The 60,948-nt window shown below is 45.3% G+C and overlaps 3 protein-coding genes across 3 annotated transcripts in view; all 3 read left to right on the forward strand.

Annotated features, from left to right (window-relative positions):
• Positions 1-17,703, forward strand: part of fkbp15b (FKBP prolyl isomerase family member 15b) — a 19,109-nt gene extending 1,406 nt beyond the window's left edge. The window contains exons 2-29 of the mRNA XM_076078136.1: positions 691-794; positions 879-957; positions 1,199-1,268; positions 1,356-1,430; positions 2,964-3,062; positions 3,167-3,316; positions 3,426-3,494; positions 3,851-3,994; positions 4,152-4,306; positions 4,402-4,450; positions 4,551-4,667; positions 5,991-6,075; positions 6,198-6,298; positions 6,391-6,466; positions 6,666-6,775; positions 8,278-8,376; positions 8,492-8,586; positions 9,060-9,162; positions 11,550-11,721; positions 12,023-12,159; positions 12,373-12,528; positions 12,985-13,137; positions 13,669-13,761; positions 13,922-14,035; positions 14,249-14,356; positions 14,898-15,463; positions 17,048-17,156; positions 17,304-17,703. Coding sequence (XP_075934251.1) covers positions 691-794; positions 879-957; positions 1,199-1,268; positions 1,356-1,430; positions 2,964-3,062; positions 3,167-3,316; positions 3,426-3,494; positions 3,851-3,994; positions 4,152-4,306; positions 4,402-4,450; positions 4,551-4,667; positions 5,991-6,075; positions 6,198-6,298; positions 6,391-6,466; positions 6,666-6,775; positions 8,278-8,376; positions 8,492-8,586; positions 9,060-9,162; positions 11,550-11,721; positions 12,023-12,159; positions 12,373-12,528; positions 12,985-13,137; positions 13,669-13,761; positions 13,922-14,035; positions 14,249-14,356; positions 14,898-15,463; positions 17,048-17,156; positions 17,304-17,381 — 3,466 coding nt within the window. The 3' untranslated portion in view covers positions 17,382-17,703. The remainder of the gene's footprint in view (positions 1-690; positions 795-878; positions 958-1,198; positions 1,269-1,355; positions 1,431-2,963; positions 3,063-3,166; positions 3,317-3,425; positions 3,495-3,850; positions 3,995-4,151; positions 4,307-4,401; positions 4,451-4,550; positions 4,668-5,990; positions 6,076-6,197; positions 6,299-6,390; positions 6,467-6,665; positions 6,776-8,277; positions 8,377-8,491; positions 8,587-9,059; positions 9,163-11,549; positions 11,722-12,022; positions 12,160-12,372; positions 12,529-12,984; positions 13,138-13,668; positions 13,762-13,921; positions 14,036-14,248; positions 14,357-14,897; positions 15,464-17,047; positions 17,157-17,303) is intronic.
• A 21,956-nt stretch (positions 17,704-39,659) lies between these two features.
• Positions 39,660-42,538, forward strand: ccn1l2 (cellular communication network factor 1, like 2). Its single transcript, XM_076078192.1, has 5 exons — positions 39,660-39,731; positions 39,911-40,124; positions 40,554-40,883; positions 41,719-41,921; positions 42,236-42,538. Exons 1-5 carry the CDS (start codon positions 39,663-39,665, stop codon positions 42,536-42,538), a joined length of 1,119 nt encoding a protein of 372 aa, XP_075934307.1. The 5' UTR covers positions 39,660-39,662.
• Positions 42,539-55,933: 13,395 nt separating this feature from the next.
• LOC142933893 (LIM domain transcription factor LMO4-B) lies at positions 55,934-59,383 on the forward strand. The gene is made up of 5 exons (XM_076078182.1): positions 55,934-56,261; positions 56,897-57,134; positions 57,244-57,340; positions 57,694-57,849; positions 58,285-59,383. Exons 2-5 carry the CDS (start codon positions 56,920-56,922, stop codon positions 58,291-58,293), a joined length of 477 nt encoding a protein of 158 aa, XP_075934297.1. The 5' UTR covers positions 55,934-56,261; positions 56,897-56,919; the 3' UTR covers positions 58,294-59,383.
• The last annotated feature ends 1,565 nt before the right edge of the window (positions 59,384-60,948 follow it).

Consider the following 60,948-nt stretch of genomic DNA (forward strand, 5'->3'; position numbering starts at 1 on the left):
CTCGAGGCTTCCAACATGTCTGCTTTGGAAGATACCAGTGACTACCAGTGGAAGGAGTTCCAGGGGTCAGTACAAGTCAGCTGGGCAGTTCTCCAACGCTCGTCTTCTTTCAATGGCACAGAAAGTCTGCAGAGGTTTTGATCCAGCCGCCCCGGTTCGGTCCCTGAGATCTGTGCCTCTGATGGAGGCAGTAGCTCTATCTATGTCGCAGTCTGTAGTTATGTGGTCCAGATATAGTGGCTTCCTTACTACAGTTGTTGTTGTCGTCAGAAAATGAATGGCCATCAATCTTTTTTTAATGTTTCATCAAGTGTTTGACACTTTTAAACAAGAATTGTCAAATGTTTGCTGGTTCCGGTTGGTCAGACGTGAGGATGAGCTGCCTCTCTCTGTTTGATATTGGAGCCTAACCCTGAAAGCATTGAGGATGACGTGGGAGTCAGTAGTTTGACCATGAATGTAGCTCCCCGATGCAGAGCAAGCTTCATCTGCTGAGGGGAAAGTTAAATGTGTTAAATGTTCAGAGCTGTTGAGGTGAGGCCGGTAACCCCTGAGACGGAGAGGAGAGGCTTGCAGGGCTGCGTCACACGCCGTCTCTTGTATCTGAGGCCATCTGTAGCCACAGAGCGGGTCAGACATTTCCTGGCAATAACCATATGAAGATGATCTTCACACCTGTTCTCCTTGCAGGGCCAAGTTGGCCTCCCTGTTTGGACTAGACCAGCAAGGCAGTCAGGGGAACGAGTCCTTCCAGTACACGGCACCGAAGCAGCCCAGAAAGAGCTCCAATGCAGGTGAGACCATCGGAGACGTCGGTGACTCCAGATTCAGCCGTGACGTGGAGGCTCAACTGAAACGTGTCTTTTGTTTGTTTGCAGCACCAGCCGCCCAGAAACCAGCTCCAGCACCTGCAGCTCCTGCAGTGCTGTTTGCCACAGCAGTCCAAGCCTTCAGATAGTGAGGAGACTCGTCTTCTCATGTTTGAAGCATTTCAATGTAGCTTGAAAGCTTCTCATGTGTTTTGTAAATGTAAAACGTGTGCGGGCTGCAAACGTTCAATCCCCACAAGAATTGTTTTGGAACACTTATAAACTGTAACTATACAATGGATCTCCATATAAACTGCATCATTAATGACGACTCTCTTCTTGTACCAAGTGAGTTGAGACCCTTTCTGCCACTCTTGTCCCATGTGCAGCATTAACGGACAGTATGTGAAGCAGGGGAAGCTGGGAGCAGCCGTACTGGGCAACCACACAACTAAAGAGGTCGGAGGTTTGCTAATTGGTCACTTGTTTGAGATTATTGGTGTGACTTTTGATTGTTATGAATAATGCACCTCTTGTCTTCTGCAGTACAAGCTGCTTCTGTACTTGAGCCAACAGAAACAAGTGACCGCTGCCAAGATTCCCGTGGGCTTTGTGTTTACGGTGAGTGGAGACGTAAAGAATGTTGGACACGTATACGGACAGATGATGTGATGCATTAGAGGAATATCACACATCACACTTTTCCAACAACGTATGGAACAACTTTTGAATCTTTTCTGGGTCTGAAAACGCTTGATCACAAACTCTTTATGTATTTTAAGATTCCCGTAGATATTCTTTGAGATAATGTTATTTATCTGATAGTTGGATTAACTATCCAACTATCCACTACTATAGTGTCACTATAGTGTCACTATAGTGACACTATAGTGACACTATAGTAGTACACTACTATAGTAGTACACTATAGTAGTACTATAGTGTCACTATAGTAGTACACTATAGTAGTACTATAGTGTCACTATAGTAGTACTACTATAGTAGTGTACTACTATAGTGTCACTACAGTACTACTATAGTGACACTATAGTGACACTACAGTAGTGTACTACTATAGTGACACTATAGTGACACTACAGTAGTGTACTACTATAGTGTCACTATAGTAGTACTGTAGTGACACTATAGTGACACTATAGTGACACTATAGTACTACTATAGTGTACTACTATAGTAGTGTACTATAGTAGTACTACTATAGTAGTACACTACTATAGTGTCACTATAGTGACACTATAGTAGTACACTACTATAGTGTCACTATAGTAGTACACTACTGTAGTAGTACACTACTATAGTGACACTACTATGGTGACACTATAGTGACACTACTATAGTGACACTATAGTGTCACTATAGTAGTACACTACTATAGTACTATATAGTGTACTACTATAGGTATAGTGTATACCTATATACACTATACCTGTATACTATAGTGTATACTATAGTGTATACTATAGTATACACTATATAGTGTATGCTATAGTATATACTATAGGTATAGTGTATACAGGTATAGTGTATACTATAGTATACACGTATAGTGTATACTATAGTATATACTATAGGTATAGTGTATACAGGTATAGTGTATACACTATATAGTGTATACTATAGGTTATAGGTATAGTGTATACTATAGTATACACTATATAGTGTACTACTATAGTACTATAGTAGTACACTACTATAGTGACACTATAGTAGTGTACTACTATAGTATACACTATACCTATAGTGTATAGTGTATACTATAATATACACTATATAGTATATAGTATATAGGTATAGTGTATACACTATACCTATAGTGTATATAGGTATACACTATAGTGACACTATAGTAGTACACTACTGTAGTGTACTACTATAGTACTTATAGATTTTAGTACTCAATGAGCCGAGAGCCATCAGAGGAGTCAAAGCCACAGGAAGTGGAGACAACATGACTAAAGGAATTCAATGATGGGCAAATGACCTTGGCCGATGGCGTGGTTCTGCCAGACGGGTCCATTGAGTACTAAAATCATTGCAGATGTTTGACTCCAATAGTGTACTACTGATGATGAGAAATTATGCAGAAATGAAGAGATAAAATAAAAATGATCACGTGTTGTTTCTCTCCTGCAGGTCCAGCCAAACAATTACTGCACGTTCTATGATGAGCAGAGGCAGAACTGGTCCCTGATGTTTGAGTCAGACAAGGCTCTCTGGGACTTCTGCAGAGAGGTGAGTTGATCACGATGGATCTGCAGCACCCTTGTATTATTCTTGCCTACATTACGTGCATGCTTTGGTTCTGTTGTTTATTAGACTTCTTTTATGTGCATCAGGTGTGTCTGGCGAAAGTGAACAGCGAAGTGTCCTTAGATGCTGTGGTGGTTCAGGATCTGAGTCTGGGTGAGGGCCAGGCGGTGGAGAATGGAGACTCGTTGGAGGTGGTGTACACAGGCTGGCTCCTGCAGAACCACGCCATCGGCCAGGTCGCACACTTTGCCCATCATTGAATTCCTTTAGTCATGTTGTCTCCACTTCCTGTGGCTTTGACTCCTCTGATGGCTCTCGGCTCATTGAGTACTAAAATCATTGCAGATGTTTGACTCCAACCAGAACAAGGACAAGTTTCTACGACTGAAGGTTGGAGCCGGAAAAGTGATTAAAGTGAGTCCAAGTTCAGTCCCCATGACACAACACCTGCTCATGCTGTCACATGGTCTGCTCCTCTTTATTACTGTATATCTATTTGATCTCTGTATCTCGTGATCTGCTCTGGATTCCTTTACGTTTCACAAGTGTTGCATGATGTTTGTACATAAAACTATCTGTACAGATCGTACTTTAGCAGCAGATTGCTTTTAGATGTTTCCGAACATAATCTGGTTCAGTATCATGTGTCATTGGGCTTAGCTTTAAATGGCCAGCCTGAGCTGACTGCATCATGTTCATCATCATCATCATATGACATCATTATATATTACTGTCCATACATGATTATTTCATTGTCTGTGTCTGAGCAGGGCTGGGAGGAAGGGATGCTTGGGTTGAAGAAGGCCGGCCGGCGTCTCATCGTCATCCCACCCAGCCAGGCCTACGGGTCCAAGGGAGTCCCCAACCGCGTCCCCCCGAACAGCACTCTTGTTTTTGAAACGGAGCTTCGACGGGTAACAACCATCTGTTCTCGTATTTAGCCTTTTCTAATATACCTGCTCGTTCTAACGGCACACACGTATTCCATTGCACCTTCTGGTGGGACCTCTTTACTTGTAATGTTTGTGAAGTAAGCTGAAGCCTTTTCTGATTTTCTTTTTTGTGCCTTAGGTGAAGTTTTCCAAGGGCAACGGCTCCGTTAGCGGCAGTGCCAGCTCCAGAGACTCTGCTGCTTCCTCCCCCGTTCCTTCCCCAGCCCCCAGTGTGGAGAACCTGGCCTCAGAGCCCCCAGTACAGACAAGCGCCTCAGGTCCCGGCAGACCAGGGTGAGATTTAAACCTCGGGGAATAGTTGACGGCATCATCTTGAACTTGTTTGTCACTTAAGATGATCTGTTTTCGGCCTTTTGTGTTTGTTGCAGCGAGCCACCACTTCGTGCGAAGACAAACTCGCTCAGTGAGCAGCTGGCAGTAAGGACCCGCACGGCTTATCAACAACTTAATGTGACATTCATTCTGTTCAGTTATTGTGCAGCTGTATTCATGGAAGCTTTTTTCTTTCAAACCTCAGAACCCAGACGCCACAAAGGCCAAGCTGATCTCTCGCATGGCAAAGATGGGCCAGCCCATGTTGCCCTTTCTGACCGGAGGGTCCAGCCAGCCCGAGTCCAGTGATTCTGAGCTCGAGGTGGGTCTGCAGCTTCTACGGTCCACTTTAAAGAATACGTCTCGCAATATTCTACATTATGTTCTCAGGTTGTCCGTCTTATTCTTGTGAGGACGATATCTGAGGGACGCCCTGAGGGATGGTCTTCAGATGTCTCCAGATGTCTACAGTTTTACACAAATGACTAATAGCATAGCATTATCAAGTGATGGCATGTTGAGGAAAACAACCTCAAGGTGGTAATTCTACTTTTTTATCGTCAACAAACTCCATAAATAGACCAACAACTGATGGATCTACTATACAGTGTTGTGTGTGTATCACAGCCTGTCTCTTCTTCCTCAGTGAGCCTCATCACCATGAACACACACACACACACACTAGTTTACACACACCGTCCTGCTGCCACAAATACTCACTAGAGCACCATTTGTGGATTAATCCGCCGCTGAAAATAGTCCCTAACAAATGCACTCTTTCCTGCTCTTTGAGTAGCATCTGATTAAAGACTAGAGTGACCAGCTGTTTTAGGAATATTGTAACCTTATTATGAGAAATAAATTACAAATCTGTTAGAAAACGTACGTGTTGAAGGACTTTAGACGGGGTAGAGAAGTCCCAAAGACTAAGAGACCAACTAACATTGTTGCTTTTGAGGAACTTTTAACTGGTTATGAATACTAATGCCTCTATGTGACCGTCATAAGGTAGCGAGAACATCGGAGAGAAGATGGTCTATTTCTATATCGAGTTATTCTTATGCTCGTCATCGTTGCCTCCGGGTACACGGCAGCAGCGTCTCCTGCTCCGCCGGCACCGCGCTGCTGCAGACCCAGGCCGTGTTGTTGAGCTCGCTGGAGGGAAGGGAGACACGGGAGAGCCAGGACTGACTGGAGCAGCCTGTCAGACACCTGCGGTACTCAAATAAGAGCTTTTCTAAAGCGACTGGTGCTCGGAAACATTACCGCTTTCGACCACAGTGAGTCGCAAAATCAACACAAAATGAACGTTCTTGTAGTAACTTTACTGGGATTTGGTGACGATAAGAAAAATAATAGATAGAAATATGAAAGCCAGCTGCCTTCATCTGCACAAAAGCTCAAAGATAAAATAATATTAGAGTTTGATTAGAAAACCTCAATAGAAGCTTTTGAAGTGACGTGCGGTACAGACCTGACAGGTCAAGGAGGAGCTTCATCAAGCCTGCTCTTTCCTTCAATCTGTCTCGCAAATCCCCTGATTTCATGGGAATGCAATACAAAATATCTGAGTGCCCCTAAAAATGGCTGTCTGCCAGATGTGGTGTCATGACTGACTTGGTGCCACTATTGGGTTGATCTGCAGGACACCGGTGGCAGCAGAGCAAAGGACCGGCCTGCAGCTCCGTCTCCGGTGCAGATGTCCTCTGCTGCTCCAGCCTCAGCACACGGTAAACTTCTTCCACTTGTTCGTATGTGCGTTCCTCCTCCAGCAGCTCTAGAGTACAGAGAACACAGTATGTTTTACTATTTCTTGGTAAATTCCTTTATTCCTTTATGTATTTTCCTGCAGTACATCCTCATCCTCACACTGCTCCGTCTGCTGCCTTACTTCCTGTTATGACCACGGCTGCCCCACAGCCTGGGCTGTCGGGCAGCAGCCATGCCTTTCAGGTGAGATTATATCCACATTCTGTACTGACTCATCATCAGTAAGTACATCATGGACACATGTGTTAACAGCAGTGCATGGTGTTGTTTCACAGCCTTACTCCTACACTCAGAGCTCTCAGCTGCAGCCTGTTGGCCAGGTCTACCCTGCACAAACCATCCCATACATGGGTAAGAAACAACGCTCAACTCCGTTACAAGAAGCCATGATGATCAGTGGAGCGTTGATGTAGAGGGTCGTACGGAGTGACATTTAAAATGTAGTGCAGTTTGTCAGTAAAGCTGTGCACTTGAGCAATACATGATTCAGCTGTGAGAGCGTTTTGAGTTTGATTTAAATGCTGAAACCCTTTGACTGTGTGCTTCTCAGGCTCCAGTGATGTGACGTCCTTCTTGATGACTGAGGCCCGACAACACAACACAGAGATCCGGTTAGCGGTCGGAAAAGCAGCAGATAAAGTTGATCAACTAGCCTCAAAGGTACAAACTCTCTGTACGAGAATGTGTTGACTGAGAGGCTCTAGAGCAGTGTTTTTCAACCTTTTCTGAGCGGAGGCACATTTTTTACATTAAAAAGATTCCGCGGCACACCAACAAACAAAAACGTTACAAAATGACACCTTTTAGCATAATACAGCAGATATGCAGGGGTGTCAAACTCACCACAGGGAGGGACAAAACTAAACATTGTGACCACGTTGAGGGCCAAATAGAGTCACCATTTAATAAACAGGATATTGGACAAAGTGCAAAAAGAATACATGTTGAGGTAGGCTACATTATTTTATGCATACGTACCAGAGCCAGATGTTTGGCATCTTTTCTTGGCTGCCAGTTCATTAATATCTGGGGTTAGGTTCTGTAGAAACCCTCACGATGGAGTGAAGGTGCATCAGTGAGACTCCTGTGTGGGTTTGTGTTCCTCTTCATCACAGAGAACAGCTGCTCACACAGGTATGTGCTTCCAAACATGCAGAGCGTTTGAGCAGCATGTAGGCAGAGTTGAGGCATCGTTTTGGGGGTGAAGCTTGTAAACTGTGCAGCGCCCTCAGAGTCACACTTTGCCTTGAGTGTCATTACACTGGAGGTCTATCAGCTCCACAGGTGCTCTTTCCACCTCAACTGCAAACGGATTGCTGAGCAGTTCAGATTTAAATGTCTGAGCTGCAAAGTCGGTAAATCGCCGAGTGAACTCTGTGCCAAGTGCGCCCAGTTTATCAGCAACATGCGCAGTCAGGAACACAGCGGTGGAGACTCGTACTGCATCACACATGTCTGTGGTCACACGTGTCTGTGATCACACATGTCTGTGATCATACATGTCTGTGATCATACATCCCCGTCCCTGAAGCTGCAGGTTTAGCGCAGTGAGATGCTTCGTTATGTGTGGGCCCGTTATGATAAACATGATATTTTCTGGCGGGCCGTTGTACCGAGGGCCGGATATATGCTGACAATTTAATGACAAGTCTCTCAATGTGTTGATCCTTACGAGGGTTTTCATCTGGGTTATGTTGTCCAGGGCCCAGTTCAGAGTCTGCATTTTTCCTTTTCAAATATTTCTCCATCGCTGTTCGTCTCGTCACCGCAACATCTCCCGCGCGTCATTTCATTCTACTGTCCTAAATGAACAAGGTCATTACTGCGCTACCTACTGCCCCCCACTGGCATGGAAGAGCATGTATTACTTAGCCAGACACTATGTTGCAGCTCAGACGCTCAACAACTAAATCATATTTTTTTAGACTCATTAAGTGAAATTGGACATTTTCCCACAGCACACCTGACGATCTCTCACGGCACACTGGTTGAAAATCACTGCTTTAGAGGACCAGTGTGTAGGATTTAGTGGCACCTGGTGGTGAACTCCCTCCCCTTCCAAGAACCTACGCTGGCTAATAGATCCCCCCCCCAAATCCTCCACACTGGTCCTAATAGAAAAGAGATGCAAGTGGTTCTTGTCTTTTGTTTTACTTGAAAAGATAGATGACCTTCAGAGGCAGGGGAGTCTCTCCATGGGTGTTCCTAGTATGTCGATGGAAACCTCCATGATCATGCACAACATCCAGAGAATCATCCAGGTACGGTGCATGTCTTTCCTCAGCTCCATTTACAACACAAAGACCGTTTCTCTTAGCACATCTGTCGGTGTACTGGGATCATATCGTGTTCTAAAAACTCTTGTTTTATTTTTAGGAAAATGAATGTTTAAAAAAGGAAGTCTTCGAGAAAAGCTCTCGCATTGAGGAGCAGAACCATAAGATTGGGGAGCTCATCAACCAGAACCAGAGGTGAGTCAGAAAGTGTCCAACAGTTCTGACAGCCGGCCAGACGATCGTGTCCTACCACGAGTTCATCTAGAGATGGACCTATGATAATGTGCAGCTCTTCTGTTTAAGCTCAATCATGTGACTTGAGTTATTATTTAGTTTTGTTTCACACAGCTGTCAGGATAGAATAAGGATCAATCTCCAACATGCTGTTTTATATGATCTTTATGAGACGATGTCACATCTTTGTAGTCCCATCATACTTCAGTGTGGAAGTAAAATGAGTGAATTAAAATGACAATGTAACTGGTAAGAATAATAAATGTATGAACTTAACAATGTGTATGGGCCTCTATCTGCTCTCACACATGACTATTTCTACATGACTGAGTCGTCCATATCTCCTCCTCACTGATGATTGACTGATGAAGTATCACAAAGTGCTGTTGCTGTATCTGAGGTGGATGTAACGTGATTGTGCTGTGGTGGTCTAGGTACGTGGAGCAGAGCAACCTGCTGCTGGAACAGAGGAACGACTCCCTCAAGTCATCCAGTGAACAGCGCCAGGCCAGATTACTGCAGGCTGAGCAGGACAAGGTGAGGACACTTCACTGGGGAAAAGGGCAACACCTGAGACTGCTCCAAGTTCTCATGCTGTGCTGACAGACTACACTGTTAGTCAGTAGATAGTGGTTTATTATGGAGCTAAACCATCGCATGCACCACAGTATTGACATACCTTTGTGATCTGAGCCTGAAATGCAGCACAGCTGGCCTAGTTAGGGTTAGAGGTAGAGTTAGGGTTAGAGGTAGAGGTAGGGTTAGAGGTAGGGTTAGGTTAGGTAAGGAGCGTAGTTAGAGGTAGGGTTAGAGGTAGGGTTAGAGGTAGGGTTGGAGGTAGGGGTAGAGGTAGAGGTAGGGGTAGAGGTAGGGTTAGAGGTAGGGTTGGAGGTAGGGTTAGAGGTAGGGTTGGAGGTAGGTTGGAGGTAGGGGTAGGGTTAGAGGTAGGGTTGGAGGTAGGGGTAGGGTTAGGGGTAGGGGTAAGGTTAGAGGTAGGGGTAGGGTTAGAGGTAGGGGTAAGGTTAGAGGTAGGGTTAGAGGTAGGGTTAGAGGTAGAGGTAGGGTTAGAGGTAGGGTTAGGGGTAGGGTTAGAGGTAGGGTTAGAGGTAAGGTTAGGGGTAGAGGTAGGGTTAGGGGTAAGGTTAGAGGTAGGGTTAGAGGTAGGGTTAGGGGTAGAGGTAAGGGTAGGGGTAGGGTTAGAGGTAGGGTTAGAGGTAAGGTTAGGGGTAGAGGTAGGGTTAGGGGTAAGGTTAGAGGTAGGGTTAGGGGTAGAGGTAGGGGTAGGGTTAGAGCTAGTTTAGGAACGCTGTCTGTGGTGTGACGTTTGTCCAGCAGAGAGCACTGAAGTGTAAAATGTCCTGCTCAGTACTTTTCCTCTTGAATAACCAAATTTAAGGCATCTTTATGAAGAAAAAAATGTTTGATACATATTTATGGAAATGTTTTCTAAATATTACGTTAGTCATTTAGCTGATGCTTTGATCCAAAGTGACTTACAATCCAGATGCTATCACACCGTAGGCTCAGCTACAGGAGACATTGTTGGGGTTAAGTGTCTTGCTCAAGGACACATCGACGTGTGACTAGTGGAGCCGGAGATTGAACCGCCGACCCTCTGATAGGACGGCCCTGCTCTCCACTTAGCCACAGTCGCTCATATGTCTCTCTATATAACTATGTATTCATTTATATAGAGTTCTGTTATAGGTGTATATTGTCTTGTAAAAGAAACCACATTTATTCACTATTGCACCATTTGTACGTTCACTATATACACGGGACTCAAATGACAAATCAAACAAGGAAAGGTGCTACAATCTTTACATCACATGTGTCTGTAACTGGTTTTAAATTGTTTTTACATGATTTTGGTGAAAACTGAATCTCAAATGTGTGTGAATTTGTCAGATAGACTGAAGGATCAGAAGTTCTCTTGAGTGAACTCTTACTACCCATTGGACAATCAGAAGCATTATCTAGTCTCAAAGCTGAGAACAGATGGTTTCATCACCTCATTAAATGATTTTTTCAGGACAGTGACATTTGGCAGAATGACTTTGCAACACAAAGTGATCAGTAATGTGCTTTGTACTGTTGTAGAGATAAGTGGTACATTGTGAATAGTAACGTAAAGAGTACGTACGTCATTATCTTCTGTTCTACGCCATGTGAATTTCACTTAGTATGTATTAATGGTTTCCTGTCTGTTACCTGTCACACATCTGATGCTAAATATAAGGTGTTCACTCTCTGCCTGCCTGTTTGCGCTGCAGTGCTGCTCTGAGAACAATCCAGCATTTACTGCTCTCTCTCCTCAGCATGCTCTGCCTCAGGACCTGGGCTCCGGCCAGGTGAGCCTGTTTTCTCTGTGTACCGCAACCAGACCGGGTCAAACAGTATCTGCAAGAGAAGAAGGAAACGACAAAGTCAAATTGTGTAAGCGCTCCAAATCAACCTGGAAAACAAAGCAAAGACGTCTCCTCAGTTTGTCATTAACAGTTCCCATGTAGAGAGCACAACAGAAGCATGTCCACGTCACAGGACAGTTGTGAGTTTACACACTCTCTGCAAACGATTTCAAATTCACTCTGGATGCAACATCTGACAATCCTCTTCCAAACGTGCTCAAAGTGTGACGCATCCTGTGGAACTACTGTTTGACCCAGATCTGACCGCTGCCGCTGGAATCATCCTCCTCATGTCACACTTCAAAGACATTTGAACTAACTTTCCTTCTTCTCTTTCCATCAGCCATCACTCACCATCTTCCTCCCACAGGGTCGCGCTGCTCACACCACTAGCACCAGTAGCCATTCATCTCGGCTGTCCTTCTGTTGTTCCACTGTCTCTGTGTGGCCGGGGTTTTCCTTCACTGCAGACACTGGTACATCACCCCTCCCCCTGTCCTCCTGCTTCTCCATCAGGTCCGTCTGACGGAGGATTTGGCTTCGTCCACGGCCCAGCTGTCTCAGCTGCAGCTAGAAGCTACAGCTCACCAGCAGAAGGCCTCGGTGCTGCAGAGTGAACTGAGCTCAGCGCTGCATGACAGTGAGAGGCACTGCCAGCGCATCGCTGCCCTGGAAACCCAGCTGGGAGGTTAGTGTTGATGGAGAGTCCTGCAGCACGTCTTGCCTTCATGAAAGGTCATAACAACATAACAACAGGTGTTAAATGGACTGTACTTGTATAGTTCTCTTCTAGTCTTCCGACCACTCGCAGCGCTACAACACTAGATGTCATCATTCATGTTGCTTTGTTAGCAGATCCAGATACATTTTGAAGAACTAAAAATTCCATAGAAGACAAAAGAAATGCTGAAAATACAGTTACTGACTAACTGAGCAGAGGCCATGTTGGTCCACGATAACTGTAAAGAACGCTGCTTTATATGTTCCAGAGCTGAAGGAGGCAGCAGAGAGGACTCAGGCTCAGTACCGCTCAGAGAAGCAAAGACGCAAAGAGATGGAGCTGAGAGTTGTCAACATGGAGGAGGAACTGCAGGATCTAAAGACTGATAAAGAGAGCCTCGAACGAGTACGTATGCGTCATGTTCTGGTCCTTCCGTCAGTGACCTTGGGTCTCCCCAGAGGGCAGCCACTTCACATCAGTGCACAGAAGACCACATGGTGACAAGGATGATATGTTTAAGAACTGTTCAGATCAAGAAAGAATTCACGCAGGAGTTTTTGAAATGTGAAAGACTTGTTGTGTAAATGTTGACTAACGGATGGTTCCCCTTCCTTTAAGACATTCTCAGAGAGGAAGAACAAGTGGCAGGCTGAGCGTCGGCGTCGGGATGAGGAGGTGGAGGAGCTCCGTAAGAGCAGCCAGCAGGAGGTGGACAACCTTCGAGCTCAACTCCGCAATGCCAGGACCAGCACCGACAACGCTGCATCTGAACAGGTTGCTTCCAATGACAGGGCTCTACTGTAGGAATGTGAAGGGTAACGGGACGGGTTCATAACGTCTCTCTGATTCCCTCAATTAGTTCTGGATCAGGTAAAGTTATAGTGAGGAACCTTTAACTAAAGTATAAAACCAATTCCTCTATATGACCTCCGTCATCAAAGAGACCATCAGAGAGAAGATGGTCTGTTTCTATAGAGTTATTCTTAATGCTCGTCATCGGAGCCACCGGGTCGGATTCTGGTGAAATCAGATGAACTCATGCAGGTTCACCAGAACCTCCTTCAGCTCAGACTCCAGCAGAGACCGGTCCACCGTGAACAGACCCAGATCCTCCAGCAGAGACCGGGTTCTTTCTGAAAGCTTTACTAAAGCCCGTTCTATGGAAGTGTTTACCTCAGTGGCTACATTGTGGACATGGCTTCACTAACGTATACCTTGTATGTGTCACAGTTGTCTCAGCTGCAGGCGGTGCGGGAGGACGAGTGGAAGGGGAAGTGTGAGCAGATGTTGGCCTCTGCTAAAGAGCAGCACAGTGGAGAGCTGGCTGAGCTAACGGAGCACAGAGATGCTCTGCAGGACAAGCTAACGCAGCTACAGGAGAAGGTAGACAAGCTAGCCACGGTAAAACACGACCATGAGCAATATCATCCGAGCGTTTGTCTCATTGGTTGTTGACTTAATGAGGAAGTCCAACTCTGTACATGATGGTAACTTTATTAGACTACAGATGACATTATGGGAGATGTAGGTCCAGCAGCTTTGTGATGCTGGAGTGACCCTTTTAATCATAATGTGATTCCTCTAGTGTGATTGTTGTATCTTTTCATCACAATACAGAGCAGATTTACTACATTCATGTTTTATGTTCATTACATCGGCTTTAACAAATGAAGGAGTAATATGTTCCTCATCATTTGAATGACCGTTGTCACATGAAGGATTTATTTATACATGTACCAACAACTCAAAGGCTCAAATAGCTGCTGCCAAAGAAAACAAATCCATAAAGTACCTTTGGTTTGTTTACTTAGATTCACCATAATGTGAAAGAAGAAACGGTTGTTTGTACAGTATTATTAATGTGAATATATGAGTTGTGATTGCCTTATGTACGGCCTCTCTCACTCTCAACAGTTCACGGTTCTGAAGCAGTCCAGAGATTCAGAAGAACAGGCTTTGCTACAACACGGCGGGGAGACTGAGGAGCTGCAGGTCCTTCAGGAGAAAGTAAGTCGTCAGTCAGCCGGTGCTTCTAATTAGATCAAACGGTCGTCATTGGCAGGGAATGTCCACAACTAATTTGTTCATTACTATCACCCCCCTCCCTCCACACACACACACACACACACACACACACACCCCGTCACTGCATGTTGTTCTCTTTAAGTGCACAGCCTTGGAGCAGCAAGGACTAGCTGTAAGGGAGGAACTGGAGAGAAGAGTGGCTGAACTGGAGAAGAAGCTGGCAGAGGAGGAGAGCTCAGGAGACACTTCAGCAGAGGTGAGGAGTCATCCATGAGCACTCTCGCACACACTCTCTCTCACACACACACACACACACACACACACACACACACACGTAAACCAGTCCAAGTTGAACCAGCACCTTTATGGTCCAGTCAGAACTCAATCTGAATAGGATTCTAATGTTACGGATGTGATGATGTAATGAATAGAGTGTGATAGTGCTCATCATCTCTGTGTGTACCTGCAGGTGAAGCGTGTGATGAACGGAGTGTTTCACTCCCTGCGGGGGGAGTTTGACCTCGGGGAGTCTTACAGTGGCCAGGCTGTGCTGGGGGTGATCGTCACGACTATTAAGGTGAGTGCCTTTACACAGAAACAAGGTTCTGGATCACACCCCCCACAGATCCAAACAGGGAGTGGAGGCACAGACGTCCAGCTCATCATCCTCTTATCTATCCATCTCAAGGGCTTTCATCAGTGGACCAGCACCACATAGGGACTCATTGATTTCAATGAAAATCTTCAAGATGATTACATTAAGAAAAAGACTTAGAACAAGTGAGCTTTAGGGAGAGACTGAGAAGAGTTGTCCTGCCTGAGAAGAACCGTAGGGAGTAAGAGGATCAGTGAAACAGGCAGGACCTGACTCCTCCAAGCTCTAACAACCAGCTGCTCTAGAAGGCACAGGTCACCAGAGAAGAGACGCTGTGGTCACTTCTCAGGGTGTGTAGAAGCCTGGCAGCAGTAATACCCAGCTACTGTACACACACACACACACACACGTCATTGTATTCACTATAATAGAGGCGGATGATACTTACTGTCTGATATTTATATAACACACTAGTGCCATGCATATGTGTTGTTGACCTGTCCTCATGATATTTCTCTTCCAGAATGTAACCATGCAGCTTCTGGGGGGCGCAGACAGAGCTCCACTGAGACCGAGTAAGGACGAAGAGGAGGAAGAGGAAGAAGAGGAGGAAGGAAGTGACGACGTGAAACAAAGACAGCAGACTTTACAGAATGTACATGTGAATGGTGACCGAGAAGTCAGAGAGGAAAAAGATTATGAGGCTGATTCAGACTCTCACAAAGTCGGTGAGACCCAGATGGATCAGGAAGTAGCAGCAGACGAGGAGACAGAGACCGAGATGGAGTCAAAGACACAAAGTCAGACTGAAGCAGTAGAGGCCACTGAACCGAAACCCACACAGACAGCAGATTGTGAAGTGCAGCAGGAGACGGCAGGACACTCTGTTCCTGAGATCTCTCCAGAGGAAAAGCACAGCGATCAGTCTGTAGATCTCGATGAGGAACCTGATGAGAGTCCACCGCCTGAGGACGGACAGGAAGCTGTGTCAGGAAGGAATGGAGAAGAAATGCATGGGGCTTCTCAGGAAGCCTTTGGACCCCCAGCCAACCCACCTCCACCACCAAGCAGCTCAAGACAGGACACAAGGTGAGTCCTGGCATCACCGCTTGCGATGTCATCATACCTGGCCAGCAACGGTGTCTGTCAGTGACGTCTCATAAAGGCAGCAGGAGCCGTCTCAGTGCTGCAGTGTGCTCCATCTCCTACGGTCTACGGCCGTATTCATGGCCCTACTTCCACATAGGGGGTTTGATGTTGTTCATGGGGGAGGGGTCTATAGTCTTCTTCTTTAAGAGTGGCTGAATAACAGCTGACCTGACCCGCTAGATGGTTTGTTTCACAGAACCATCTGAGTAGCTGTCATTTGAAACTGTTTGCTTTTAAAGAATACTTGGCAGGTGATTTGATAAAACATCTGTCAATCAAACTCTTACCAAAGCGAGTCAGGAGAAGAGCGATCACATGTTGTCCATGGAGAAAAGCCTTCAGTGTTGTCTTGCTCTTCTTTCAATGAAGAGATCCTTTCTAGATCTGATAGAACTTATCCTCTAGTGCAGTGGTTCTCAACTGGTCTGGCTGTGGGACCCACCATCACCCCTTAATGACAAGCCGCGACCCAAATTATATATATATATATATATATATATATATAATCAAGAAGTCTAGTAGTAACGTCTCTGTGTAGTCAACAACTGCCAAATCAAATAAAGAAAGTACACATCAATTATATTTTAACAAATATTATTCTCATTTTTCAAATTAAACTGGATGGATTATAAATAATACATGAATAAATGTTCTTCTCATTTCAAGTAAAATAACGGCTGGATTAAAGAATAAATTACGTAACGAAATTAATTTTAGAAAATGATTTTCACTGAATTGCCCTGCAGCTTTAAACTCATTCAGGGTGAAGTGATAAAGACACGATATTATATTTTTCTCATCTTCTAAACAGATAAATGAGTGTGGGAAGAATTCACCTCTATGAGTCTGTCCAGTCAGAGTCTAATGACTCCGGTCTCTCTGGACATTCTTCTCTTTTGGAAATCGTCCTATGATTTGACTTTCACACCTCAACAGTCCTGCTCTGTGGTCTCTTTCCTCGTCTCTCCCCCGTGTGTCACGGTGTGTTTACATCTCACTCAAGTCAGGAAACTCGTCAGAATACTCATATTTGATTGGATGAGCTGCATCACGTGATGTGATTCACAACGCATCGGTCGGTGTTTTTCCTGCACTGCTGAACAAGTGCCGTAAATGCTGGAATAATTCCGCTGCATAAAAAATGCCCTTCAAAATAAAATCACATTTATTTATTTTCTGTCAGGCAAAAGCCCGCGACCCACTGAAAACGGGTCCGCGGACCCACCAGTTGAGAATCACTCCAGTTTGAGTGTGGAGTGAGAGGTTTGATTCATGTGACAAAGAATCACGTGAATCTGAACAAAAACAAAAATAATTCATTTTGACCTGCTGACCTGGTCCCATGTGGTCTTGAAGGCCAATCCAACTTCATTTCAAGTGTCCAGGTTTCACTGTAACATGTCTCTACTGAAGCCTGCAGACTCACTGCCTGTCTCTCTGCTGCTCTGTCTCGCTTGCTTCATCCCAATCTTCCTCTTTGCTGTCCTTTTGTACCACCCCGCCCTTTTTCACCCATTCTCTCAGTCTGACTGGGAGACTGGGTGAGGAAAATGGAGAGGAGACATTTTTCCAGAGCACAGCTCCCGCCAAGCCCCCTGCAGCACCCAGCGAGGAGGAAGAGGAGGATGAGATGGTGAGGAAGGATCTCCTCCCGTTCCTTGTTTAGTTTCAGTGTTCAGTCAGTCGGGGATGTTCATCACGACATCATTCTGCTTTAAAATGATGGCTGCCTGTTCTGTATGACAGCATTCATGTTCTCATCTCTTTCCTTTGTGTCCAGAGCTTGAAGGGGCGCCCCCCCCCCGCCCCTCTCTTTGGTGATGATGAGGAGGATAATGACCTGGACTGGCTAAACTGACATAATACACACTCTGTGTGTGGTGGAGCAGTCAGCACCAACAGAGAGGAGGAGCCTGATTGGACGGAGCAGACAGACGGTGTGTCCTGCTGATTGACGGTCCACCTCTGATCTACTGATCTACTATCACAGAGGAACAAGTGTTTCATTCATTATGTGATATCTGTTGGTTTTTTTTACATTGCACTGCAGCAGATGAGTCTGTCGAATCAGCAGGAATCCTGTTATTTTAATGATTAGCTTGCTGCTTTAAGAATAGAACTTTTACACAATTTTGCTAACCTGAAATTCCTTCCATAAAATAAATGACATGTAGATTGTGCTCTTGGCTGTATTGTTCCTCTTTGTGTGTGTGTGTGTGTGTGTGTGTGTGTGTGTGTGTGTGTGTGTGTGTGTGTGTGTGTGTGTGTGTGTGTGTGTGTGTGTGTGTGTGTGTGTGTGTGTGTGTGTGTGTGTGTGTGTGTGTGTGTGTGTGTGTGTGTGTGTGTGTGTGTGTGTGTGTGTGTGTGTGTGTGTGTGTGTGTGTGTGTGTGTGTGTGTGTGTGTGTGTGTGTGTGAGAATCAAGTTAAATGTGTTCGTTGGTCAAAGCATTCTTTATGTTGGGCATGACTGCCAGAGACCAGCAGGGGGTGTCCAAACCCTAATAAAACTACACCAGCCATGACCTGTACCAGTTTACATACAGCTGACTGTTAAAGGGACATTTTGACTACAGACACGTGAAAGGTGCGGTGATGGTTTTATATTAGCTGGTGGGTTTGCCTGACATTTATTTGACATTTAGCTGTATTTATTTGTTACATTGTTTTACTAACTTAGTAAAACACAATGTTCAAGTCCAGCCTGATGTTGCCTCACACATAAAAGTCTGATTGGTCCCGACCGAAGACTTTATCAATGCACTGTGTAGTCCACTGGTGCAGCTCTTACCTCCTGTGTGCTGGTGAATCACAGACAGTTTAGCTAACAATGTAGAACATGCTCACTTCTGTTGTTCATGTGCTTTCATCCTCTAGTTACCGTATTTTCCGCACTATAAGGCGCACTTAAAAGCCTTTAATTTTCTCAAAAAACGACAGTGCGCCTTGTAATCCGGAGCGCCTTATATATGGATCAATTGGTTAATTGGTTGATCCATACTGGTTGTACACGGCGCTCTGTCAAAATGTTTCAGTACGACTGGTAAACTACAAAGCCGCACCGCGGTAAACACCGGTACTGTGCTTACTCCTCGTCCAACACCACTTGTGTGTATAAAGACCCCAAAATGGCACCTTTCAAGAGACACGCTTACGACGCTATTCTATTCTATGCGCCTTATAATCCGGTGCGCTTTATAGTGCGGAAAATACGGTACACTGAATATCAATGAAATCATGTGTCTTGCTTTCTGTTGTCATGTTTTGTTCTCTTGCTGCTGTGGGTCAGGGTTGGGGGGGTTAGGGTTGACTGTCTCATTGCTGTGGGTCAGGGTTGGGGGGGTTAGGGTTGACTGTCTCACTGCTGTGGGTCAGGGTAGGGGGGGTTAGGGTTGACTGTCTCACTGCTGTGGGTCAGGGTTGGGGGGGTTAGGGTTGACTGTCTCACTGCTGTGGGTCAGGGTAGGGGGGGTTAGGGTTGACTGTCTCACTGCTGTGGGTCAGGGTTGGGGGGGTTAGGGTTAGGGTTGACTGTCTCATTGCTGTGGGTCAGGGTTGGGGGGGTTAGGGTTAGGGTTGACTGTCTCACTGCTGTGGGTCAGGGTTGGGGGGGTTAGGGTTAGGGTTGACTGTCTCACTGCTGTGGGTCAGGGTAGGGGGGGTTAGGGTTGACTGTCTCACTGCTGTGGGTCAGGGTTGGGGGGGTTAGGGTTGACTGTCTCACTGCTGTGGGTCAGGGTTGGGGGGGTTAGGGTTAGGGTTGACTGTCTCATTGCTGTGGGTCAGGGTTGGGGGGGTTAGGGTTAGGGTTGACTGTCTCACTGCTGTGGGTCAGGGTTGGGGGGGTTAGGGTTAGGGTTGACTGTCTCACTGCTGTGGGTCAGGGTAGGGGGGGTTAGGGTTGACTGTCTCACTGCTGTGGGTCAGGGTTGGGGGGGTTAGGGTTAGGGTTGACTGTCTCATTGCTGTGGGTCAGGGTTGGGGGGGTTAGGGTTAGGGTTGACTGTCTCACTGCTGTGGGTCAGGGTTGGGGGGGTTAGGGTAAGGGTTGACTGTCTCACTGCTGTGGGTCAGGGTAGGGGGGGTTAGGGTTGACTGTCTCACTGCTGTGGGTCAGGGTTGGGGGGGTTAGGGTTAGGGTTGACTGTCTCACTGCTGTGGGTCAGGGTTGGGGGGGTTAGGGTTAGGGTTGACTGTCTCACTGCTGTGGGTCAGGGTTGGGGGGGTTAGGGTTGACTGTCTCACTGCTGTGGGTCAGGGTTGGGGGGGTTAGGGTTAGGGTTGACTGTCTCATTGCTGTGGGTCAGGGTTGGGGGGGTTAGGGTTAGGGTTGACTGTCTCACTGCTGTGGGTCAGGGTTGGGGGGGTTAGGGTTAGGGTTGACTGTCTCACTGCTGTGGGTCAGGGTAGGGGGGGTTAGGGTTGACTGTCTCACTGCTGTGGGTCAGGGTTGGGGGGGTTAGGGTTGACTGTCTCACTGCTGTGGGTCAGGGTTGGGGGGGTTAGGGTTAGGGTTGACTGTCTCATTGCTGTGGGTCAGGGTTGGGGGGGTTAGGGTTAGGGTTGACTGTCTCACTGCTGTGGGTCAGGGTTGGGGGGGTTAGGGTTAGGGTTGACTGTCTCACTGCTGTGGGTCAGGGTAGGGGGGGTTAGGGTTGACTGTCTCACTGCTGTGGGTCAGGGTTGGGGGGGTTAGGGTTAGGGTTGACTGTCTCATTGCTGTGGGTCAGGGTTGGGGGGGTTAGGGTTAGGGTTGACTGTCTCACTGCTGTGGGTCAGGGTTGGGGGGGTTAGGGTAAGGGTTGACTGTCTCACTGCTGTGGGTCAGGGTAGGGGGGGTTAGGGTTGACTGTCTCACTGCTGTGGGTCAGGGTTGGGGGGGTTAGGGTTAGGGTTGACTGTCTCACTGCTGTGGGTCAGGGTTGGGGGGGTTAGGGTTAGGGTTGACTGTCTCACTGCTGTGGGTCAGGGTTGGGGGGGTTAGGGTTGACTGTCTCACTGCTGTGGGTCAGGGTTGGGGGGGTTAGGGTTAGGGTTGACTGTCTCATTGCTGTGGGTCAGGGTTGGGGGGGTTAGGGTTAGGGTTGACTGTCTCACTGCTGTGGGTCAGGGTTGGGGGGGTTAGGGTTAGGGTTGACTGTCTCACTGCTGTGGGTCAGGGTAGGGGGGGTTAGGGTTGACTGTCTCACTGCTGTGGGTCAGGGTTGGGGGGGTTAGGGTTAGGGTTGACTGTCTCATTGCTGTGGGTCAGGGTTGGGGGGGTTAGGGTTAGGGTTGACTGTCTCACTGCTGTGGGTCAGGGTTGGGGGGGTTAGGGTAAGGGTTGACTGTCTCACTGCTGTGGGTCAGGGTAGGGGGGGTTAGGGTTGACTGTCTCACTGCTGTGGGTCAGGGTTGGGGGGGTTAGGGTTAGGGTTGACTGTCTCACTGCTGTGGGTCAGGGTTGGGGGGGTTAGGGTTAGGGTTGACTGTCTCACTGCGTGTCGTGTGCTGCTCCTGTCGTGTGGTCGTGTTGTCTGATGCTGCCTGATGCTTGTGTGCTGGTCTGCCAGTCTTCATAGAACGCTTGTTGTGACTGTTTGTGATGGATGTGTGTGGACGTGTGTTGCTGCCTTTTTATCTTCTGAAAACCCACTTGTGCGATTTTCACAAAAATTCTGACATTCACATTCAATGTTTCCTTCTTTGGGATTTGTTCCTAAGACCAGAATCCATCCACAGTCACGAGCACACGTATGCACACTTGGACTGACGTGTTTGTCTAAAATATTAGTTTTTTTGCATTTTCTTTTGCAGTTGTGTGTATAAATATGATTTCATTGCGGTGCCAACTGTTTGTGATCAACGCTGAGATTGATCATAAAACTTCCTACACATATTTCTCTCTTATAATAATCAAGAAGTCTGCTGACCGTGTTCATTTCCGGTCTTTTCATACATGACAACATATGGAAAGATGTATAATTTACATTTCATTTTTAATAGAGGCAATGTGCGAAAGTGACACTAGAGAGGTCGGCAGAGCGTCAGAGTTTGAAGCTTAATGTCACTGAACAAGCTGCGTTACTTGATGCATTTGAATGAGACGTGTTTATGCATTCATGAAACTCTACAGGTGTGTAGTTGAGATCAGAAAGAAGGCTAAGTTTCAAGATGGATGTGGTTCGAGCAAGGACGCCAGAAGTAGGGGGGTAGAAAGTGGGGAAGCCCCCCCCCCCCCCCCCCCCCCACACACACACACACACTTTTCACCCCTGGCCTGACTTGGTGTGGCAGCTGGTGTGACCCGACGGTCTCTTGTGTGGTCGGTTGGCCTCAGGAGGCTTACCTTGCACAGCAACTGGATAACACGTCACATAAAAGTCCATATCGCTGTTGTGTTTGGTCAGCTGGTTAAAGAAGTCTGAGGCGCTGGGTAACTTGGAGTCTTTGCTTGAGCACTTGGCAAAGGAGCATTTCACAGAGTTGTCTGCTCTTATTAACAACTATCTGTGTTTGTTTAGTGACGGTCCAACTCGTACACATTTGATAGAGCATGACATTGACATGGGTGTCACAACAGAAACGCAAAGTAATGGAAAAAGAAATACACTATATGCTCGACAAGACTATTGCCGAACCTTCTTCTTCCATCTGGGCCGCTCCCTGTTTGCTTGTGGATAAAGCAGATAAAAGCCCTCGATTTTGTACAGACTATCGTAAGTGTTAGAAAAATTCAGCTGCTAGTAAAGACAACACGGTCAGCAACACCTGTGATCAGTTGTCCATGTTAAACTAACCTGGTAGTCGATCGGTAGTCAAGGCTGTTGTTTGTGAGCTTCCAGGTAAGGGTCACGTGATAAGCGTGTGACGAATCAGGGAAGGACACGTCATGACTGCTAAGAACCAATCAAGTAGTGAACGTGGGTGTGGGCGTCATCGTTTCTAAACGTATGCGTTTTCGACCGTCCACACGAAAACGCAACCCGGAGTTTTCAAACTCCTCCGTTTTCGGTGCTCGAAAACGCCGGCGTAGTGTGGACGCTCAGTGTAAACGTAGCAAAATATGTGTTTTCAAATGTAAACGGAGTAATGTGGACATGGCCTAAGACACTTAATGAACAGCTGGGAAAGCTTGTGTGAAGATTGGTTCATACAAGGACGCAGACTGGAACCAGCTGCTTAGATTACAGAGAATAAACAAAAACATTTAAGTTATTCCAACATTTCCCTCCTGTTTATACAACTACGGTTATTTGTTTCTAGTGGTGTAACAATACACGTATTCGCATTAAACCGTTCGGTACGAGGCTTACGAACCGAACAATACGTTTGAATAATACTAGTGCATTTGTAAAAAAAAACAAAGCTAGGTAAAATAATAATAATCTACACCAAGCAAAATGCAAAAAATGTCATTTCTTCCATATCTTTCAATTTGAACTCTCACTACTCCGACTAAGCCTCTGATGGCCACTTTAAGTTTCGTTTCACAATAGTCACGTGCTCGCCCTCTGACCAATCACAGCACACGCTGCACCTCACTGCAGAGCTGCACCTGGACACTGAGCTGCACGTAATGCTGACCTACTTGTAGTCCAGCTAGCAGCTCTGACACGTCAAAGAATACGCCCAACATGTCAAACTAAAGATCTGATTGGTTGAACACTATGACAATCAACAATATCGTCTCCATTCACTTAAACTGCACATGGATGCACTTGTGAGTCTGCAGGCCTCTGTCTCTGTTCTTACCTAGAGACACAGAGGTGAGATCTGATTGGATAAAAGCTCTACTTAAAACAAGCTGCACTGGAAGCAGAGCAACTGAGGAAGACAGGAGCTGTGCAATGAGAACATAAGATAATGGGGACATATTTATATGAATTATAATACATGTAGTGTATTTAAGAAAAATTATTAAATTATAAAATAGATATAACTTGGTGATTGTGTTTAGACCAGCAGAGAAGGCCTTGCAGGCCCTGACGGTCCACCACTGATGTACACAGACTGACTGAAACTGCCAGATGGCGCTGACCTTTTATGGTGGTGGTCTGTTTCTAGGAGGTTATGCACACCATGACATGCATGACATCACCAACTGTACCAAGGCACAAGTCTGCCGAGCCTCTCACCATAATATTGGACCAATTATTATTAAAGCTGCTAAAGCAAAGCAAAACATAATTCCCCTTATCTCTCATAGCCCTGGATGTCTAAAAGGATGCCACGGTCTAGGTGGCGCCATTGCTTACCAATTTCCGCGGTGATAGACCGACCACTGAGCCCGTGTTCCACAGACACCACTAAACCAGTGTTGTTGGTTTCTTCACTGGTTTCAGACAAATGTCCCTAATGGATTCAAATCCCTGCTTACCCAGACTCACCCAGAGGGAATATGTGTCTGCAGTTAAGAGTTATCAGTGGTACAATCTTCTGCAGACAACTGGTTCACCTTTTCACAATGCGTGAGATGGATCCAGGTTGTTCTCTCTGCTATGCGGACAGCTGTCGGTGTGCTTAAGAGGACTTGGAAATGTTTTGCCAGGTTTTGCGTTTGATGACCGTGGTGAGGATCCAGTCTCCAGGTTTTACTGCATGGACTGGATCAAGCACCTCCTGAGTAGGAGAAACAAGGATGTCATTTATTTTCTTTTTAACATTCTGCTGTGTTTTCTCCCATATGTTCATCTTGTCTAAATGGTTTAAGCTTGGTAGGATGGTAAGGTCTGCCATACAGCAGTTGGGGGGGCTTAGGGTAGAATGGAGGTATAAAGTAATGCATAAATCAACTTTGATAGGGGATTAGCTAATTCAGCGTAATTATGAACCTAACTTCTGCTTTTATCCTGAAATGTTTCCTACTTTAAAATTGAGTGTTGCTGACTTAGTCAAGAAAAACAATTATATTAAACTGAAATACTTGTGTATTTAAAACAAGGTTTTCAGGAGCTTCGAGTTTTATTAAATGGATTTAAGCGCTCCGTCCTAAAGACGTCACAATTCCTTAAGTGCATCCAGAGGCCGGAGGAGTTCTAACTGAGGAAACAACATGAATCTTTGCAGAACTCTTCTCACAACTTGTGACAAATTAAGACGCGTAACACACAGCTGGAATAACTTCAATCATGGCGAGACTCTACAGATGTACCTGCACATCTCACCCGATATCACTCGTGTTTTTACATCCAGTTCAACTGTAATCCTGACATGATGTTTACAAGAGCAGACAGCTGCTGACATCACATTATCATCAATAGTTCTCTTATACTCAGCACTACATTGCTGTATTTCATGTTGTCATATAGACAGACAGTGTACGTAATATGTATCACTAACTCATGTGTCACTCTTTACTTGTATCGTACTTTTCATACAAACAAGTAGTGCTGAACAAAATAAAATGCATAAAGCATATGATATATATATGTATGTGTGTGTGTTTCTGTTGAATAAAAATAAATAGAAATGCGTGACATCCGAACATTCTTGTGCCACGTTGTGAACTGAATTAGTAATAAATATATCAGTTGTCATGAACAGTGTAATGCTCATCTGATGCAGCTGTGATGCTCGTTGCTCCGGTAAAAGCCCGTTGCCTCGCCTCCTCCCTCCTCGCGCCTCCTCCTCGACTAAGGAAAGGAATTGAGGATGTACAAACTGGGAGGTGAGAATTATAATTATTATTATTTTACACTGCTGGATGCAGAAATATGGACCATTTAAATAGGATGAAGCAGAGCGTTTGTTGTCCAGGTACAGCTCACTAAACGCATCCTAAATGGAATGAGCTTTGCACATAACTAAATCAAATCACTGTGTGCCAAGAACATTCTCAGAATTGTTTTTTTCTTTTAAAATACAACATATTTCTGTGATTTATCTCTTTTTTTGTGAAACATCAGAGATGTTTGGCAGAGTCGGAGCCTCCATCCAGTCTCACCTCTGACATTTGTGAAGAAGGCAGACTGTAAGCAAGTACATGAACATGCATGTAACATTCAATAATAAAGTGAGCATAAGATGTCATGAAATAATGTGTAATATATTCAAATGAGTGATGATGAGAAAGCGAGAACCTCCTCAGCTCGATGTGAGACTTTGCTTCCTGTTATATCACACGGTTAGCTTTCCTTTCTGTAGAGCAGTAGGTGTCACTGTGGAGTCACTGTGGAGTCACTGTAGAGTCACTGGAGAGTCACTGGGGAGTCACTGTAGAGTCACTGTAGAGTCACTGTGGAGTCACTGTGGAGTCACTGTGGAGTCACTGTAGAGTCACTGTGGAGTCACTGGAGAGTCACTGGAGAGTCACTGTGGAGTCACTGTAGAGTCACTGTAGAGTCACTGTGGAGTCACTGTAGAGTCACTGTGGAGTCACTGTGGAGTCACTGGAGAGTCACTGGGGAGTCACTGTAGAGTCACTGTGGAGTCACTGGAGAGTCACTGTAGAGTCACTGTGGAGTCACTGTAGAGTCACTGTGGAGTCACTGGAGAGTCACTGGGGAGTCACTGTAGAGTCACTGTGGAGTCACTGGAGAGTCACTGTGGAGTCACTGGAGAGTCACTGGAGAGTCACTGTAGAGTCACTGTAGAGTCACTGGGGAGTCACTGTAGAGTCACTTCAGAGTCACTGTAGAGTCACTGTGGCTCATGGGATCATAAAGACTGGACCACTGTGGAACAAAGACAGTAGGAAAAGGATTTCATCCTTAACTGATTAACAAAGAGCGACGAGTTCTCTGCAATCATGACATCAGAATCAGCTTTATTGCACATACGAGGAATTTAACTTCATCTCTCTGGATGTTCAAAAACAAAAACACACAGCTGGACAGATAAAGGTACAGAACAGACAGGACTGTTTTTTACACAAGTATATGAAAAAATAATATATATATATAAATATATATATATATACAAAAATCACCAATGATCAACAGTAAGTTTAGAATAAGAGGTCTAAAAACAAGCAAGTGTTCTGTAAGTTGTAAAGAAAACCAAATATATAAATATATGAACTGTATATGTTCATATAAAGCACACATTCAAGACTACAATCATAATCTGTCATGCAGCAGTGGATGTGTTGGTGTTCCAGAGTTATTAACAGTTTGACTGATGTTAGTGTTGATCAGAGACGTCCTGCAGCAACAAACTGATCTTAAACTAAACTAACGCGATTTGTGGGGCGCTGGCATTAACAACTTTGGAAAACCTGCCATAGCGTGTTTCATTATACATAGTAGCAGATAAATACATTACAACGCTGTCAGTGAGTATCATTTGGGTTTTTGGTTGTTAAAAAGCAATGTCCTGTGTGGTAATAAGGTAGCTGCAATGACTTAAACCATCGTAACAAGTCATGTGACATCAAGAGGCGAAGGACCAACAAGTTTAATGCCTGGGACTTCCCACTAATCAGAACAAGTGGTATATAAATATATATATACATTAAGTATCCGGTGACCTCGTCATTTGTATTATGAAGCTCTCTTGCTACATTAATGTGTTTTTAATGTGTTTCTTATGGAACTTTATTTGTCATTTTTAGATGCTGGAGAAGTTGAGATTTCAAAAGCAGCGTTGAAGCACGTTGTCTGCTCAGGTTGGTTTGTTCTGTTCACCTGAAGATGATTCAAGAAAGAGTTCTTTGAATCAATGACCTCATCCCCAGTTGAACATTAGCACAAACACTCATTCTAGACTGCAGTAACAGGACAGTTGCCGCTAGCTGCTGAGCAAACTAATGATCTTGCTAATTTGCTGCAGGCGCCAAATTTAGCAGTGAGCAACATCAAGGTAGAGTTTCTTACTCACACATACAATCCCTTCTGTGCTGTCATTTCAAGAGTGACTTCATTTCCAGTTACTGTATATTGCTTTTCCAGCAGCCTCAGACTCAGTGAGCTTTATGTGTTTGTGTCCCAGTTGCTGTCGGGGAGCCCTGGAACGTTTTCTGTTTACGGCCTTGCTGTGATAACATCTCCCTCTGAATCACAGGCAGCGCTGTGTAGAGGTGCCACCTCTCCCCTGTCCACTAACAGGACACTCTCTGTCAGTCGGCTACATCGCCAGCTCCCACACTAAAGTCTCTTTGAAATACCAGTTTGTTTATTCTTGTGTACTAAATATGCAGTGTGCCGTTTAAGAAACCTCAGATTGCCTGGAGGGACAGGCAGCGTCTGTGTTGATGGCTCTGGCCTCTGTCATCAGCTCATTCTTGCTGTTTTCTGTTGTATTTTCATACAAACATACTTGTTGGTTCTGTATCTCCTAACACTGTTGTCCGTTCTCTTTTTTGTCTTTCTGTTTCTTCATTTCCATCCAGTGGATGTTATTGTAGAGGGTGACTCCACCCATTGGCCACCTTTTTAACTCAGATGACCTCAGCTTTAGGCCTTCAGCCACAAACACCAATAAAAAACTAAACAAACTCTCCGACTCTACTAGAAGAGCTTCTACAATTTCTGCCCAACTATCTAAGTCCACGTGGTCTGCATTCCATTGTGGTCTATGTAAAGTGTACATCTTCTGATGCAGGTGACTGCTCTGTGTTCGCACTTCTGGACCTCAGTTCTGCATTCGACACTGTAGACCATAACATCCTGATTAAGAGGCTACGTGATTGGGTGGGCATATCTGGCATAGCGTTAGACTGGTTTACATCTTACCTCACTGACAGAACTTTTAATGTCTCTGTGGGTGATTCTGTGTCTGTTACCTCTCCACTGTCTTGTGGTACTGCAGGGCTCGGTTCTGGGGCCTCTGTTATTTTCCCTTTACTCGTTACCTTTGGGACCGATTATAAAAAGTTATAATGTGTCCTATCATTTATATGCAGATGACATCCAACTCCATCTGTCATTCAAACCCAGCGAGGCCTTCACATTAACTAGGCTCCTGGACTGTGTCAATGCCATCAGAGACTGGACGGCAGAAAACTGCTTACAACTCAACGACACTAAGACGGAGGTTCTAGTTATTGCATCAGATGAGTTTGTCCCTATGATCAGGCAGAGTATTGGTCCACTCTCCTCTGCTGCCCATTGCAACCTGTGTGATCTAGGGGTTATTGTGATCGATCAGTGTCGTTTGACCCCCATGTTAAGCAGCTGTCCAGATCCTGTTTCTTCACCTAAGAAATATCAGTAAACAGATCTGTAGTATCAACAGCTGAACTAGAGATGATCATACACACATTTATCTCTTCACGCATTGACTACTGTAACACACTTTTCCACTTGCAGGTCATCCAAAACGCTGCCACCAGATTACTCACCAGGACAAATAGACGGTCTCACATCACCCCGTACATTACCCCCTGTAGCTTTTAGGATACACTTCAAAATACTCACCCTCACTCACAGAGTCTACTACGGTCAGACTACAGTGGGTACAGAAAGTATTCAGACCCCTTTACATTTTTCACTCTTTGTTTCATTGCAGCCATTTGCTAAAATCAAAAAAGTTAATTTTATTTCTCATTGGTCATAAGTATTCAGACCCTTTGCTCAGTATTGAGTAGAAGCACCCTTTTGAGCTAGTACAGCCATGAGTCTTCTTGGGAATGATGCAACAAGTTTTTCACACCTGGATTTGGGGATCCTCTGCCATTCTTCCTTGCAGATCCTCTCCAGTTCCGTCAGGTTGGATGGTGAACGTTGGTGGACAGCCATTTTCAGGTCTCTCCAGAGATGCTCAATTGGGTTTAGGTCAGGGCTCTGGCTGGGCCAGTCAAGAATGGTCACAGAGTTGTTCCGAAGCCACTCCTTTGTTATTTTAGCTGTGTGCTTAGGGTCATTGTCTTGTTGGAAGGTGAACCTTCGGCCCAGTCTGAGGTCCAGAGCACTCTGGAAGAGGTTTTCTTCCAGGATATCTCTGTACTTGGCCGCATTCATCTTTCCTTCAATTGCAACCAGTCGTCCTGTCCCTGCAGCTGAAAAACACCCCCATAGCATGATGCTGCCACCACCATGTTTCACTGTTGGGATTGTATTGGGCAGGTGATGAGCAGTGCCTGGTTTTCTCCACACATACCGCTTAGAATTAACGCCAAAAAGTTCAATCTTGGTCTCATCAGACCAGAGAATCTTATTTCTCATAGTCTGGGAGTCCTTCATGTGTTTTTTGGCAAACTCTATGCGGGCTTTCATATGTCTTGCACTGAGGAGAGGCTTCCGTCGGGCCACTCTGCCATAAAGCCCCGACTGGTGGAGGGCTGCAGTGATAGTTGACTTTGTGGAACTTTCTCCCATCTCCCTACTGCATCTCTGGAGCTCAGCCACAGTGATCTTTGGGTTCTTCTTTACCTCTCTCACCAAGGCTCTTCTCCCACGATTGCTCAGTTTGGCTGGACGGCCAGGTCTAGGAAGAGTTCTGGTCGTCCCAAACTTCTTCCATTTAAGGATTATGGAGGCCACTGTGCTCTTAGGAACCTTGAGTGCTGCAGAAATTCTTTTGTAACCTTGGCCAGATCTGTGCCTTGCCACAATTCTGTCTCTGAGCTCCTTGGGCAGTTCCTTCGACCTCATGATTCTCATTTGCTCTGACATGCACTGTGAGCTGTAAGGTCTTATATAGACAGGTGTGTGCCTTTCCTAATCAAGTCCAATCAGTTTAATTAAACACAGCTGGACTCCAATGAAGGAGTAGAACCATCTCAAGGAGGATCAGAAGAAATGGACAGCATGTGAGTTAAATATGAGTGTCACAGCAAAGGGTCTGAATACTTATGACCATGTGATATTTCAGTTTTTCTTTTTTAATAAATTTGCAAGAATTTCTACATTTCTGTTTTTTTCTGTCAAGATGGGGTGCTGAGTGTACATTAATGAGAAATAAAATGAACTTTTTTGATTTTAGCAAATGGCTGCAATGAAACAAAGAGTGAAAAATTTAAAGGGGTCTGAATACTTTCCGTACCCACTGTATATATGCAGCTGATCTACTTCACCCGTATTCACCCGCGCTCTCAGGTCAGACGTGTTAGGTCTTCTGTCTGTCCCACGCACTCGCCTTAAGACCCGTGTTGACCGAGCCTTTGAGGCAGTAGCACCGAGGCTGTGGAATGCTCTGCCTGCACCTCTACGCCTCGCAGATTCTGTGAACTCATTCAGAAACCAGCTCAAAACGCACCTCTTTATACTCGCGTTTGGGTAAAACTCATGTCCTAGACCTGCTTTTAAACCATGATTTAATCTTGTATTTTCTGCATGTAAATGATTGGCCCTTATATGGTCACATTGTGTTTCTTATGCTTGTAATTTCTGCCCTGTTAAGCACTTTGTGACTTTTGTCTGTGAAAAGCGCTTTATGAATACATTTTACTTACTTACTTACTCACATGGTCCTACTGGACCACACAGTCCTCAGTTGTCTGTACAATACAGTGATGAAACGATGACATGGATTGTATAAAGTTGTGAGTGTGAACGTCTTAACACAGATTCCACTTTAAGTCCCAAAGCTTCAGTGGATGGGTCAAACACACAGGACCGAAAGTAAACGTTGAGTTTACGCTTTAACGTTTCCTGTCGGGCGTTTTATGGATATCTACACTAGTTAAGTTTACGTTATTATTTGAACGCAAACCATGCTCTTTTTTTTGTGTTTTGTTGTCTAAACCTCTCTCTCTCTCTCTCTCTGTGTGTGTGTGTGTGACAGCTTCCACAGGAGGAGTTGCACACCTGTGTGATATGTCGTCAGTGGGCTCCTGCTGAGAGCACACCTGTGGATCCTCATTAGTTGATTATTTAGGTTGTGAGCTGACAGCATGCTGCTGCCAGAACGTTGTAGTTCTTTGTCTGGATCTCGGAATTCCTTGTGTTTCACCATCAGTCCTAGTTTTGTGTAATTTCAGCGTCTCTATTGTTTCAGTTTTCTGCAACTTCTGTTGCTCGAGTCCTCAGTTTCTTTTGTTCTATATTTGAAAATACTTCAGTAAAGTATTTCCACTTCCCATCTTCTGAGTCTGAGTCTTGGTCCCTCCACCTACCACGTGTCAGTATCCGTGCTTTGCTAAATGGACTGGGTTGACTTGACACAGTCTGGTGTCTCACTGTTCCACCGATCCACAGGTGGCGGTAACACGCCAAGATGGGCTGCAATGTGCCGACAAAGGCAGGAAGAGAAGAAGAAGACCTGAAGCTTGTAAACATGTAAAAAATGCTCAAGTACAAGTACTACTGGCTTTACTACTACTATACTACCAAGGAAGGACCTCAAGGATACACACAATGGGTTTTGGTGAGAAACACTAACTAAACATTATTTTAGTTTGTTTACTAGAAAGCTCCACAGGGCACCTTTAAACCACTTGATGCACAGCTCAGCATCTCTGTGGAAGGGATGTGTCCATCAGTAGCTGCAGCACACCTGCTCATGCCAGACACGCAGCGACCAGGTTATTGCTGCTCGGTGCTCCCTGCTGTCATCACTCCTATTAGCTGCTGTCGAGGAATGTGCAGGCCACAGCTTCCCTCTGCCTGCTGCTCGGGCAGCTGCCAGCTCACATCATGGCGCCCTTCTGTATGTGGCTGCAGGACAGCCACACCTGCGGCCACCACACACAAGACCAGCCTACTTCATCGTTTGCTTTTATTCACCAGGAGTTTGTGGGACTGCCTTATCCTGCTAATGAAAACCCAGCCAACCAAACCAAGATCACGGGAATAGTTCTTTAGAACAAATTCATCCAAACGGGTGCTTTTACATTTACATTTGAGCAAGTATCCATCTTCCATTTTCACACATTACAGCTGTAGAATATTATTCTGGTCCAACAGCTTCTACATCCTAAGAGATGCACAAACTAATACTAACATTTGATCTAAAGAGGGTCCTCTCTTTATTATCAACAGACAGGAAGGACAAATATTAAACTGCTACTTACTACTACTGCAATTGTTTAATGAAAGCGTGAACCCTAATGCTTGATTTGGGAAAAATAAATGAAATCCTATTATAAATGCATTATATTATATAGTAATAACATTGCTACAATAATACCTCATATCAAGCAGGGCTGCTGAATGAAGAGCTACAGTCCTGCCACACATTCTGCAAAGGATCGAGTTCTAAACTGTGAGTTGGTGGCGAGCAAGAAAGTCTCAGAGGTAAATAATGTACGTCTTTACATACTGTTAGTTTAATCTACAGCAATGCATCATATTCTATAAGATCATCGTATGTTTGTAGTGTCAGTACAGTACACTATTTACCTCTAAGATGTAGTGGATTAAAAGTACATTATTTACCTCTGAAATGTTAGTGCTAGTGTTGAAGGGTCAGAAGAGATCATAATTATTTCTGATTTTAGAGTGATTTAACTGCTGGACATTGTTATAAAGGATACATCGTTGGTACAAGGTTTTATTGGGACATAACGGCTACATATCATCCACATAGCAATGAAAAACAATGGTATGTCTATGCAGGATTTACCCTGGGGTAGCATGTAAATAAGAGGGGGCCCAGAACAGACCTTGGGGGACACCACAAAAGAGAAAAATCACAAGAGGAGGAAGGATCTCCAAGTATGACAGAGAAGGTCAGATAGGAGATGAACCAGTCCAACCCGGTCTCACTTCCATCTTGTTGAATACCGTGGCTGGTCAGTCCCCTTCAGCGTCTGATGCACCTGGCTTTCATCTAACTCCAATGTAAACCCACCCGCATCATTATTAGATGATCAGAGCAACTGATGTGGTAGAAAGAGGGTGATAGTCCACACAGGGCAGGTGGATGGGTTGACAAGACCTGACTTCCTGTGACGATGGAAGTTTATCTTGAAAAGAAACTATGCATGTAACGAGTGGAAACTGACACGGAGCCTAGAGCCTCGTTGTTTGAAGCGTAGGGCCACTGACCATTCGATTAGATGAGCTGGGAGAGGAAAGGTGTTCAGTTCAGAGCCACATTTCTGATGCCAACATGGTTATTTAGGAGGCTGTTTGAGACATTGTGCTCCACTGTGTCAAAGATTGCTGGGCTGAGGTCATGGAGAATCAAAATGTCCATTCATTGCTGATCTTAGAGCAGCCTCAGTGCTGCAAAGAGAAACGATGGCCCAATCCCAATGTCCCCCCTAAAGCCTCAAACCCTGAACCCTCAAGGACTTACTGACGTCACCTGGTATAAGGTTGAGTGTGAGAGACTGTGAGGGCTTGACACTGGTTACCCCGTGTTTAACGTCCCATTGCAATGAATTGTGGGTAATTCCGTTGGGCGAAGTCTGCATTTAATGCTGACTTATAGAAAGTGTTCATAAAGGGCTCAAAACATCTGCTAGAGAGCCTCAAACACTCGATGATTTGACTGTGGGAAGACCAACGTTAGTTATGAAGTTCCACAAGGTTCTGTGCTTGGACCATTTTATTCACCTTATGCTTCCTTTAGGCAATATTATCAGAAAACACTCCATAAACTTTCATTGTTATGCAGATGATACTCAATTATATCTATCAATCAAACCAGAAGAAACCAACCAACTCACTAAACTTCAAGCATGTCTTAAGGACATAAAAACCTGGATGACCTGCAACTTCCTGATGTTAAACTCAGACAAAACTGTAGCGCCTACCAGAGGGGAGGAGTTGGAACAGCTTGTGTCCAGGGTGTGAAGGGTCTGCAGTGATCTTTCCTGCCCGTTTCCTGACTCTGGAGGTGTACAAGTCCAGGATGGAGGGCAGGCTGGAACCAATGATCCTCTCTGCAGACCTGACAATCCGTTGTAGTCTGAAGCTCCTCTTTTGCGCAACCAGCTTCCCGTTTCAGTCCGGGGGTCAGACACACTCACCACATTTAAGAGTAGGCTTAAGACTTTCCTCTTTGATAACGCTTAGAGTTAGAGCTGGCTCAGGTTTATAGTTAGGACTGGCTCAGGTTTATAGTTAGGGCCGGCTCAGGTTTATAGTTAGGGCTGGCTCAGGTTTATAGTTAGGACTGGCTCAGGTTTATAGTTAGAGCTGGCTCAGGTTTATAGTTAGGACTGGCTCAGGTTTATAGTTAGGGCTGGCTCAGGTTTATAGTTAGGGCTGGCTCAGGTTTATAGTTAGGGCTGGTTCAGGTTTATAGTTAGGGCTGGCTCAGGTTTATAGTTAGGACTGGCTCAGGTTTATAGTTAGGGCTGGCTCAGGTTTATAGTTAGGGCTGGCTCAGGTTTATAGTTAGGACCGGCTCAGGTTTAGTTAGGGCTGGCTCAGGTTTACAGTTAGGACTGGCTCAGGTTTATAGTTAGGGCTGGCTCAGGTTTGCCTTGGACCAGCCCCTAGATAAGCTGCTATAGGCCTAGACTGTCGGGGGACTTCCTAGGATACACTGAGCTCCTCTCTCCTCTTCTTTTTCTCTTTCTGTATGAATTCATGTCCCATTAATAATCATTACTGACTTTGCTTCTTCCCCAGAGTCTTTGTGCTTTCTCTCCTCACAGGTTCCATGGATCGTGGTTTTATCTGGACCCTGGTCCTTCCTCTGACCATGGTCCTGCTGACTCCCACTGCTAATATCACTTTTATTATTACTCACATTACTATTTTATACTACCGATACCATTAATGCACATTACTAACTTTGCTTCTTCACCAGAGTCTTTGTACTTTCTCAACTCACAGGTTCCTGTGGATCCTGGTTATACCTGGACCTGGTCTTGCCTCCTGCTGTGGTTCTGTCATATGCATTGAATGTGTTGTAACTCTGTTATGCTGTTCATTCTGTACACATGACATCTATTGCACTTCTGTCCATCCTGGGAGAGGGATCCTCCTCTGTTGCTCTCCCACAGGTCTCTTCCTCTTTTTTACCCGTTTTTGGGGAGTTCTTCCTGTTCCGATGTGAGTGTTCCAGGACAGAGGATGTCGTATGTGTACAGATTGTAAAGCCCTCTGAGGCAAATCTGTAATTGGTGATTTTGGGCTGTACAAAAATAAATTGAATTGAATTTAAATTTAGTGTGAAGTTGTCATGTGAGAAAAATAAATGAATATCAGCAATCTTATTGAAAATGCCCACGATGACGGAAAGCTGAGCTTCATATCAGAGGGCTGATGGGCAGATGCCTGCTGACAGTCATGGGCATCCAAACGCACCACAGCTCATGACATAATCTGCTCACACTCATCTATGAGTTCTCATACTCAGCTGGTGATCAGTGTGTACGCTGTGGTCAGGAAGTGTTTGAAGGAAAATGGAGCCCATTCGGGATAAGTGGGATGAGTGATGACTGCAGTGTACCAGGAGCTTTTTAAGGACACCAGCATGAGGAATGTGGCGGATATGTAACGGGTGGAGGCACAGGCACACACATACACATACACACACACACACACACACACACACACACACACACACACACACACACACACACACACACACACACACTGACACACATGCTCTCACACAGCTGATTCCACACTGAACACATGTACATTTAATTGCACAGAGGTGGACTCAGGCTGTATGAGGGGCAGAGTGATGGCACTTCCACTCTAAAACGGAAGTAAGATTACAAACTGACTCAGAAGCGGCCGTGTTCAGACGGTTAGGGTTTAGTATAAATAATGAACTAAATAAGACTTGATGCAAGGCTTTTTAAGACAATACAGTAGAAAGATAGTGTTCTCTGCTACTCATCATGCAATATTGGTTATGACACTATCTTGAAACTGCAGTCACTTAAAAATCAGTGAACGATCTGTGATTTCATTAAATAGGCATCTAGATGGTGTGAAAAAAGATCTAAACTTCCTTAAACTTTTAAAATCCTTTAACAAGATGAAACATGCAGAATCCAAACGGCCTTCTTCAGTGTTAAACTGGCTGCTAACTGATGAAACACCGGCCTGGACTTCTGTGAGCTCTTTATAGCGTTGGCACCTCTTCCTGCATGCTGCAAACACTTCTTGTTCATCCTCTGGAGTGCTATGGAAGTTTGAATCTGAGTAGTTCAGCAGGATTTGCCATTTCCGTTCTTACATTTCAAGGAAACCTGACAGTGAAAAGAGTCTCGTCACGTCTATGGGTACAGAATCAATGCAGATTGGTTCTTGCAGAAACAAGTTTCCTTGTTTGTGTTTTGTATGAAAAATGTTCTGGTGGATGGTGTCGGATAGCTGAGAGACTCCTGACCTCCATGTGTTTTGGAAATGTTTGCCCGGCTGACAAACAATGGTTGGCACATGGCCAGGCAGGAGGCTGCCAAACTGGCAACCCCTCCACCCCTCTGCGACTCCCTCCTCCTCCCGCTCCTCCATCAGTGTCCGACGCAGCGTGGCCAGTACACACATCCTGCCTTTGTAGGCCAGGAATTCGAAGAATCCAGACTGCTGCCCAACAAGGTGCTCTCCCCTCACCTCCCTCTCATCCCCCATCTCACCCCAGCGTCCCAGTGGTTTTACAGCCGAGCCGGCCTGGTGTCTGGCTGCCTGCATGTGGTTTGATGTTGTGTTTTTGCAGCACACAGTAACATCAGAGTTACAGTCTGGAGCTACAACAACACCTGCCCTCAGGAAGTGAGCTGTGTGTAGTTGTACCAACTGTCAACCTCAAGGCCATACACAGCTTTGATGAAGGTTTCAGGGTGTGCTGTGGGGTCTGAGGCCAGTCCTCCTTCATCTCTAAATGTGACCTCTTTAATGCCAGTGAGTGTGGCAATGCTTGTGAAATATAGGGCATTCAAATTCTTTATTGAAATACACAAAGATATTACTACCTGCAACATATTTTGATGGTGATAATAGTCACAAAACATTGTGGTTTGTGGCCCCTTAAAGCGAGAAGTTCTCCAAATCAACTTAAAAAGTGGTAAAATGTCTTTCGCTGCCACGAAGCAGCCCAAAAAAACTGATTTCAGGTTTAAAGAGCAACTTAACAGCAAATGAAAGCTGCACTGACGTAGATGTGTACTCAAAGGTGTGTCAGTACACTGTGACATCACTGTTGGGTGTGGTCACTAGTACATCAGAGCACACTTTGACCTCACCCAGCATGGATGACTTGGAGCTTGAAGAACAGCCTAGTGCTAACTTCCTGATGTCTCCGTGTGACTCCTCATAGGCTGGTTTCAGACCTCCAAGTCAGAGGAGCAACTGACCAATCAGAGCTTAGTAGACCGCATCAGTGCGAGTCCTCTCTGTCTCTCCATATCAGGTTCTGTGGGCACGTATAATCATTCGTGCAGCGCCGGTGTTTTTGCGGCGCAGGGCCTCACAAGCCGTATGAACATAAAAAATGTGTTCACGTCCTTTTTGTGAAATAATTATTATACTGTTTGTCCCAACCTTTTATCTGTGAACCAGAAGGCTGCAATGAAACTTTATTTAAAAGTTTTCTGTATCTGCTCGGCAAACATTTCCAGAAGAATGAAATGTTCCGATGAAGGCTGTGATGTGTGTAGTAGAATAGTGATTTAGTCTTGAAGCTGTTTGCCATTAATCTAGGCCTTTGAACCCAATATCTCTTAGTATGTTTTACTATAGACATTTAGAAGGTAGGCTAATAATGATACACATGCAAACATGTGATTAAGGGGGGGACTGCCACTTATTTTCTTCCACTTCAAGCACTGGACAGCATTTGTAATGAGGTCATCTTCCTAAACAGCGAGTGAGCTACATCCACGATAAACAGGGACGAATGATTGATGCAGCTGTGCAGGTTCTGCATCTGCATGTTCTATGTTGCAGCTTCTATGTTGACTGGAAATGGTATTGGTGGGACAGACACCTGCTGAACAAAAATATATTGTGAATTCAGTTTGATTGTTTTTGCTTCTTTAGAGTTGTGAGCAGTTCAACCAAGGAGGGGGTTCCCCTTGCTTGGGGTTGTTTCATGCGATGGGTTATTACAGACTTTAGGGAGTATCCAGTCACAACATAATCAATATCATTTTGCAATTGAAAATTCATTCTTGACCTTGAGTCTTGTTTAAAACCATGTTGCCACAAAGTCCACCCAGCAGGACAGGACAGATAGACAGGTGTCAAGATAATGTAGACTTTGAAATCTCCATTTCTTTCTGGAAATTTGAAGGACTTCTTTTCAGATGTCTAAGCTGTGCCTCTCCAGAACAGCATGTGGTGCCCTTCTAGACGTCTCTAAGCCCAGGCTGGGAATCCCTGCTACCTACTGTTTTACTACAGTTCTTCCTGGTCAGAGGTCCCACAGAAAGCACAGCTGCTCAGTTCTTCTGAAAGTATGTAATAAATAATTACTCCAGGTTTGTCAGGGAGCAAGGGGAGACCTTCATCAGTGTTATCAAATGATCCCGTGTTTCATGACAGCGTGAGCCAGCGCTTAATGTGAGGACCTTCCTGCTCTCCAACAAAACACTCTTTACGTGCTCAGCGATGACAATGAGAATGCAGAGTCTTTCCTACCAATCATGGGAACCTTAGGACAGGCCTGTGTTTCCTGGAATGTGGCCCAATCGGAAAGAGATGGAGGGAACACAGGATGTCCTGAGCACAGTGTCCCTCAGCACACTGCAGTGGAGAGGACTGAGCCCAGCTGGTTGGAAGAGTTATTCACAGGGATCTCCTCCACATTCCCCTGTCAAAGACACAACCATGATGGTGTGGGATTCCCCACTCAGGCTTTCCATTATACCTGTCCCCTAATCATTCCTTTCTTTCTCTTGCCGGTATGTGTAGGGCTGAAGATTACTCTTGAGCCCTAAAGCTCAATATATTTGAATCATTATTTGGTTGCCTGGATTCACCAGTCACTCTTAATTACGAAACATTTGCATACATTCGGACACTTTGACATCTCTCCCTGGGGTCACATGTCCACAATAACACAGTGATTTGAAGCCGTCTCTGTCCGTATTTCACACCACCTCCCTCTGGACGCTGTCCAGCCGTCTTGAGAGGAGAGGTAATGATATATGGCGGAGGGGGCGGGGGCATGTGTGTCTATAAGAACAGGCCCTGAACAGGGAAACCTAACAACAAGTTACTGTGGGAGAGCGAGAGCAGACGGGTGCACCTCTCTGTGCACAGACTCTGAACTGTGGATACATTTTTATCCTGGAACCAACAAACCAGACTTCTCTCCTCTAGGACTTCGGATGTTCCATCTAAACTTCTTACTTCTGCGATCGTTATTCCTCTGGAATACATTTTTCTAGCCATTTGATCTTTCTGTTCATGTGCTGTAAGCAGGATGCTTAGCCCTGCTACTATGCAGCAGATCATTTTCACCCTGTTTGTGCTCGGCAGCGCTGCAGTGATGGTGAGTTGCTCTGACTTGTGGCCACTTGCTTTTAAACCTTCTCTGTTACTTCCTGTTTCTGAAATGTCCCATTATCTCGTCATTATATGTAATATTAGATGAACTGTCATCTTATTCTTTCGATTTTTCATCTTTACACTCACACCCATCCTGCCCTGACCTCTGACCCTGGTCCTCAGGCAGAGAGTGAGTGCCCGGCTGAGTGCTCCTGCCCCCCCTCACCCCAGCCGTGCCCGCCGGGCGTCAGCTGGGTGACCGACCACTGTGGCTGCTGTAAACTCTGTGCGAGGCAGTATAATGAGGACTGCAGTGCCACAGAGCCCTGCGATCACATTAAGGGGCTACGCTGCCATCTGGGGGCCGGAGGAGACCCCGAGAGAGGACTGTGTCGAGGTGAGTGAAGGCACGTCGTTAAACTTCAATAAGAAAACAGCCATTAACTTCATGTCTACATATACACACAACAGCTCACATCATGGGGAGACATATTATCACATGTTAGGTCTGGAGGCGCTGAAACAAATACATGAAATATGAAGTAGCATCATGGGAAATTTAGGATCCAGAGTTTTTGGAGATGGGGGTGACGCAATATATATATTTCTGCCTCTATTGCACAAATGTTCACATTGTTTTTTACTATAGAAACTTAATTGTTCAAAAAATTGTAGACAATACAATTTTTTGTGCAGTTTGATCGTGACTATAATTTATTTGTGATTATGTTCGTGTAGAAACGCAGGTTTTCCACTGCGTCCTGTGAAGTTCAAAGGTTTCCCTTCACAGCTGTGTGTGTGTGTGTGTGTGTGTGTGTGTTGACAGCTGAGGCCCAGGGTTTGCCCTGTGAGTTCAGCGGACGGGTGTACCAGCATGGCGAGGACTTCCAGCCCAACTGCCAGCATCAGTGCACCTGTATGGACAGGGTGGTGGGCTGCATGCCCCTCTGTCCTCGTCAAGTGCCACTGCCCGACTGGCGCTGCTCGCGGCCCCGGCTGGCAAGGCCCGAGGGCGGCTGCTGCGAGGAATGGGTGTGTGGCGACAACAACCACATCAGTGAGGAGCCAGACGAGCTGTCGCACACCTCCCTGCCAGACAGCCGGGCCCTTCCCAACCACATCAGTGCCCTGCTGCAGGCCGGGGCCACACTCAGAGGTGAGCTTCTCCTTAGGCCCCCCACCAGCACTGTGGTCTGAAGGAGATGTATTACTGTTGGTGTGCAGGAGTTAAGCCGAGCTCAACGTCAGAATCACCGAAGACATTTTCCACAATATACTATTGCATGATTAATGATTAAACGAATCATGTGGAAAACTGCTTTGGAATCCATATTGAACTGGTTTCAGATCATTCTGACTTCACTAAACAAGAACTTGACTTTTGGTGTAATTCTGTGATAAAACAGGCCGTTACTCTAACGTTTCATTAGAATGTATACATTTCATATTCCAGTCAGAGATTTTTAGGCATCTTTTTATAAAACATGTATGAATATATATATATTTAACCTAAATATGTTTGTTTGAGATTTAAAGTCCTAAACCCTGCTAGTGAACCTGCTAGTAAAAGAAAAGCGTTAATGTGAAAGTTTTAATCATGACAGTATGAATTTGTCCTCGTGCGAGCAAAGCTGATATTTTATCCTGAGGACTACAGGGAAGGGTTCATCCTCAGGGGAGCATGGATGTGCTCAGTTAATATAATGGCAACGTTCACATCAGACTTGGATATCTCTTCTGTTAAAGTGGAGATTTTGACCTGACATTGATACTACAGGTCAGGTCATGATGTGTCATTCAGCTAATGTGTCCTGTTGTTGAGATATGGTGCTCAAATGGCTGACTGTATGCTCAGGTTCTTCCATTCCTGCGGTAAGAGATAGCATCACATGGATGGATTTATTTTACAAAATCACTAGATGCTTGAGGGTTTGCTGGGATGCATTGTTTGATTGTGACTCATTGCCGTTGTTTTTTTGGCTTCCCCACAGAGATGGTGTCCTTCCCCATGTCTGAGGTTTTACTCAAATCCAGCTGTTTCCCACAAACCACCGAGTGGACCGAGTGTTCCACTACGTGTGGGATGGGCATTTCAAGTCGAGTGAGCAATGACAACCCAGACTGTCGGCTGCTCAGAGAAACCCGACTGTGCCAGATCCGCCAATGTGAGCTGCAGCTTCCTGTAGCTAGCAAGGTACGCTAACATCCACACCTGCTAGGAAATGAAAGACTATTGGAGATAAACATAATGTATTCGTGGCATGGAAGGGATATTAGGCGATATTACAAACTCATCCCAATTTCTTTGAAAGGTCCAGTACTGGTAGAGCTGCTTTGAGATGAGTATTGCCTGCTGTAGCCTGTTTGTCAGTAAACATCCTCTGAGTAAATGTGATTTTCAAATTGTTAGGAAAACGAATAATTGAATCAATAACTGCTGCATTGTTCCTTGATCAAATGTAATGATAGTTTCTTGATTTTAACGGTGGCTCTGTCTCTGTCGTCCAGAAGTGGAAGAAGTGTCAGCGAATTGTCCGCCCCCAGGAACCAGTCACAATCACCTTCGCCGGATGCTTGACTTCACAGCGGTACCGCCCTCGTACCTGTGGGACTTGCACCGACGACCGCTGCTGCACACCCTCCCTCTCACGCACTGTGATGCTCCGCTTCCACTGCCCTGATGGAGAGGGCTTCTACAGAAAGGTCATGTGGATCCAGCGCTGCAGCTGCAATACAAGCTGTCGTATTCACAGCAGGCCCTCCAGCCCCTCGGTCAGCCTCCACAACGACATCCACACCTTCCGTCACTGAGGCTGACTCTTCAGGCCCACACTGGGCAAAGACTCTGCCCCTCCCCCTGCCTAAGCCCACCACCCCTGTCAGCTGGGTGAGCCCCTGCCTACCCCCCTCCCTACACTCGCTTGCACTTTAAGCGTCCTGCTGCAGTGACATCAGTCTGTCCACACTAGTGTTACTCCTCTTGTGCAAGGCAGCACTGAGGACAACACGCAGCAGCATGCTGTGTTAGACTGTTGGCAGAAGCTTTTACTGACACTTCTTTTATTTCAGTGTGATGTTGTGTCCTCTCCACAGAGAGCCGTGTGACCGTCTGTCACACAGAAAGAAGCTTGTTAAACCAGTCAAAGGGAACATTTATGACAAGTGATGAAAATGATGGACATGCATTTGAAATAATGAGGAAGAACTAGATGACATATTCATTAGTGACTATAGGGGCTATGTGTTCTTTATTACCTGTCTTTTGTGATACACCTGTACTGATTGTGGCATTGAGTGTGTGTGTGTGTGTGTGTGTGTGTGTGTGTGTGTGTGTGTGTGTGTGTAGTTGAAAGTGTCTGTTTGAAGGATGAGAGTTTACAGAGAATGTGCTCATTATGCTCCTACAGTATATTGATTAAAGAATATAAAGTATATGGACTTCACTCTTAGTTGTGGAGTGGCAAGTACTAGGATCACCTCATTTTTCGGGGTGTGATTTTATATTTTATTTGTGTGTGTGTGTCCTTCACAGTGTATATACAAGGTCTTATTGTAAGGAGTGAAATGATGCTATGTATTTAAGACATGTTACACATGTTCATCCAATATTTTGTCTGTAATTTCCTGCACATCAAATAAAAATGTATCAACCTGTAATCCATCTTATTTTTTTGGTTAATGTTTGAATTAAATGAATCGAGAGGCATTGCAGAGGTTGCACGTTTACTCTCTGTTTCAGTGTTGAGGGTAACTCACTTGATTCTCATGAAAAACCACGTCGGCAGGCTTCATAGTGTGTCTGGACCAATCAGCATCCTGTGAGAAGCCGCTGGTTTAGGTGTGTGTGTAACGACACAGAGAGGTTAGCGTAGATGCTGCAATAGAGCACAAGGTCTATCAGATCGAGAGAGGATCTCTTCATTGAAAGAAGAGCAAGATGACACTGAAGGCTTTTCTCCATGGAAAAGATGTGTTCGCTCTTCTGTTCGCTCTTCTCCAGTTTCCAAGGATGGCTTCTCAGATTCTGTTCACAAACCATCTGGTGAGTCAGGTTAACTACAACAACTCTAAGCTATAAGATATGATACTTCTACTTGTTTACAAAACCTGCTTCACGAAACAAAAGTTACTTAAACTGTGACATCTTGGGATGGGAAGAAACCAGTCCCGACACAACATCACACCAGGGACGTGAAGCCCCTTCCTGCTTCCTACCCCCCTAGTTTCTCATTACCCCCCCCCCCCCCCCCCCAAACTGTGTTCTCTGCTGTGGTGTAGAATCTGTGATTGGTTTTCCCAGTAAACCATCACCCTCGCGTCTTTTTCAGGACTGTGTTCTAACAATGGAACCCTTAACCCTTTATTCATTACCACAGAGCTTCTCAGACCTCCACAGACATTTCCAGCTCTGCCTTCTTGAGGCAGCGTGGCCTTACACAACGCTCCGGCTGGCTCTGGAGCACAAACATGACGGTGGACTACTAAATTCCTCACCCTGGCCTCTGCCTCCTTCTGAAAGGAGGGAGGAACACTCCTGACTGCCCCAGTCAGTACTACCAAAGCAGTGGGCTTCGTCTCTACCAACTCTCCAGGCTGCAGTTACTACTGGACCTGAGATATTAAGTTTGGTGGGATGAAACTTGAGGCAGTATCTTAACTGCTTGATGGCTACTACATACAGAAAGGCTTCATTCTTCAGGAAGTGTGAAGCTGTTCAGTAGATGTAAAGTCAACGTACCCATTGATACGTAGTATTCAAGTGTTAGTTTTTCAGTATGGGGCACTAGAAATGTAGCTCTAGCGTAAGTTCAGACAGGAAGACGATAGTCTTGCATGCCTAAGCCTGTAGTTTATTTCTCATACATCTGCCATCACTCCTCACGCAGGCACACTCATTATTTCCTTGCTGTTATTCTTTGGGGCTGTCAATCATGATATCAGCTGTCTAGATCAGCTGGTCTCTTCTATCCAATAGCACGACACAATTACATGGTTAGCCTATCATCTGCTGCTGTCTCTTTTAAATATGATTGTCTTCAGTACGTTCATGCAGCTGTTACGCACCCCTCCACCTCCCCATCTCTGCCCAATCTTCGCAGATTCATCAGCTCACCAGCTTCATCAGCCACCATCACCACCAGCGTCTGGACTCACGGGGGATTTATATTGTTGCTGCTCAGGACAATCACAGATCTCCTCGTTGAGTTCAAGCGCCAAAGAATGAATATTGTCTTTAACTATGCTGTTGGGTTGATGGACAGTCTGATGAATGCCCTGATACTCTTTGGTTTTAAAGTCAACACTGAACCAATCAAAATCCTTTATTTATATCAACAATGGATCAAATGGCGGCACCCTGGTAGCTCACCGGGTAGGGCGTGTAGTGGTCAGTATTTTGTACTAACCGCACCCACCCGACCCATTATGAGAGCCAATCCGCACCACTGTACAGGCAAAGATATGTGTTAACCTACCCGCAAACCATGAGACTTTAGGCCTTATAGTAGCATACTCCGGACTGAGGTCTGAGACGAGGACAGAGAGAAGAGGAGTCGAGCTACGCAGCTCGCAGTTAGAGTGAGACAGAGAGAGGGGAAGAGATAATGGACTATTGCACACAATGTTTCTGTAAGTTATAAATAACTCACATGGAATGCTGCTTTGCCACTTTTGGACCACCCCCCCGACCCCTGATATGTTCTATTAAGCTCGGCCTGAACCCGCCCAACCTGCGGGTTGGGCGTTGACCCTTGCAATCGTAGCGCGTACCGGTAAGGCTGAGTCTTTACAGCAGCTGCTGGTTTCCAGCAAAAGGCGGCTGTTTTCAGTAAGAAAAGCTCTGATAGATCCACCGTGAAGCAGCCTGCTCAGCACCAAACCGCACACACACAGATGTAGTGACCAGCTGAGTGAGACGTTGGCAGCTAAACTCTCAGGAGTTGTATGGAAACCAAACCAGTGCAGACAGGAGAATGAATATTTAACTTAAATTCACAGATAACACAGATAAGTGTGTGTGTGCAATTGCAAGCCAACATGTTCACCATAACAACGTTATAAACTGTGTTAATTATTGTTTATACTAGATAGTCAATTACAGTTTAATGCTGTGTCGCCCCCTGTAATAGTGACTTTACAACATATTTAGTGCCCACACTGTCACACAGTATGTTCGTCCATGAGCCCACACAGAGTCTCAGGTAACATTAGTTTCTAGACATTAGGCATTTGTCAGTACATCTCCCACACACCCAGTGTTTTGATTACCTCTCACCATGGGTGTTCTAACGTGGGCTGAATAGTATGTTGGTAATATTAGCACGTTTTCCTACTGATCATAAACTCATCTGATCAAGTATGAGCAGCTCTCTCTGCATCCTCGTACTTCAAACAAGGCTGAATTCTTTCACCGGCCGTCCGACAGGCAGGAACCAGAGAGCACACACGGCGCACCGTCTCACCATGGAGACTTCCTCACCATCTGCTGTCGTCACTGAGGGGGCCAAGGGTTCCCACTTTACTCACACCGGTCAACAATACACTTGATGACCATGTTTGTCTGTTTGAACTGTCTGGTTGGTGTAAATTCAAGGAAACGATCCCTCCAACAGAGTTGTTGTCCACAAAATCTGGTGTCCCATGACAACGCTTGACTGCTCATTTGTTTAGGAGTCATCGTGGCATTTCAGGTTCTATGTTCTAACAGCACTTAGAACAGATATTAGGAACTCATTTCTGTTGTTTCTCATCTATCTGTCTGTCCGTCTGTCTAAGCTTTACTCAAAGCGCAGTGAGTAAAGCTTTCTTAAGCTTAAACAGGAAGTTTACAGTAATGAGAAACTAGAGTTGGGTATCAGTTCCTCTCTATGACATCACTGTCATACAGCAGCCTCAGCCTGTGTGCTAAATACAATTATAAACACTTATATCTACTTACAACTACATTAAAGTTGTATTACATATTCAGAAACTGCTTTTAAATGATAAATAGATGGACTTAAAGTTAAGTGTTACCAAAGAGAGAAATAAGGAGCTCAAGTAGTAACTGCAAGGTGGAAAGTAATGAGATCCTTATGTCGAGTCAAAAGCGCTGGAGAACATACAGTATAACCTGAATTTAAAGGTAATCAAAGTTTGGCTAATTTATCTTTTGAACAGTGGAACATGTTCTCTGTAGGGCTGTGCCACATCCATCAATGTCAGCAAACATCCCAGAATGATTTAATGCAAAAACATTAAGGTATCAAACACGCATTACTACTTTACAGTTAAATATTTAACCTTTATTCCAACAGGAAAAAAAGCAGTAAATAAGACTTTGATGAACACGTCAGGGCATCTTATTGTTGTCACCCTCACAGGGAATTCAGTATAATATAATAATATATATGTCATATAATAATATGTAGTATAATATAAAACACAATCTCGGCAAACGCGTGTGGCTACAAACGCTCTCTCCTCATTGGGAACAGTTGAACAAAGACGCTGGCGCCAAGAGAAAGGCGCTTTGTGGACACAGGCCTCATCCAGATAACTTAGCTTCACATAAAGACTGGAGACGGGGAGAAACGGTCAGCCTAGCTCGGTCCAAAGGTAAACAACCTACTTACCAGCACCTGCACATGACCAAGGCAAGCTGCAGGACTCCAGGTTTCTGTTTCTCCAGCCTCCCACGAAATAACCATGTATTGTTTTTATTTATACTCTGGTTTTTGAACACATAAGCGAGCATGATACAACGTAATTAGCGAGCTTTAGAGGTGCTGGTAAACGGATGTGTGGTTGGAGGGTCACAGCAGACAGGTGCTATAATGAAGAGATGGAGTGCGCTCAGCAATAGAACTTTGTTGTTTTTATAAAGACTGAAGTTGCACATTCCATAACTAGCTCTTTACTGATTATTTGATGCAGTCAAAGAGTGAAAAAAAACATTCTTCAAATACCATCACTATAAAGAATCCCAATGATTTTCATTGATTTCCAAAGAGAAATAACAATCCATTACCTGTGGACTGACGAGTTAGCATTTAGGATGACTAATGCTAAGCTAATACCACAAAACTCAGATGACACTGAGGTGCTTTCCCTCGAGAGAAAGAATAGAGCCTCAGATGGAAGGATCTCTCCACATGACAGTGAAGGAACTCCATAGATGTGTCTGTGATACCACACAGCGGTTTGTATTGGCTGGGAACCCCGACTGGAAGTTACAAGTGTTGTGCAGCCTCACAGAGAGCTGTGACTTTCAGCATGGCCTTGACAGAGGAACAGGACATGTGATGGAAATCAACGGGGGCCTCGGGGAGCGCTGGCATGCCCTCTGAAAAAGGATGTGTTGAAGTGGTTCCTTCTCAACACAATGCGGGACAATAACACACGTCACACATATGAATCGTTAATGGCTTATTGTGCTAAAAACAAACGTGTGGAACATGACTCATTTCATTTCAAGAGTGTCACAGCTAACATCTTTATGGAACGCAGGTCAACATTTCCACAAAGGGTCCAGCAGAGCAAACACTGTGAAGTCAACACTGATTCAAAGGACTACTGCTAACACTACTACGGTCATTGTGTTACTGCTGCTATTACTACTGTTGCTATTCTGATACTACTACTGCAACTATGGGATCAGTTTCTGACCTTGCTCCCCTGCTCCACATAATATGTCATCGTGTACATATGCCTTACAACAGTCAATTTAGGAAAGTAGACGATACAGTACTGCCACACTGTGTGAAAAAGTAAGTCTGTAGCCATGCTATAGCAGCTCATTGACAATGATGATATGCTGGTGCAGATATCATTTAAATACTAAAGTATTGGACACATTAACATTCTGCTAGATCATCAGGCACTATGAATGCCTTCCAGCCAATAGTTATGGAGACATTTCACTCAAACCCACAAATGCCAATCTCGCAGTGGCACTGAAGGAAATGTAATTGGATCAGCTAGTCAGACATAGACAACCCCTGTTACAGAGCCAGCAAAGGTCTTGAGCCTGTCACTGCTTGACTTCCACAGGTTAGTGGAGACACCGACACATGGGGCTCAATCAGCATAAACCTCTTATGACACTGTTCACACATCAAACGGGTCCTTCTCTTCATCTGCTCAGTCTAAGATCTTAACCGTCCTCAAACCAAACTGTATAAACTTGTTTTCATTATGATATTTCTAAAATACAACAGCTTTATATTTTAAGCATATCTGTATGTGTCTCTTTTGAAAAGCAATTTGTAACTGTAACTGCTTTGAAAGGTACTATTACTACCCCTAGTACTGTAGTACTGGCACTGCTGTTCTGTGGGCTCACTGCCCTGTAGTGAAAGGGCATAAATGAGTTTTGAGCAACCCATGGATGACTCCAATTTTCATAGAATTATTTTCTATAAATTCTTCTTATTGTAAAATGTCTTGTTAAATGTGATAGATTCGATAATCACCTTCTTTGTTTTATCTTGACACAGAAGATGTTAGTACAGTGTTGATGAGTGTATTTACAATCATGAGTGTTCACTTCCCTCTAGTGGTCCCATTGGGGAAGTGCACCTCTACGTTTAGTGTATGGCTGCAGCGCTACTGCATCAACAACCAGTCTGACCTGTCAGTTCATGACACAGTGGTTAGTAATTGAGTCGGCAACTTCAATAGAGAGTAAACATATATTCATTTGTTGAAAACATTTTCCCGTGTCTTCGACATTTCTGCAACACCAACATTAATAAGTTTGATTCAAATATGTAACAGAGTTGGAAAGCCCAGTTTAGATCATGACAATAAAGCGGATTGCTGATCCTTAGAGACAACTATTCACAGTGACAGTTTCTGCTCATTCCATCATATCTAACCTCAGATATCAGGACGTACAATATACAAACCTGCCAATGTCTGCTTGTTGCAACATTATAAGATGCTGTCCTCTGCTGGCTCTCAGCTGGAAGTACAGCAGGGTGTTAGGCTTGCTCCGAACTAAGACCGAGGACCTACTGAGATCTAACCTGCTGCTGTAGTGTCCTTGAGAAACAATGAATTTCATCAACGTCAGCCAGTGGTGGGCCGTCAGGGCCAGCTAGGCCTTCTCTGCTGGCCTAAACACAATCACAAACTTATAGCTATTTTATGATCATTTTTCATAAATACACTACATGTATTATAATTATTTTCCCCATTATCTTATGTTCTCATTGCACAGCTCCTGTCTTCCTCAGTTGCTCTGCTTCCAGCACAGCTTGTTTTAAGGAGAGCTTTTATCCAATCAGATTCAGCCTCTATGTCTCTCTGTAAGGAGAGAGGCCTGAGGTCCTCTGTAGACTTTGCAGGTTAAGTGAATGGGGACGATATTGTTGATTGTCATAGTCTTCAACCAATCAGATCTTTAGTTTGACATGTTGGGCGTATTCTTTGACGTGCCAGTGGTACCCAGGTAGCCTCTAAGTACGTCTGCATTAACGTGCTCCGTGATTGGTCAGTGGGCCAGCGTGACTTTCGTCAAACACAAAGCTAGCTAGCAGGTCTTAGTGTTCAGTAAGAGTTCAGGTTGAAACACATGTAAGAGAAGTTATGACATGTTTAGCGTTGTGCTTGGTGTAGATTCTGTTATTTGTTTTACCTGCTGTGTTTTTAACACTCGATGGCTGAAGGAGGAGAAATAGATTTAGGAGTTACTGACTTTAACAAAGAAAGGAGGATGGACTTTGTCTTTAAGTGAACAGCAGCTTTGGTAAGTGAACTGCTTTAGTTTTTACATCTGCAGTAACGTTACTACTGCGTTCATTTGTCTATGGTGTCGTTTTTATGAATAATATGAATAGTATGAATGGCTCGTGCTCTAGCGCTGCAGTGTTGCTGGATTGATTTATTGCTTTGTTGTCATATAAACATGTGTGACTGGTTCTTGTGAGTTTGTTCTTGTCGTTGTGTTAGTTACATTGGTTCTGACTTGTCCGTTAATGACGAAGCATCCCGTCATCGCGGGGTTATCTCTGACATTTGATTCTCTGTTTGAATCAGTAGTGAACAGCTAACTGCTGTTGTTTCCCTGCTAAGCTAGTTTAGCTTAGCCGCCCTGAACACACATGGGGCCTCAGCTGTTTTTTGTTATTGTTCCAGGTTCAGAGGTCACACAGCCCGTTGTCTCCTACGTGAGCGCAGTCCACCCAAAACATTATATTTCCCACAATTTAAGCTTCTGCATTTTCCAAATGCACTAGTATTATTCAAACGTATTGTTCGGTTTGTAAGCCTCGTACCGAACGGTTTAATACGAATACGTGTATTCTTACACCCCTAGAAACAAATAACCATAGCTCAGTAGGACAGCACAGAAGGCCCAGGTATGAAATGCATGGCCCGCCACTGACGTCAGCAGTGCTATTTTGACCTTCCTGTGAGATGGGTGGAAGGGATTCAAAAACTATGTATCCTTATCATATTCAATACATTGTACTTTTAACAATGCAGGGCTTTATTGCTTTTTTTTTCCATAAATATCTAAGATTTCAACAATATAAATAATGACGGATGGAAGTAGGGCTCAAAAATCAGATTTTCACTATACGATCATCGTGGCCAAAATAATTCAGAATAACTATAATATTGCAATGTCTATAGAAAATCCTCAATACCGGTTTTTCACAACACTCCTAAGGATTCAATTAAATTCAATTCAATTTATTTTGTAAAGCCCAAAATCACAAATTTGCCTTAGAGGGCTTCATAATCTATAAACATGAAACATTCTCTGTCCCGGGACCCTCACATTGGAACAGGAAAAACTCCCCCAAAAAACGCTTCTAGCAGTGGGTGTCAGGCAGGCGAGACCAGGGTCCAGATATAACCACGATCCACGGAAACCTGTGAGGAGAGAAAGCACAAAGACTCAAAGAAGCAAAGTTAGTAATGAGCATTAATGGGACATCAATTCATAGAGAAGGAGAGAGAGAAGAGGAGAGAGGAGCTCAGTGTATCATAGGAAGTCCCCCGACAGTCTAGTCCTATAGCAGCTTACCTAGGGGCTGGTCTAAGGCAAACCTGAGCCAGCCCTAACTATAAACCTGAACCAGCCCTAACTATAAACCTGAGCCAGTCCTAACTATAAACCTGAACCAGCCCTAACTATAAACCTGAGCCAGTCCTAACTATAAACCTGAACCAGCCCTAACTATAAACCTGAGCCAGTCCTAACTATAAACCTGAACCAGCCCTAACTATAAACCTGAACCAGCCCTAACTATAAACCTGAGCCAGCCCTAACTATAAATCTGAGACAGTCCTAACTATAAACCTGAACCAGTCCCAACTATAAACCTGAACCAGCCCTAACTATAAACCTGAGCCAGCCCTAACTATAAACCTGAGCCAGTCCTAACTATAAACCTGAGCCAGCCCTAACTATAAACCTGAGCCAGCCCTAACTATAAACCTGAGCCAGTCCTAACTATAAACCTGAACCAGCCCTAACTATAAACCTGAGCCAGCCCTAACTATAAACCTGAGCCAGCCCTAACTATAAACCTGAGCCAGTCCTAAGTATAAACCTGAGCCAACCCTAACTATAAACCTGAGCCAACCCTAACTATAAACCTGAGCCAGTCCTAAGTATAAACCTGAGCCAACCCTAACTATAAACCTGAGCCAACCCTAACTATAAACCTGAGCCAGTCCTAACTATAAACCTGAACCAGCCCTAACTATAAACCTGAACCAGCCCTAACTATAAACCTGAGTCAGCCCTAACTATAAACCTCAACCAGTCCTAACTATAAACCTGAGCCAGTCCTAACTATAAACCTGAGCCTGTCCTAACTATAAGCCTGAGCCAGTCCTAACTATAAACCTGAGCCAGTCCTAACTGTAAACCTGAGCCAGTCCTAACTATAAACCTGAGCCAGTCCTAACTATAAACCTGAACCAGCCCTAACTATAAACCTGAACCAGTCCTAACTATAAACCTGACCCGGTCCTAACTGTAAACCTGAGCCAGTCCAAACTATAAACCTGAGCCAGTCCTAACTATAAACCTGAACCGGCCCTAACTATAAACCTGAGCCAGTCCTAACTATAAGCCTGTGTCACAATCAGGCTTTGCCTTATGTGTTGTGTGGTTTTCTGTAGCTCCTCACTCTTCAACTCAGTCACTCCCTCAGCACCAGTCCAACTCCCTTTTTCACTTCACCTGACTGTCTGCTCCTGAGTCCTCATTATGTCCCGTGACAGAATGACCTGGCCCAGAATGGACTCAGCAGACCACGGTATTGAGTGTTGTCTCCCCGACTGGTATGAACAGTTCATGGGAACCCGTCTGGCCTTTGGAGGACCTCTGAGTGTCCAGAAGGCAGACCGTGACCTAGTGGACATCCTGGTCAAACCTCGAAGGAGACAGAGGCAGAGGAAGGGCCAGACTCCCTCTCCCGCTGGGCCGCAGCGATTCCCCGCTCCCACTGGGCCGCAGCCGACTCCAGCTCCCTGTGTCAGTTCGGCGGTTCGACCAACTCCAGCTCCCTGTGTCCGGTCGGCGATCCAGCCGACTCCAGCTGTCGCTTCAGAGCAGCAGCTATCCCCGGACCCGGCCGCCGCCGCCTCGGAAAAGCAGCTACTTCCAGTCCCGGCCGCCACCGTCTCCGAACAGCATCGACCTGCAGTCCCGGCCGCCGCCGTCTCCGAACCGCAGCGATCTGCAGTCCCGGCCGCCGCCATCTCCGAACCGCAGCGACCTGCAGTCCCGGCCGCCGCCGTCTCCGAACCGCAGCGACCTCCTGGAGACCCGTTCCAGGACCTCCTGGAGACCTCCTGGAGACCTCCTGGAGACCCGTTCCCCGTCTGATCTCCAGCCCCTGGAGCCCCGTTCCCCGTCTGATCTCCAGCCCCTGGAGCCCCGTTCCCCGTCTGATCTCCAGCCCCTGGAGCCCCGTTCCCCGTCTGATCTCCAGCCCCTGGAGCCCCGTTCCCCGTCTGATCTCCAGCCCCTGGAGCCCCGTTCCCCGTCTGATCTCCAGGCTCTCTGGTGCAGCCCCCCCTGATCTCCAGGCTCTCGGGTGCAGCCCCCCTGACCCCCAGTCTCTAGAGTTCCGTCCTCCAGACCCTCAGTCTTCCCAGTCTGGCAGTCCGGCCGTCCCTCCTCCGGACCCCCTCCACCCACCTGGTTGTGGACTCTCGGCCTCGGAGGAGTTATTGCCCGCCTCCGGGCCCCCACCGAGTGAGGAACAGCTCCTCACTCTTCAACTCAGTCACTCCCTCAGCTGTCCCTTCACCTGTCCCTTATCTGTAATCAAGCACTCCCTCATCAGCACAACTCTCCTCACCTGTTCTAGTCACTTCTTAAACCCCTGTCTCTCACTCACTCACTGCCAGGTCATTGTTTTTTCCCTACCTACCCGTCCGTGTTGCTCGTCCTGTTCCCAGTTTCCCAGTCTGCCTGTTCCGTCTTGTCCTTGGATTCCCTGCTTGTTTTTTGGTTTGTTGATTAAACCTTTTTTCACTTCACCTGACTGTCTGCTCCTGAGTCCTCATTATGTCCCGTGACAGCCTGAGCCAGTCCTAACTATAAACCTGAGCCAGTCCTAACTTTAAGCTTTATCAAAGAGGAAAGTCTTAAGCCTACTCTTAGATGTGGTGAGTGTGTTCCTGGACTGAAACTGAAAGCTGATTCCACAGAAGAGGATCTTGATAACTGAAGGCTCTGGTTCCTGTTCTACTTTTTAAGACTCTAGGAACCACAAGTCACCGTGCATTCTGGGAGCACAGCTCTCTAGTGGGGTAATATGGTTCTATAAGCTCCTTAAGATATGATGGTGTCTGACCAATCAGGGCTTTGTAGGTGAGGAGAAGGATCTTAAATGATGTTCTAGATGTTACAGGGAGCCAGTGCAGAGAAGCTAATACAGCAGTAATATGATCTCTTTACTTGGTTCTTGTTAGTACACGAGCTGCAGCATTCTGGATCAGCTGAAGAGATTTGAGAGATTTATTAGAGCAGCCTGATAATAAGGAATCGCAGTAATCTAGTCTAGAGGTAACAGATGCATGAACTCTGAATCGCTTTAAAACAGGATGTGCCTGATTTTTGAAATGTTAATGAATGAATTTCTTCAGTCATGTTGCGTGCTATCACAACTCCATTCTTGCTTTTGGCGAGTCATTTCAGGCCACGTAGTCGGTGCCGACTGCACAGTAAACGGCCAAAGCGAGTTACATAGAATAATGAGAGATGCTCAGAACGAGTGAAGAAGAGCAAATGATGTAATATCAAAAGTGGGACGAGGAGGGGGTCAAACAAATACAGGACTTTCAGCCAGGAGACCGATGTTCATGTCCTGTGTGAAACCAAAAATGTTGACGTTCATCACACGAAATGTCCTTAAAAGTGGTGTGTTATTTATACACCTTCCTATGAGATCACGTTCGTTGTTTCAGTTTTACAGGCTGCAACTTCACTGCATTTATTTACTGATTCCAGCAGATAACTGAGATTCTTTACGGTGCTGCTGGATGCCAGCGCAATGCCATCTAGAGAAACATAATACCAGATACATGATGTCGGAGGTATTCTGGGCCGAGTGGAATAACTTCAGTTTTGTCTGAGTTTAAATCAGGAAGTTACAGTTGACTAGCAGACACACGCACACACACACACACACACACACACACACAAACACACAACATTTACTATACTAAGAATGTGTGGCAGGTTGTCGATAACCATAAAGTCTCGACTTTGATTGTTTCTGCGTATCATTTTTCATCAAATAATTCCTTCATGTCAGGAGCAGAACCTGTGACGGAGGAAATTATTTCTACATTAATCTACTGAAACATGGGTACATTTAAGTACTGACTTTTTAAAATGTGCCTCTTCAAATGAATAATTTGATAATGATAAATTGTATACGCTAATGTTTTCTGATTTCTTGATAAAACGATGTTACCTCCTCAAACTGTTATTTAGAGTATATGAGGTATGATTTACATGTAAACTATAAACTAAATACATTACATGTATGTCAACCCTGCATTCACACTCTCACTCACATCCTTAGAGTGAACGTACTAATAAGCCACTATAAACTCATAAATCATTCTGACTGCGGACACGCCCCCTGCTCTCCTATTGGCTGCTGCGCGCTGCTCGTCGGTTACGTCCCCTCTCGGTAATTGAAATAGCTCCTTGCGCAATTTGATGAATAGAGTCGCTGTCAAAAGCGTTGGAAAGAGATGAAGGAATGTTGATAGATGGTCGGCTGTGACAGAGAGGAGAGGAAGAGGAGCTGCGTCATGTCTCCTCGCGGTTCCGTGTAACGCTGCTTCTTCATCTCTGGAGCTGGATGTCGGTGAGAGTTTGTCCAACTCTTACCGACACCGTGCCGCCCGTCCCGGGCTCAACGTTGAGCTGTTTTCCCTTTTTTTCCCGGAACGCTATGCAGACCAGAACAAGTCTGAGTGTTGAAAAGCGGCGCGTGTCGAGCTTCTTTTGAACATTTGTGCACCTTCTCAAAGTTCCCCGCAGGAGGAAAGCCTCGCGCTCGTGAAGGTAACGTGTCTGTCCTCTTCTTCTCTCTGAATATCGTTGCAGCTCTCTCGTGAGCAGCACCTCCTTGTTGTTAACGTGTCAGTCGAGCTTAAGGATGGAGATACTTTACTAAGTCTCACTGCAGAGTGAAACAGTGTTCTCCATGAATACCAGTGCTGGACCCTCCTCTCCATCACGATGCACCTTCATGTTGTTCCTGTAAATACTTAACAATCAGAAACAAGATATTACTTGTGCTATATTGACGTTATAGAGGTGCAGTAAGCACGATTCTATAGGAAGTGCGTGTCATGTGCTGCTTGATGTGTGCACAGAAGGAGTTATGAATACTGATATGATCTGTGTTGTGGTCCCTGGTCAGCCTGTGACCATGTTCACCAGCAGCTACAGCTGGAGCCGGTCTACCTTTGTCTGCTTTGTGTGGAAAGTGGAAATGGCCGATGTGTCGTAAATACAAAGAGGTTTATGAAAAGTAATTATCCAACAATGGAAACATAAATAGATCCAGTTTACACTAAAATGTTTTATTTCAGACATTTTAGCAGGAATCCGAGTATTTGTGTCGTCCTAAGAAGGTGAACCTTACTCACTGTTACTCCAGTCTCAACTGTGGAGCCTCTGTTCTGTGTGTCCAGGAGCCTGTGAGGGCCACATCACAATGGTGAACAGCCAGGCGTCAGGCGGGACGCCGGCCCCCAGGTCTTGTGCAGGATGTGGGGGCAAGATCGCCGACCGCTTCCTTCTCTTCTCCATGGAGCGCTACTGGCACACTCGCTGCCTCAAGTGCTCCTGCTGCCAAGCCCAGCTGGGGGACATCGGCACCACCTGCTACAGCAAAGGGGGCATGATTCTGTGTCGGAGCGACTACATCAGGTGAGAGTAAGGAAGAGGTGGCAGGAGAGGAGGGAGGAGGAGAGGAAGCTGCCGGTTTGAGATTTTGGAGCCTGTGCAGACGGAGCAATCTGTGTTTCTGTGTTTGCAGGCTGTTCGGGCACAGCGGGGCGTGCAGCGCCTGTGGACAGTCGATCCCAGCCAACGAGATGGTGATGAGGGCGCAGGGAAATGTTTACCACCTCAAGGTAAATCCCCAGCGCTCACATCACCGCACTTTGTCTCCCGCTGCTTGTTTGACAGGAACATCTGGGATCTGGTGGAGACGGGAAGGAGGAGAGGAAGGAGTTGTGCCCTCCATCTTCTTACCTCATTCACTTACTGTTAAACTCTGGTGAAGACACGGTGTAAAGGTCTTTTTACCACATATTCCATTGTAGTGTTTCATATTTGAATTCATATTTATCCATCCAGTTTCAGTTTCTCACATCAGGCGCTCACAAGATTTAATTTCAACTCTTGATGTCATGCTCATAATATATGAATGTGCTGTAGTGGTCTGAATCTGATCCATTTCTGTGTTTCTCTCTGTTCCCTGCAGTGTTTCAGCTGTGCCACCTGTAGAAACAGGCTGATGCCAGGCGATCGCTTCCATTACATCAACGGTACAATCTTCTGTGAGCACGACAGACCCGGCGGCTTGCTCAACAGCCACCTGCCTCCACTTCAGAGCAACTCCGTGCTGACAGACCAGAAGGTGAACACCGGGGCTGTTGACGTGCCGCTACAGAAGCATTTGTACTTACAGCGCAGCACACGTTGTCCTTAACGTCGCTGTGCTGTAACGTGAACAACAGAACATGTGGCTAAAACCAATGAAATATATAATATCAGAGGTCATATTGTCATGAATGAAGAACACACGGTATATGTGACTATTGTAGGAGTCTGAAGAAACAACAGTATAAAGAACAGGTCATAGTTAATGTCCACGACTCTGTGCTGTACTGTAGGGGCAGGTTTTTATTTGTTTGATTAAAATTGGCTCCACCTTGACCGGCTTCATTAAGATACTATAATCATGTTAGTGTTTCATTCTCTGTGTCCATGTGGGGGCACTGAGGACACCAGACCAGCTGTGGGCTTACACATAGAGACCCTCGTTACTCTTCTCCCTCTCTGTCGTCTGCAGGTATGCTGAGCAGGAGAAGCCCTGCGCCTTGCCCCCCCCCCCCCCCGAGCTTCACTTCTCCTCGGTGCACTCTTCTTCTCCAGCTTCTGTCCTTGTTGTTGTGGATTCTCATCACCGCCCGGCCTCTCCTCCCCTGGGGGGGGACGCAGTTTCTCACCGAGGTCCCCGTCCGTCAGCGTATCAGAGACTATCTGCCGCATACAAATTCACATTCATGTTGTGTTCAATGTTAAAGTGGTCTGTGCATCATCAAAGATTTGCAGTGTGTGTGGACTTCACTGGCAAAAGGCTTCTTCGGAACCAAGAGGAAGCTGTGGTAGAACAATGAGGATGAAAGCCTGCGCCAGCTGAAGACGGAATAACAGATGCTTGAATGAACGTTTGATGGACGGAGCTCTGCTTATCCCGTGCAGCATTATTTCCCCCGAGCATCAGTGTTTTTAATGAACTCTTGATCTCTCTCTTGTATATGTTAATCTGAGATCTTACACACTGAGGAATAGTTGTAAATGGTTTGGTGTGTGAAGATGTTGAGTCTTGGGAAACCTTGGGAAACACAGCAGAGACGTCTTACACTCTCAAGGAAAACAAAATGTAATGTTGCTGCTGTTCCAGAACTAAAATGAGCCAGTGAAGGTTTTGTTTGATTTCTTTATCAGATACCTGTTCAATGTGGCGTTCAAATCAAGAATCCTATTTAAATGATTTTCCTGTAACATGTCACGGAGCGGGCTGCGGTCACTCTGAAGCTCTAGAGTGGCCTTGTATTGCATGGTACCTAGCATGGTGGATGTGACTGTCTCTCTCACTCTCTTTAGCCCTGTATGGTGAAAACATGCCTGATTACCCCGAGGAATGGAATTAGGGGGCTTGAGCTCTGACCATTTACAGAAGCAATTAAACATGAGCCCTGTATCTGTGCTGCTGGAGCTCCTGGGAGGCTGAACTCGGGGCATATCCCGTGGCTGCCTGGCTCCGTGGCTGCCTGCCTCTAATAAAGCCTAATCTGAAACAGCCTAATTAAAGGGGAGTGGCCCCCTCTACATCCAGGGCATTTGAAACAATCTGATGTATTTACTGTTTACCATGTTCCAATTAAAGCTCCAAACACAGACTGGTTCGGCTCTTTGTTCTCCGCCGCTCTGCATGGTTCCTGAAAAAAACCTTTCCTGAGCTGCGTCTAATTCGCTCCAGCTCTGCGTGCCTTGTTAATGCTGGGTGAGAACTGCTAGTCTCATGTAGCATCCGAAGTTGTGAGTTCATCTTTGTGTGCTAGCAGCGAAGCAGACGATAGGATCTGCTCCACTTTCACACCTTTCCTCAGAGCAGCGCAGCCATCACACTCACACCTTAATGCGCTTAGCTATTTCAAAACATCCCACTTGTCATGGTAGGTGCTGATACTGCATCAATTATTTATTCCACGTCTGATCAAGAAGCGTCACGCAAATTCATTAACGTATGCAAATGATCACAATTACAATTATCTTTGTATCATGATGGTGAAGAAATAAAACCTCGGCACATTACCGAGTCCCACCGCACCACAAGTTACACTTTGCATTCAAACTAATCAAGCCTCATCTGCCTTTCCCTAATTAGCCGGAACGTTCTCAGATGCCAATTAGCAGGTCTCATGAAAAGGCTCTTTGCCATGAGGCGTTGTCTTTTATCAGAGCTCCTGCAGGTGTGTTGCTCACCGTGCAGCCTGTGACATAGGAAAGTGTTTATTCCTGCTAATTAATCATATTAACACATGCAGATGAGTGTAATTGCCCCAGCTCCTTCACCTCACACTGTGTGAAGACACGAGATGATGCCGGGGTATTTTTACATGCTCATGATGAAGAGGACCGGTGAAACCTCCTTCTTCCAGACACTCCTGTGATATCGAACCAAGATGGCTGCCCTCCTCTAGTTCCCTCCTGATGCTGATCCGCTGGTCTGACAGCCAGAAGATCTTTCAAACTGTTGGAATGAGACGACATGTTGGCGTTAGCCTACACGTCTGTGGTGGTCCAGTCTGCTCTGTGTCACCTGATGTAAACTAGTAAAGTCTGAGCAGCAGAAGAACTCAGGTCTCATATCGGTTAACTACTGTTTTTCAAAATGGAATTATTGACCTATTGCTTTATTTTCACTTTAATTTGGACTAATTCTGAATGAGATTCTTTAATTCACTCAATGAGATTACTCGTCAACTGCTGTCAGCGATACTACGTCGAGCTACGTTATGCTACGCTATGCTACGCTATGCTAATGTGGACTATTTTTTGGGAAAAACATTTTTCAATGAAAACCGTTTTTAAAAAATATGTCAGCACCACAATCAGAATTCCATCCGGAGACCGTTTTAGGGTAGAGGCATGAATCCAGACACACACAGATCTGCACATCACCTTAAGTGAGAGGTAGTGAGGTACGTGAGAACGTTTGATTTGGTGAACTGATCCTTTAAGTGACTCCTGCCCTCTTTAATCACGATGTGTGCAGGGCCAAAGAATCCACCATTCTCCTGTTTGTTGTTGTTCAGGTTCATCTGGTTCTTTGTCAGTTGAATCAATTCGTTGTCTGGTTCTGGCTGTAACACAAATATTTAAATATCCTTCATTTATTTCTTTACCAGTGACGGTGCAATCAATCAATCAACATTTCAGTTTCCAG

This window comes from Anarhichas minor, unplaced genomic scaffold, assembly GCF_050575085.1.
Source record: "Anarhichas minor isolate MPS153535 unplaced genomic scaffold, ASM5057508v1 ptg000063l, whole genome shotgun sequence".
NCBI classification, from domain to species: domain Eukaryota; kingdom Metazoa; phylum Chordata; class Actinopteri; order Perciformes; family Anarhichadidae; genus Anarhichas; species Anarhichas minor.

Coding starts and splice junctions, on each gene's coding strand:
- LOC142933893 (XM_076078182.1), top strand. CDS start 56,920: ATGGTGAACAGCCAGGCGTCAGGCGGGACGCCGGCCCCCAGGTCTTGT. Junction 57,135..57,243: donor TGTCGGAGCGACTACATCAG/GTGAGAGTAAGG, acceptor CTGTGTTTGCAG/GCTGTTCGGGCACAGCGGGG. Junction 57,341..57,693: donor GAAATGTTTACCACCTCAAG/GTAAATCCCCAG, acceptor TGTTCCCTGCAG/TGTTTCAGCTGTGCCACCTG.
- ccn1l2 (XM_076078192.1), top strand. CDS start 39,663: ATGCTTAGCCCTGCTACTATGCAGCAGATCATTTTCACCCTGTTTGTG. Junction 40,884..41,718: donor GGCCGGGGCCACACTCAGAG/GTGAGCTTCTCC, acceptor GCTTCCCCACAG/AGATGGTGTCCTTCCCCATG. Junction 41,922..42,235: donor AGCTTCCTGTAGCTAGCAAG/GTACGCTAACAT, acceptor TCTGTCGTCCAG/AAGTGGAAGAAGTGTCAGCG.